Source organism: Acipenser ruthenus, chromosome 39 (genome assembly GCF_902713425.1).
Source record: "Acipenser ruthenus chromosome 39, fAciRut3.2 maternal haplotype, whole genome shotgun sequence".
In the NCBI taxonomy this organism is placed as follows: domain Eukaryota; kingdom Metazoa; phylum Chordata; class Actinopteri; order Acipenseriformes; family Acipenseridae; genus Acipenser; species Acipenser ruthenus.
This window is the reverse complement of record NC_081227.1, coordinates 10,225,267-10,297,355: the sequence shown is the minus strand read 5'-3', so window position 1 is coordinate 10,297,355 and position 72,089 is coordinate 10,225,267. Positions and strand designations below refer to the sequence as shown.

Here is a 72,089-nt window from a genome sequence, read left to right as displayed (position 1 = left end):
TTTCTCTCGCAGGGAGGTTTTAACCCCCTCCCTGCTGTTTCTCATAACCCGCTACTTCACAATATATATATATATATATATATATATATATATATATATATATATATATATATAGACATATTTATTTCACATTTACTACAGAGGGTAATTAACCACAATTTAAAAAATAAAAAACCAAAATGCCCCAAACCAATACGAATACTAATAAATAGTAAATACTAATCGAAATATATATATATATATATATATATATATATATATATATATATATATATATATATATAGTAGCGTGCACGGGGGAAGGCAGCAGTAGGACTGTTAAGTGACGTAATCACACAAAGACATAAACCTGAGCCGGCTCTTTTGTACAGCGGTATCGGTGCTGTGTTTCAGTGTGAGAGGTCCCGGGTGCGCGCCCGTCCTCCGCCTGTGTGTGGATTGCCTCGCCCTGTGTGCTGCGCCTGCCTGTGGGAACCAGGATCGCTACATTGGTGTCAGCAGCGCACACAGGTACCCCGGCACGCACTCGTCAGACTTTAGCCTGGTTAGCAAGTCCGGGGCGGACTTGAGGCTGGAAGGGGAGAGTGTAGCGTGCACGGGGGAAGGCAGCAGTAGGGCTGGTAGGTGACGTAATCATACATAAGCCTGATATACGCTCCTTACAAAGGAGCCGGCTCACTTATGTCTTTGTGTGATTACGTCACCTACCAGTCCTACTGCTGCCTTCCCCCGTGCACGCTACTATATATATATATATATATATATATATATATATATATATATATATATATATATATATATATATATATATAACCAGCATTAATTACGTCAAAATACCACTGAACACGAATAAATAAAATACTATTCATGTTTAATAATGTATGAAATCAAGTGGGGGTATAAGGGGGGAATCTATGGAAGAATATACAAGACGCTAAAAAAGAAATATTCAAGAGGAAACATACTAGAGGAGGACCTCCCTCAAAACTTAAACGGACCACAGAATTGGTTATTGAAATCTAGTTTGAGGAGGAGTCTCCGATGTTTTGGAGCAGCGGTTTTCAAACTGGGGTACGCGCTCCTCAGGGGGTACGCGAGAAAAATCCTGGTGGACAACAGATTTTTTTTTTTTTTTTAACCACATTGTAGTACTTTCGAATTAACGATGTTGAATATCCTTTCAAATAAAAGCACAGCCGTACCGGTGTCCGTTTCCTTTGTGTTGGGCGAGGTTAACTATAAACACCCAACCGGCTGCTGACAGTGAGTGAGCGCGGAGAGCACGTGGCTAAATTACATATTTAAACAGCAGGGCGCGGGTTCTGCAGTCTGTAGACTAAAAAAAAACAAAATCATTATATGATGCTGCTTCTTTTAAAAATGTGTAGTATTTACTAGGCACGTTTACTTTCTGGAGTTTAAATGTCCAGTGTGTGTAGTTTAATCAGTTCAGTGTGTTTGATCTAAGTTTATGTTTTTAAATAAAAGTATTATTGAGTTGAGCAGGCAGCTGTGCCGCCCTACTTAGACAGTGGAGCTGGAGCGACACGACTGTTATCTTTACTTGCTGTTTTATGTGTTTTTCCACTGTGACTAATTTGTTGAAGAACTCCTTTGTGGAGTGATTGCATTAGCCTACGCCGCTAATTATTAGGCTAATAAAAGCAAAAGCACGTTATTATTATTATTATTATTATTATTATTATTATTATTATTATTATTATTATTATTATTATTATTATTATTGTTACACAAATGGAATCGCAGGAATAAAAATGAATAAATAAATAAATAAATAAATGCCTAACTCCTGGGATGGGGAAGTGTCTGGAATTGGATTCCCTACAGACCTATTGAGTGTGTTCCTCTCATATAGATAGCGAGTGCCCATCAACACGCTGTCTGGCAGCTGATTCACATGAACAGACGCCTGCACTAACACTACATGTACGCATGTTGCTAAAAGTCATTTTTGACCGCATCATATAAATGTCACCTTTCTACTTTCATCAAATTTAGCTTTTGGAAATATTCACTTCAAAACAATGTGCTTATTCTGGCTGGATTCGATACTGCACAAGACACACAGCATTTTAAATGTCCAGCTCAAGTGTTAAACGATAACATTCGAGTTAAATAAATAAATAAATAAATAAATAAATAAATAAAAACACATATCCAATGTGTTATTCAATATTCACACAGTGCTGCATGCTACCTGATTTTTTTTAAATGCCTGTATTTGTAAATTTTAAATTGTTTTTATGTAAAATACCCCGTTTTCTCTCTACACTTCTGCATTTGTTAGAAGAAATGCACAACTTTTGTTGAGAATTGCTTTCTGATTTTGTTTTAAATTAGAACCCTAGGTTTTGTTTTTCAAAAGCATAACCTGTTTTTGAACTCGTTTTGCCATACTTATTGGTCTGGATTTTGAAATAATTTTATATGGCATTTGTAGTTTTAATTTAATTGGATTTTATTAGTTTAACAGCAGTTTTCCATGAACAGTAATTGGCTGAACTCGAGCCCATCCTCCTTCCCTGTGTGCCTTCTGAGCCAGCGAATCGAGGCTTGTTTATTTTTTTTTTAATAACCCTCTTACATTTTTTGTAACTTGAAGTCTTCTTCGTTCATTTTAAATTTTTTAAAAAGTTTTCATAGGTATATTACCACTGTTTTGGAGGATTGCCGGTGGGCGGGAGAGCGGAGTGTGTGTGTGAGCCATCGGGAGCCTGCGGCGCAGCGCAGTGAAAGTGAAACTCTGGTAAATAGCGAAATAGCGAAGGTATGTTGACACGGTAACAATAAAACAATCACATGAAATCAGGCAATTTGTAACAACCTAAAGTTAGATTTCCCAAGTCATGCTAAGGCTTAGACGCAAATCAAAACTTTGATTGATTTTCTAATTATTAGACCACAAACATTGTGAATAGCATAGCTTGTTTAACACTATTAAATTTTGCTTGGGAAGAACGACCTCAGAAAAGGTTTATACATCTAGAAGATGTCATGGAAATGTTTTGGCGAAAACGTTTTTACCACCTTTTTAAAAATGTTTTAATAACATCTAGAAAATGTTATGTAAAAATGTTTGGCTGCAACCTTTTTTAAAATGTGGCAAAATGTTTTAATAACATCTAGAAAATGTTATGTAAAAATGTTTAGCTGCAACGTTTTTTAAAATGTGGCAAAATGTTTTAATAACATCTAGAAAATGTTATGTAAAAATGTTTAGCTGCAACGTTTTTTAAAATGTGGCAAAATGTTTTAATAACATCTAGAAAATGTTATGTAAAAATGTTTGGCTGTAACATTTTTTAAAATGTGGCAAAATGTTTTAATAACATCTAGAAAATGTTATATGAAAATGTTTTAGCTATAACATTTCTGCGACCTTTTCAAAATGTTATAAAATGTTATAGTTTTTGCTGGGTAGCCGCCCTGAACGAATACTATTGGTTACAACAGATCTGGCTTCCCGCTCTGAACGAATACTATTGGCTACAGAAGAGCCGGCTCACCCCTGAACGAATACTATTGGCTACAGAAGAGCCGGCTCACCCCTGAACGAATACTATTGGCTACAACAGGAGAAATAAGGCGTTTCAAAGGGAACGTTCACTTCGCACAAACTTTGGGCATTTTGCGCAGAATCTGACCAAGTAGCCAATGAAATGTTCAGAATGTGCGTCGATTGGAATGACGAAGGCGCGTCTTCCTGAACGCACCGACACGTTCAGCGCGCTGGCTGCCGGGTGCGGTGTTCTTTGTTTCCAATCCGGACCGTGCGAAACGCAAACTCCTCGTTTATCAAGGTAATTACAAATATTGCGATGCATGTTCCATTCTTTAAGAAACACCGTTTAATTAACAGTGTATTTGTTTTATATTACAGTACTAAGGGACGCGGTTTCAAAGATAACTGTAATAAAGTAACTCTGCTACACGAGTACAGTAAATTAATATGTTTCAAACCCGTGGTTAAAAATGAAAAGCGGAATGCTGTGTTTAAAGAGATACGCATGCGCTGGAAACAAGACAGAGAGTAGTCAAAGTACTGTCTTAAACGTAAACATTAACTTCTCGTTTTATAATGGAGACGTTGTAAATCCAGTGTGAAGTTAGTATTTTATCATCCGTTTATGTTCATTTAATAATAGTGAACGTACCGGTAATTTTAGCAAAGTGGTTTAATTGTTTAAGTTGACATTGCAGCAGCACGTCCTGAGCCGCGCCATGACGGCAGCCATGTTTATTGAGGGCATGCTTCACCTACGATTTTACCGCAGAACTTTGAATTATGCGCGGCTAAATTGCACTTGACGTATGTGAGTGGGTTAGTGTTTCTGGGAATGTACCACGGGACTGGGAAGCACATGTTGGTTCTGAAATAAATATTTATATTATTGTAATGTGTTTGGGATTGATAATGTGATTCGAAACACTGTTATTTATTCTTGATTTGTGGGGTTTTAGTTTATTTGTAAATATTTCTGATTATTCCTGGGCGGGGTTTACCTGGCTCAGGTGTGTCTATCCAGAGCCTGGATCAGCAGGAGAGGGAGGTTGAGAGTGCAGGTTGTATCTGAGTTCTACTGAATTGTTGAGAAACAAATTGCTGCTTACTGAAGCCAGGTATTCATCCTAAGCTTATGTATAGGAGAGATATTTTGATTAACTGTTTTGTTTTCTACAAAGTTCTTCACTGTTGGAGTGCTGCGTTGTTTAATGAGTTGAGTGCAATAGGAATGAAAAAACACTGACTTTTGGAAAACGTCAGTCTCTGGGTAGAGTAACTTTGCCTTTTCCATAAGCATCAAGTGCATTGCCTTCTCAAAATCATCAGTAGCAGCTTTGTGTACAAGATACCTGTTTCTCGCTGCTCCGCTGTCTTTGGCCTCTTTTGCAAATTGTTTAGTTTTTTTCCTGGTTTTTCCTAATGTCAGTGGCAGTTGATTACCCTGTACTTTATTCTAAGGCTGTGTTGCTGAGGCCAATGCCAGTGTCGAGTTTTCTGTAATGTCTCGAGTTTTGTGTCAGTTGAAATTGTGACACGATTTGTGTTTCCCGCTGCTTGCCATTTTTTTTAATTGATGTGTGATTTTTGCTGCCTGATTCCTACGTATTTCCGGTTCCAAAGGAGGCGTGCGGCTGACCGGTCAGTGCTTAATTTTGGTGTTCGTATCTCTGAGGTCCTACTGTACAGGTTTATATTTGCGCTGGTGTTAACAAGCCTGATGTTGTCCTAGCTTACTCTGAAACTGATTGTAACCAGCATTCTACTGGATTGGAGAATAATGGCACAGGAGTTTAATTTATAAAAACTCTTGTCTGTTAAAGTGTTTTAAAAGGCAACTGTGGAGGGCTCCAGAGTGGCACTGCATCCAGCTAAGGCACTTCACTGGAAGTGCAGGGTGTGCCCTATTGCCTGGAGATCATCGCTGGTTCGCCAACAGTTGTAAACGAACGAGTTAAAAAGATTAGTCTGTCGTCAGACGTGTCATGTTAATACAGAATACATTCATTATTCATTTACTGCATATTGGTATTGTCTAGTCTGGACGCGTTGAGAGAAATTCAGTGGGACATTTTTATTTTTTATTTCGGGGGGTGGATTGGCACGGCCTAGTGCCAACACTGGTGGACACAGTATGTTGTACATACCGCATCACGCCATGCAAGCAGACACAGTATATCATTAAAAACAAAAGACAGGACATTGTCAAGTAACACCTCCACTGCTCTCTTACTTCCCACATGTTCTGAGCAGGCTTTCCAGCACACACTGCTCAGCTGCTACAGTAGGTGGGTTATTATAGTTTAATGAATGTTCAGTTTTTTTCCAGCTGGGGGCACACTTCACTTCACACAGCATAGGTACGGTAGTCACCAGCACTGGGCAGGTCAGTGGGTTGCTGAAGATTCTAAAGTGGATCTCAACCCCCCCCCCCCCCCCCCCCTCTCCTGTGTCTGCTGTTGCTTTGTTTTCCAACTCAATTTCTTTATTGAACACCCAATTGCATAAACAATTTGTCTAATCAAAGCTGTTTAATGATTTGACAGACATGGAGATTTCAAGTTACAGTATGTGTACTGGCCTCGCTGAATGTAACTCCTATCCAGTCAGCTAAACACTCATCCAAATGATCCTCCAAGAGACAGGGTGTATCTTTAGAGGCTTTACTCGGATAAAAGTGTGAAACTGGAAATACAAATCACAAATGCGTACTCAGGTAAGTATACAGTACATATTCACAACAATGTAAGTAATATTCACTCACATGACCCTGCCTAAATGCAGTAAAATACCACATGAAACTACAGATCAAACAGGTGAGTTTAAAGGAAGTATTGCTATAGCTGGTACTAAATAGAGCTAGCTGGCTAACTTGCTGCTTAACAGATGCAGCTTACATGCTAAATAACATCAATAATAAACATCTTATTAAACACATGTCAAAATAATGACTTCATTCAGAAATAATGTTAATATCAATGCTATCTGTGTAAATAATAAACGTTCTTACAGATATTGCCTTCTTAGGAACTATACCGTGAGGATGACACAGGATTGCAGCCTAACATTGCACAACACTAGCCTCATGTATAAACAGTAAATGTCTGAACTTCTTGTTTCTCACTTCCTATAATCTAACATAACACAGGAAGTAGTTGCTTTCCTGGCGAATAATATGAATTGCCACTAGGTGGCACTAAAAATTTAAAGCAGGTCCAGAACAGTATGTGTGAAATTGTATAGAATTTAAAATCTCCAGCTTATAAACTGAATAGCTTAATATGCTGATGAACAAATTGTTAGTTCAATTCAGTGTTCATTTAATTAACTGAGACAACTGAAAACATTTTCCTGTTTATAACCAACAGCTGGCTTCCTGTCTGAAGCTCCACCTCATACGGAGCACGCAGTTGATGCAAACTTTACTTCCAGGATACAGGAAAAATCTAGTGCAAACTTTGCCTGGAACACGAGTTCAGTGCTCACTACTTTAGTAATTTTGTAATTGCATTTTTATTGAAAAAATAAATAAATAGATCTTTGATTTGAACACTTAATCATTTTTCTTATTTTTTTCACTGCAGCCTGATGCCATGGATCGTGTGAAGATGGAATCTGTCCCCACTAAAGAGGAGGTTCCTGAACTGGTCCCCATTAGACTGGAGTTCTCTGGACTGGCTTCCCTCCCCATTAAACAGGAGCCCTGTGAGATCTTGCCATGCGACACCATCAGGACAGAGGTGTTGTCTGCTGGGATTAAAGCTGAGTGCAATGAACTGGAGATCTCCCAGACAAAAGAATTATTTCCCATTAAAGTAGAGGTGCTGGAAATTGAAGATTTTAAACAGGAGCCCCTGAAAGTGGAGTTTGAATGCTTGGAACCAGGGAGGGAAGAATGTGAGGACTTGAAAGCAGCCCCCCCTGAGCTGGGTCCTGTATGCAGGTGGGAGTGTAGAGGAGGGGTGCTGGAGAGAATCTGTGTGAGAGAGCAAGGCGCTGGAGAGGAAGGCTTTCACAACAGCAAGGAAGGAGGTGGAGAGGAAGATGAGGGGAGCTGGCATTCAGAGTGCAGTCCAGCAGGTGAGTGAGTCCTGGTAGCTGTGACATTGTCATTCTGCACTGTGTGAGAGAGATTATCCACAGTGGCGCTACTGAGAGAGAGGCAGGGAGCAGATTGGTTACATTTGTAGCTATTTGATTTTCCTGTATCACTCAACCTGTTCAAGACGAGATTCGCTGCTAGCGAACTGAAGATATTTCAGATTTGTATTACAGGGGCATTGCTGTCATGTACTTTTATACTTGTATTGCATACTGCTCTTACTCCAGGATAGATTGAGATAGTCAGGGGGTCATGAAAAAGGTCATGAAACAACATGATGACGAAGATGCAATTGCTGCGTTTCTTACTTAAAACTGTCTGACTTTCTCTCCTGTTTGTATTTTCCAGGGTCCAGTTCAGCAGCTAAAGTGAAGGTGGGCAATGGAGAACATTCTGATTGTGGGAAAGGTGTTGCCCAGTTTAGGGATTTAAAAATGCTCCAGCAAACTCAGAGAGGACAGAAACCGCATTGCTGCTTTGACTGTGGGAAGAGTTTCAGTCATTCAAGGGACCTTGCTTCACATCAGCGAATTCACACAGGAGAGAAACCTTATCACTGCTCTTACTGTGGGAAGAGTTTCAGAATGTCAGGACACCTGATTTCACACCAGAGAATTCATACAGGAGAGAAGCCCTATCACTGCTCTGACTGTGGGATGAGTTTCAGTCGGACAGGACATCTTCAAAGACACCAGCGGAGTCACACAGGAGAGAAACCATATCGCTGCTTTGACTGTGGGAAAAGTTTTATTGAGTCAGGATCTCTTGTAAGACACCGGCGAATTCACACAGGAGAAAAACCATATTGCTGCCTTGACTGTGGGAAGTGTTTCAATCGCTCTGGATCTCTTATTTTACACCAGCTAATTCACACACGAGAGAAACTGTATTGCTGCTCTGACTGTGGGAAGAGTTTCATTCGCTCAGAATCCCTTGTAGCACACCAGCGAATTCACACAGGAGAAAAACCGTATCACTGCTCCGACTGTGGGAAGAGTTTCAGACGCTCAGAATCCCTCGTAACACACCAGCAAATTCACACAGGAGAGAAACCATATAGCTGCTCTGACTGTGGGAAGGATTTCAGTGTGTTAGGATCCCTTGTAACACACCAGCGAATTCACACAAGAGAGAAACCATATTGCTGCTCTGACTGTGGGAAGAGTTTAAAGGAGTTGGGATCACTTGTAAAACACCAGCAAGTTCACACAGGAGAGAAACTGTATAGCTGCTCTGACTGTGGGAAGAGTTTCAGTCAGTTAGGACACCTTATTCCACACCAACAAATTCACACAGGAAAGAAACCGTATAACTGCTCTGACTGTGGGAAGAGTTTCAATCGGTTAGGACATCTTGAAAGACACCAGCGAAGTCACACAGGAGAGAAACCATATCGCTGCTCTGAGTGTGGGAAGAGTTTCAGTGAATCAGGAACTCTTGCAAGACACTGGCGAATTCACACAGGAGAAAAACCGTATAGCTGCTCTGACTGTGGGGAGAGTTTTAGTCGCTCAGAACCCCTTGTAACACACCAGCGAATTCACACAGGAGAAAAAAAGTATCGCTGCTCAACCTGTGGGAGGTGTTTTAGTCAGTCAGGAGACCTTGATTTGCACACCTTGATTTTTCATAACGGAGGGAACTCCCATCCTCCCCCTGTATCCCCTCCTACTCCCCTTCCCTCCCATTTGAGTTTTTAATGACAATTCTGAAGTCTAAACTGTAATGGTGTGATCCTTTTTGTTTCAATTGGACCGTCCAACATATTCATTTTGTTGCAATTGCAAAAACAGACAAATGGCATGCCTGAAACAATTTTAGTTTTCTGGGATGATTCAATAGTTTAAAGTATAAAGATGACCGCTGGTTCAAATCCAGGCTATGCCATCGGTTGGGAGTTCCCAGGGGGCTCTGCACAGTTGGCTGAGCATCGCCTGGGTGGGTGGGTTTTATGTTGGCAGGGTAATCCTTGTCTCGCTGCGCACCAGCAACTCCTGTGGCGGCTGGACGTCTTTAAAGCTGGGTCAGTGGAACTGCATTTTCTATGACGTGACGGTTCTGGTTGGCTTTGCTGATGGCTTGCAGTGTGAAAAGAGGGGGTTGACTGACAGCATGCATTTCGGAGGGCGCGCATGATGAGTCTTCATCACTCCCGAGTCGAAACGGGAAGTTGCAGCGTTGAAACGAGGTTTTAAAAACAATTTGATATTCCAAATTGGGAGAAAATGTGGTAAAATTAATTGCCAATTCCAATTTTATTTTTTAAAAAAAAGAGGAAGTTGTAATTTTTGTTTCTTACTTTACCTAATCCTCTTTGTTTCAAGTGGAGCACGAGGCCACAGCTTGTTCTGCTTCATCCCCTGTTAGATTGATGACTCTCAGCTCTGGTGTGATTGTTCTTTAACGATGTGCAGTTCATGAACAATTTGTTCCTTTTGACCAAATCATTATGGTGAATGATAGGAATAGGGTCAGTGTCCCCTTTGAATCACTTCTTTTGATTCACCCTATGAGAGTTTTGCATGTGTCACAGAGTTACTGTGCGCAGTTCATGAACGAGTTGGTCTTTCCTGTTCAAATAACCCGTATTAACCCCTTTCAGACTGAGAATTCTATTCATTTTGAGGGCCAACTGACAGGACTAGACCTGTATTAACTCTGGAGTGATGAAGACTATATCATGCGCGTCCTCCGTAACTCATGCTGTCAGTCGACCTCCAGACCTGTCGCGTCGGAGGAAATGCAGTTCCACCAGCAAATCGCAGCCAACTCGCAGGTGCCCGGCTGCCACATGAGTCACTGGTGCCGGGTGAGACAAGGATTGCCCTGCTGACCTAAGCCCTCCAAACCAGGCACCGCTCGGCCAATTGTGTGCCGCTCCCTCTAGACTCCCAGCCACAGTCGGTGATGGCATAGCCTGGATTTGAACCAGCAATCTCCAGGATATTGGGCACATATTTTTTATGTTCAAATTCTGATATTTGATTTTCAGGTTTATTCATTTATAATGGGTTTTAGCAAACTAAAGGCAAGTGTACATTCAGTATTTGTTGCATAAATGAATGAAAACGATAATATTTTCAGATATTCAGCATTGGACTTCACAAAAATATATTGTCCAATATATTTGCATATTTTTTCAAAAGCTAGAGGTTCAAAATTATGGACAGCAATATTTTGCAAAATCTAGCACTGATAGTCTTACAATGTATCATGTTTGCATGGATTTATAGAAAAATAAGAATGTTTTGCCTTTTTTTGTTGCTAAAACCATTTTTTGTTACATTGAATGAGGGGTGTGAATAGTCCTAGAGGCAGCTGTATATCTCCCATATTTGACAGCAGGAAGTGTGTCTCTGATCTGCCTCCCCTGATTCACAGGGGAGGCACAGCCTGTCCTCTCTGGCTGCCCAGCTCTTCCTGTGTCAGCCTTCAGTTTCAATGGCTCAGCAGTACTTTAACATTTTGTCTTTTGTGTTTATAATTTTGATTAAATAATCTGCTAATTAGAATTTTATTTTCAGGGCCGGATAACATTCTAATTTGTTTTTGGATGTAATATAATTTATATATAAATATAATTTTCCCAATTTTCAATGTAAAAATTAATTTTTTTAGATTTGTGTCAGTTTGTTGTATTTTGCTCAGTGTCACAGTGTGGCAATGCTAGTGTGAGCTGCTGGCCGGGGTTCTGTCTGTGGGGAGAGCTTGTTGCTATTCAGTGCTTTATAATGATAGCTCTGTGTGTCGGCCTGATTCAGATGGGCCCACAATTTGGCTGCTCTCTTCTGGATTGGGATTATTAAGGGGAAAACTCCCAGTTCAGCTCTGCACACATTATTTGAGGTGCATCTGTGGACTTGTAGGATATTTTTACAAAACTCCATGTGGAGTGTCTTGGTTGGACAGCTACTCGCTGCCACAGGGGTCGCTGGTGCGCAATGAGACAGGGATTACCCTGCCGACCTAATCCCTCCCAACCCGGGCGGCGCTCGGCCAATTGTGCACCGCCCCCTCGAGACTCTCGTCCACGATCGACGATGGCATAGCCTGGATTCGAACTGCCGATCTCCAGGCTATAGGGCGCTTCCGCACTTCCGGTGAAATGCCTTAGCTGGATGTGCCACTTGGGAGCCCCCATGCACTAATTGTGAGACCCACAATTTTATTTTGCGGTTATTTTCAGTTTTGACTGCATGAATATGCATTCCAGAATATTGGCAGTGCGTGCCTGTTTTGACTGTATGTATTCTCATATGTTCAGAAATGTGTTTCTAATTGCATATTCTTTTTTTCCCCCCTTTGCTACACTTTGCTTGTTGTTGAGTACCGTCTCTAAGTGGATGCTTGTCAAGGAAATCTATACAATTTTCATTTTGCCAAGACACCACAATAAGTTTGAGTGTGGATTGTTCATGTGTGCTTGCTCTGAAACCCCTTATATTTAGTTTCTGAATGCATATACTGTGTGTGTATTTTTATATATATATATATATATATATATATATATATATATATATATATATATATATATATATATATATATAATATATCTTTCTCTTTTGCAATACTCTCTAGAATGCTGTGTGGATGGTTGAATGGATGCTTAGAAATGTAGATTTCGGACTGCATATTTCTTAGTCTACTACACTGTTGAATAGTGTTTGAGTAGCATGCTTGTTTTTGAGTGTATATAGGCCTGTATATGTGACTCCCTATTAAGATTCCCACCTTAACTAGTTGTATATAGCTTTCTAGAAGTGAAATGACTTAACCTTACAGTTGCCGCTTCCAGCATTGTTAATTGGGTTAAACATTGAATTCTAAATGACACTTTGCTTTAGTTATTTTTAATTTTGTTTTCTTTCGTGGTCATTTACACGCTTGATTTCTGTTTAGTTCAGGGTTAAATCATAAACCAGAAAAATGTTTTTCAGAGGTCCAGCCTCTACCTGCAAATAAACTCTTTGGAAGTCCTACTGTGTTCTGTGTTATTTGTCTTCCATTTTTCTTCTCCACCCACCATCTGCCATTTACCCTGGTTATTCTTGCTGCTTAGCAGGGGCTGTGTAGCTTCCCATGCAGGTCTGGTTATTCTTGCTGCTTAGCAGGGGCTGTGTAGCTTCCCATGCAGGTCTGGTTCTTCTTGCTGCTTAGCAGAGGCTGTGTAGCTTCCAATGCAGGTCTGGTTATTCTTGCTGCTTAGCAGGGGCTGTGTAGCTTCCAATGCAGGTCTGGTTATTCTTGCTGCTTAGCAGGGGCTGTGTAGCTTCCAATGCAGGTCTGGTTATTCTTGCTGCTTTGCAGGGGCTGTGTAGCTTCCAATACAGGTGCAGGTGCAGAAACAGAGGTAGCAGTAAGAGAGCTTCACAAAACACAGTGATGATGAGGAAGAGAGCATGGGAACACTGATAAGAAGAAATCTGCACCAGACTCCTCCTCCTCAAGCTGAACTCTGAGTGACAGACGGCACTTTCTGTGCATCAGGAACTCAGCAACTCATTGCATACATTGCTCAATTCCATTGATTTTTGAACAACACATTATTTCTACACTCAAATTCTGGTTCCCATTATTGTTTATACAGATGGGTTTGTTCTGCAGCAATCTAGGAGGTAAAGTACCTGCTTGCTTGCTCAAGGGTCTAATTAGCTGCCTTTCAGTCTAGGAGGTAAAGTGCCTGCTTGCTTGCTCAAGGGTCTAATTAGCTGCCTTTCAGTCTAGGAGGTAAAGTGCCTGCTTGCTCAAGGGGTTGAACTGCTGTCCTCAATCTCCACCCCTCCCTCTTCCACGTGTCCATCAGGCACTGAAGAAGTTGATAAAGTATTCTGTGTGCAATAGCTGTTCATTCATTCTCTCCTCCCCCGTCACACTCACACGGTTTCTGTTTATTTTTATTATTTATTTCTTAGCAGACGCCCTTAGCCAGGGCGACTTACAATTGTTACAAGATATCACATTATATTTTACATACAATTACCCATTTTTACAGTTGGGTTTTTACTGGAGCAATCTAGGTAAAGTACCTTGCTCAACAGCAGTGTCCCCCCACTGGGGATTGAACCCACAACCCTCCGGTCAAGAGTCCAGAGCCCTAACCACTACTCCACACTGCTGCACTGTTTATCAGCCTGCTTGCATTACTCTGGCCTCAAACCACACGTGCTTCACAGAGACACAAACACAACCCACTCTCCTCAGCATGCTTCTCTAAACCTGCCCTCAGCACCAAACCCCGCCTCTCAGAGCTCTGCTTCTCTAAACCTGCCCTCATCCCCAAACCCCGCCTCTCAGCGCCCTGCTTCTCTAAACCTGCCCTCATCCCCAAACCCCGCCTCTCAGCGCCCTGCTTCTCTAAACCTGCCCTCATCCCCAAACCCCGCCTCTCAGCGCCCTGCTTCTCTAAACCTGCCCTCATCCCCAAACCCCGCCTCTCAGAGCTCTGCTTCTCTAAACCTGCCCTCAGCACAAAACCCCGCCTCTCAGAACTCTGCTTCTAAACCTGCCCTCATCCCCAAACCCCGCCTCTCAGAGCTCTGCTTCTCTAAACCTGCCTCCAGTCCCAAACCCCGCCTCCAGAGGAACAGATTGGAACATAAGAAAGTTTACAAACGAGAGGAGGCCATTCAGCCCATCTTGCTCGTTAGGTTGTTAGTAGCTTATTGATCCCAGAATCTCATCAAGCAGCTTCTTGAAGGATCCCAGGGTGTCAGCTTCAACAACATTACTGGGGAGTTGGTTCCAGACCCTCACAATTCTCTGTGTAAAAAAGTGCCTCCTATTTTCTGTTCTGAATGCCCCTTTATCTAATCTCCATTTGTGACCCCTGGTCCTGGATCGACATTGTCTATACCTTGAATGCTTGAATCAGATCACTGTATAGTCTTCTTTGTTCAAGACTGAATAGATTCAATTCTTTTAGCCTGTCTGCATACGACATGCCTTTTAAACCTGGGATAGTTCTGGTTGCTTTTCTTTGCACTCTTTCTAGAACAGCAATATCCTTTTTTATAGCTTTTTATAGCTTCCCCACATTGTCTAGATGAAGACATTTCTGAGTCAACATAAACTCCTAGGTCTTTTTCATAGATTCCTTCTTCAATTTCAGTGTCTCCCATATGATATTTATAAAGCACATTTTTATTGCCTGCATGCAGTACTCATTACACATTAGGTCTGTTTGCTGTGAAATTTTCAGTCTCTCTGTCTCACTGCAGCAAGAATGGCTTCAAACTTGTGGTCAGAGGGAAATGCAGCTGCTTGGTGTGTCTGGATCTCTTGAAGGACCCAGTCACTATTCCATGTGGACACAGTTACTGTATGGGGTGTATTAAGAACTGCCGGGATCAGGCTGATCAGAGAGGAGGCTACAGCTGCCCCAGTGCACAGAGACCTTTACCCCAAGACCTGTTCTGTTTAGGAACACCATGCTGGCTGAACTTGTGGAGGATTTTAAGAAGACATGACTCCATCCTCCTGCTTCTGCTGCTGCTCAGAGCTGTGCTGGACCTGGAGATGTGCCGTGTGATTTTTGCACTGGGAGAAAGTTCAAAGCTGTAAACTCCTGTTTGACCTGCCTGACCTCTTACTGTGAAACTCACGTCAAGCCACACCTTGAAGTTGCTGCATTCAAGAGGCACAAACTGATCGAAGCAGCTGGAAATCTGGAACAGAAGATTTGTGACGAACACCAGAAGGTTTTGGAGGTCTTCTGCAGAACTGATCAGACGTGTATTTGTGTGTTGTGCATAGACAAGGAACACAAGAGCCATGATACAGTCTCAGCTGAAGCTGGGAGACAGGTAAGAGTTTGAACCATTTCTTTACAGCTCTCCTAGAAGATAAGGGCTCCCAGGGATATTGAACATGTCTGATTACAAGATCACACAGTTTCACAACTTGATCAGTATTTTAATATTGTATCAAAACTTTTCTGTCGTCTTCTGCCTAAACTATTCAGTTCATGTTTGCTGCAGTTTGTGATTCATGTGTGCTTTGTTTGCTTGGTTCAATTTCCATTCATTTTGACTTTTTAATATAGTAATTCATTGATGGTGTTTGTGTAAAATGAATTTTCATTGTAATAGCAGCATAGTTATGACAGCACAGTTGAATTTGTTTGTTTCCTGTCATTTCCTTCATAAATGCAGAGCTGTGTATTGCTAGTAACACTGAAAGAAACCTGATTCTACCTGCTGCCTCTTCACTGGATTGAAGTTTCTTAAATTTACAAAGACACTATGGGCAGCGTCTGGAGTTGAGATTTTAATATCACAGTTAGGAGTCACATTGACTCAACTGTGTGTGATGATCCCTGTGCATTGTACCTTCCCTGGGGCAGGAGTCATGAGTTGGGGTGATAGAATTGGAAACTAACATGGAAATCGGAAATCTCGCTGCTCTCCTCCTCCTCTCCACCTCAATACGTATCTTCTATACCCCTGAGCTCACAGTATTGCGAGAGTTGCATATTGCATTGCTGTTTCCTAAAGGTGCAATCTAATACACATTGATCATCACACGAGCCTGCTACTGATTTCAACAAATAAACAAAAACACTTTCACATTAGATCAGAGTTTAAGTTTATATCAATATTTATATTATATTCTGTTTCACATTTGTACATTTCAGTGTGTGCAACAAGCCTGTGTTGGGTGTGACAGAATATGGCTCAGTGTCCACTCAGAAATGTCACTGTCACTGTGTTTCTACACAGGAGAAGCTGGGAGAGACACAGACACGACTAGAGCTGAGAATCCAGGATAGACTGAGAGAATTGGAGGAGCTGAAAGTGGGTATTGACAAGAGGGTTAGCCAACATTCACTCACATTTCAACAGCTGCATACTTGAATAACTGGATCTGTGATTCATCAGGAATCTCACAGAATGTCATTCAACCTGCAGCACTTTCCACTTCATCTGCTTATTATTATTGAGAAATGGTCTGGAAGACATCTCTAGAAGTTTACTGGACAGGCTGCTTCATGTGATTTTGATCTCCATTGTAAATCTGCTGCCTCCCTGTCTGCTGTGTTCTTTCACTCAGAGATCTTCACAGAGAGAAATCCAGGAAAGTGAGAAGATCTTTACTCAGCTGATCCGATCCATTGAGAAGATCCACTCTGAGGTGACGGAGCTGATTGGAGCTCAGGAGAAGGCTACAGTGAATCAGGCTGAAGGGATCTTGAAGAAACTGGAGCAGGAGATTGCTGAGCTGAGGAGGAGAAACACTGAGCTGAAACAGCTTTCAGAGACCAAGGATCACATCCATTTTCTACAGGTGACATCACTGCTTGCTAGAACTGGGGCAGGGGAGGGGAGGGTGGAGGGGCTTTAGTTTCAGGCAGACCTCTCTCCAATTGAGGTGGAGGGCGGCAGCAGATGCATTTTCACTTCTAAATACACTGCAGTAGATTATTCGTTTTCCTTTGCAAACTTGTAAACTGAAATTTGCTGACATCCTGTGCTCCTACAATTTTATATATGCAAATATGAAAAACACAATGTTAAACTACTGTACATAAACACTATAATGGTAGAATTTGACACCGGTATATTGGCAGCGATGGAATAGGATTTCCTACTGCAAAGTGCAAAATGTTCCAAGACTGTCTATAGTAGAAAGTAAATGATCTTTTTATTGAAAATTTTACACTTTTTCTTCGACCCAGTTTTTCTTTTCAGACATTACATTTTATACATTTTCTTTTAAAAAGATGACATAAAAACAAACACATACATGGTATTAAAACATTAAAATTCATTCAAAACACCAGGGTTTAAAACAAACACAGATGAAATCCAACATGATAAAATCTGTGCAGTTTTAAAGTGACTGGACAAAAAGAACCATCAAGAAAAAACTGTGCATGTGAGGGCAGGGGGGGGGGGGTGCTTGCATAAAAAGTTAAAAGTGGACATAAAACAAACAACAACAACAACAACAACAACAACACACACAAGAACTAAAAGCCAAAAACTAAAAGCTAGTAGAAAGTAAGGCCATGAGATTTGTACAAAAAATCAGATTTGCACAATAACATCTTTCCCGTGGACTATAAACAAAATGTGCAGACTTTCTGGAGTCTTTACAACACATAATCACATACCAGTGGGGGGTGTTGGGGGTGTCAAGGCTAAGTGGGAAACTCACGAAGCTGCTGTTTGTGTCTGTGTGTGTTGCAGCTGTGAGGCCAGAAAGATACATGAAAGTGAATTTTTTCTTTACAATTTGTCCTGCTGGTGGATAAGAAAATATACGAATCCCACAATGCAACATGAATGCATTTACAGACAGGCATGCAGACAGACGAACAGGCAGGCAGAGAGGCTGCAGACAGACAGACAGGCATGCAGACAGACAGACAACTGCACTCGCATTCATTTTTACAGCAGGAAAATCAAACTGCTTTTTAATATTATTTATTTATTTCTTTCACACAAGGAACTGGGATTCCTCTGCAGAGGAAACCTTTTGGACAAATACTAAAAGAGTTTCAAATCCATTTGAAGTCCTGCAGTGAGGTCTGGTGTGTTGGTGTGAACTGGAGTCCTGCCGAGGCTCTGGTGGGTAAGAAAAGAAAACAATCCCATAATGCACCACTAATGCATTTACAGACATGCATGCAGACAGAAAGGCAGGCAGTAGAGACAGGCAGACAGGCATGCAAACAGAGGGAGAGGCAGACATACAGACAGGCATGCAAACAGACAGGGAGAGGCAGACATACAGACAGGCATGCAAACAGACAGGGAGAGGCAGACATACAGACAGGCATGCAAACAGACAGACAGGGAGAGGCAGACATACAGACAGGCATGCAAACAGACAGGGAGAGGCAGACATAGACAGACAGGCATGCAAACAGACAGGGAGAGGCAGACATACAGACAGGCATGCAAACAGACAGACAGGGAGAGGCAGACATACAGACAGGCATGCAAACAGACAGGGAGAGGCAGACATACAGACAGACAGGCATGCAAACAGACAGGGAGAGGCAGACATACAGACAGGCCTGCAAACAGACAGGGAGAGGCAGACATACAGACAGGCATGCAAACAGACAGGGAGAGGCAGACATAGACAGACAGGCATGCAAACAGACAGGGAGAGGCAGACATAGACAGACAGGCATGCAAACAGACAGGGAGAGGCAGACATACAGACAGGCATGCAAACAGACAGGGAGAGGCAGACATAGACAGACAGGCATGCAAACAGACAGACAGGGAGAGGCAGACATACAGACAGGCATGCAAACAGACAGGGAGAGGCAGACATACAGACAGACAGGCATGCAAACAGACAGACAGGGAGAGGCAGACATACAGACAGGCATGCAAACAGACAGGGAGAGGCAGACATACAGACAGGCATGCAAACAGACAGGGAGAGGCAGACATAGACAGACAGGCATGCAAACAGACAGGGAGAGGCAGACATACAGACAGGCATGCAAACAGACAGGGAGAGGCAGACATAGACAGACAGGAATGCAAACAGACAGACAGGGAGAGGCAGACATACAGACAGACAGGCATGCAAACAGACAGACAGGGAGAGGCAGACATACAGACAGGCATGCAAACAGACAGGGAGAGGCAGACATACAGACAGGCCTGCAAACAGACAGGGAGAGGCAGACATACAGACAGGCCTGAAAACAGACAGGGAGAGGCAGACATACAGACAGGCCTGCAAACAGACAGGGAGAGGCAGACATACAGACAGGCCTGCAAACAGACAGGGAGAGGCAGACATACAGACAGGCATGCAAACAGACAGGGAGAGGCAGACATACAGACAGGCATGCAAACAAACAGGGAGAGGCAGACAGGCATGCAAACAGACAGGGAGAGGCAGACAGGCATGCAAACAGACAGGGAGATGCAGACATACAGACAGGCATGTGTAGGGATGAAAATTGGAATTCATCAATTCAGTCCACGCATTGAGTTGAATCAAAGTTTTAATGAAGAATCACAGCAAGCAACATACAGAGTACTCCGGAGAACAACTTGACACTTTATCAGTATCATAGAAGTTATAAGTTATTTGGTTAAACATTTTATAGTACCCACAGTTTACACATATATCCAATAAGCATAAAGCACGCAGCAAACAATTTATATATGTCCAGTCACAAACAAACAGGCACATACAGACGTGCTCAAATTTGTTGGTACCCTTACAGCTCATTGAAATAATGCTTCATTCCGCCTGAAAAGTGATGAAATTGAAAGCTATTTTATCATGTATACTTGCATGCCTTTGGTATGTCATAGAATAAAGCAAAGAAGCTGTGAAAAGAGAAGAATTATTGCTTATTCTACCAAGATATTCTAAAATGGCCTGGACACATTTGTTGGTACCCCTTAGAAAAGATAATAAATAATTGGATTATAGAGATATTTCAAACTAATTAGTTTCCTTCATTAGTATCACACATGTCTCCAATCTTGTAATCAGTCATTCAGTAGTCACTGTGCTGTTTGGTACCATTGTGTGCACCACACTGAACATGGACCAGAGAAAGCAAAGGAGAGAGTTGTCTGAGGAGATCAGAAAGAAAATAATAGACGAGCATGGTAAAGGTAAAGGCTACAAGACCATCTCCAAGCAGCTTGATGTTCCTGTGACAATAGTTGCAAATATTATTAAGAAGTTTAAGGTCCATGGAACTGTAGCCAACCTCCCTGGGCGCGGCCGCAAGAGGAAAATCGACCCCAGAGTGAACAGAAGGATAGTGCAAATGGTAGAAAAAGAACCAAGGATAACTGCCAAAGAGATACAAGCTGAACTCCAAGGTGAAGGTACGTCAGTTTCTGATCGCACCATCCGTCGCTTTTTGAGCGAAAGTGGGCTCCATGGAAGAAGACCCAGGAGGACTCCACTTTTGAAAGAAAAACATAAAAAAGCCAGACTGGAATTTGCTAAAATGCATATTGACAAGCCACAATCCTTCTGGGAGAATGTCCTTTGGACAGATGAGTCAAAACTGGAGCTTTTTGGCAAGTCACATCAGCTCTATGTTCACAGACGAAAAAATGTAGCTTTCAAAGAAAAGAACACCATACCTACAGTGAAACATGGAGGAGGCTCGGTTATGTTTTGGGGCTGCTTTGCTGCGCCTGGCACAGGGTGCCTTGAATCTGTGCAGGGCACAATGAAATCTCAAGACTATCAAGGCATTCTGGAGCGAAACGTACTGCCCAGTGTCAGAAAGCTCTGTCTCAGTCGCAGGTCATGGGTCCTCCAACAGGATAATGACCCAAAACACACAGCTAAAAGCACCCAAGAATGGATAAGAACAAAACATTGGACTATTCTGAAGTGGCCTTCTATGAGTCCTGATCTGAATCCTATCGAACATCTATGGAAAGAGCTGAAACTTGCAGTCTGGAGAAGGCACCCATCAAACCTGAGACAGCTGGAGCAGTTTGCTCAGGAAGAGTGGGCCAAACTACCTGTTAACAGGTGCAGAAGTCTCATTGAGAGCTACAGAAAACGTTTGATTGCAGTGATTGCCTCTAAAGGTTGTGCAACAAAATATTAGGTTAGCGGTCCCATCATTTTTGTCCATGCCATTTTCATTTGTTTTCTGTCTGACACACAACACAGGTTTCAATGGCTTTACACCGCTCCAGTATAAACCTAACTGTATAAATTGGTACCAAAATGTGTTGGTTTTTTTTCAGACAGGATAACAATTCAGATGCCTGTTTTAGTCTCCAACATGCAAGTAAAATGCAGGATTTATATGCAAGACTGACAAGGTTACGATTAAAGCATTCCCTAAATGCATTTTTGTATGTGTAAAAATATTGTTAAATATTATTGATGCCATGATATTAATGTTATTTTGTTTACATTTATACAAATGTTGGGTAGTCTAACTTTAGCGTCCCAAATTCAACAGCGATTAATATGCATAGACCTATCAGAGAGAGAGAGAGAGAGAGAGAGAGAGAGAGAGAGAGAGAGATAGATTCAAACAATGTAATCCTGAGCAATGCAAACGAGGAAGTTCGAGAAGTTATTGTCGTCGACATGAGCTGCGAAAATCATACTCGTGCAAACAGGACGGGAACAAGTCATGACTGCTGCCAAATTGAAAGCTTTTCTGATTTTTCGTATAAAATAATTACTTATTAACGATTTGAGAGCAAAAACACGTCACGCGATGTCGTCTGCTCATAAAATAAGCATAGACTAGTATGCGAAGATCCATCAAGTCGAGTTGAATTTGGGACACTAAAGTTAAAGAATACCCAAATGCTGATACAGTGCCGCTCCAAAAAAGAGGGGATCAAAACGTGTGCCTCTAAAACATTATTTAAATTGCATTTCTCCAGCTTCTTAACTCTACTAATGTAAAATGACCTTCACGTTCTTTAACAAATCCCGGGTTCTGGTTCCTTTGAAAGTCCTGTTCTTTCCTGTCCATGTTCGTGTTTACGAGACGAGGCTGTTCCGCGTTCACACACAGCTTTCAACTTCCTCTCTGATACTTTCAATCACAGCTTCAGTCTTTTATTCTTGGTTTGGAATTTGGTGAATTTGTACCCGACAACTTTTGTAATTTCGCTCAAAACGGTCTCGACGGCCCCTCTCACTGCCTGCTCGATGACGGAGCCGAGCTGCCCTCGGAAGAACGAAGCGGAGATACTGGCGTCCATCGTCTCTAGTTAATTTTAGTGTAGAGGAATTATCTTTAGATTTTCAAACACCGGCCTCGGGTTTTATTTGTTTACCACGCACGTATTCTGGTGTGATACAGAAAGTGCACAAAATGGTATCCTGCAGAGCTGCGTCATCTAACACGTGTGAGTGAAGCAAGCAACAGCATGCAACTTCCGGTAAGGGAGTCGGAGAGGGGTGAACCCGTATTTCAAAATTAAAGGGTTAGAATGATAATGATATCAAAGTATTATTTGATGTTGTTGTGTTTTTAACCCTAATCTGCTGTGTCTGTACACCATTGCTTATTCTATTTATATTGGTTTATATTTCTGTGCTATTATATATTTGTATATAAATCTATCATTTATTTCTGTCATAGTGGGTCATGTATTTCAGTCATTCCTTAAAAAATTAAAGCTTTTATCTCAGTAAAAGGGGGGTGAAATGCAATGTACAGACACATAATGAATAGCTCATGGAGTTGGATATACTACCAGATTTATGTCATTGCAATTGTTGCTGGGGTTTTAGAGGTGCCCGAGCACTGAAAAGGTGAATTTATGACCTATTTTCAGGTATTTCAGACATTCCTGACATTCCTGAAAAAATGAAGGCTTGTGTGATGGGGTGCCAGCTCGCCCCTATAATTTGTGTTTTGTTGTTGTTATTTTTACTGTTTTCATTATGTTTTTGTGATTCTTGGTTTGTTTTGGATTGGCAGGGAGGGGGTTAAATTCCTCCCTGTAAAATGCATGTGAGAATGTGGCTGGAGCCTTAAGTGTTTAATTGTTAATTATTAGTTAATTGGGCTCCAGCCACAGACTATAAAAGACAGCTGAAACCCTTTGTTAGGGAGAGGAGTTTTGGGTGAGTTTTGTTTGTTGGTGTGCTGTGCTGTGCTGTGCTGTGCTGTGCTGTGCTGTGCTGTGCTGTGCTGTGCTGTGCTGTTTAGTTTTTTGGTAAAGAAACTGTAGTGAAGGCTAATGCCCAGCCTACATTTCTGTATTTATGTTTAAAACCTTTTTGTTGGCCCTTGTGCTGGTTTATTTTGTATTTTTGTTAATTAAAAACTTTATTTTTGAACTTTATACTGTCTCTGAGTCTCAAACCTCGGTCCATCCTGTCACATTTGGTGTCGGAAGTGGGATAGCGCCACCTAGAGGCTCAGAGCAGTAATTATTTTTTTAAATTTTGAATTTTTTTGAATTTTTGGATTTTGGAGGTTTGGCGGTGCGCAGAATGGGGAAAAACAGTAAAAATAACAACAACAAAACACAAATTATAGGGGCGAGCTGGCACCCCATCACAGCTTGTAACTTAAGTCTGTACATTTTTTTTACCCACTCTTTTAGCAAACAGTGCTAACAGTGTTCATTGTTGCTGTTTTGTCTTACAATGGCTTCTTTTTTAACCTTCAACTAGAGAAAAAACATTTCACATACAGAACTAAAAAAATAATCCCATTTCTTTTTCACAATAGTTTATTATCTAAACGCATTAGTGTTTTAAGAAACTAAGCACATTGACTCAAAAAAGCCCCAGAAAATAATTTAAGAAGGTATGTAAACATTTTATTATAATTATAAATCCTAAAATATGTAGCAAGTTTCCAACTTTGAATTGCTAAATCTTTATTTTAAATATTTGAGAATCACGATTTAATCAATCTGAATTTTGTGAACTTAAATATTGAACTATTAAATCTCTTAACAAGAGAAAACCAATAAACTTTCAGGATCGCTGCACTCTGTGACCTGCTGCAATGTCTTAAACTGGCTACCCTCTCCTGCACCCCTCCTCATCTGGTCTTTATCAGAGCTTTCAAATGATTTTCAAGAGTTGAACATTTAAAGTTACATATCAAATTGTAAAAGGAACTTAATCTCCAACATTTTATAAGCTGCTAAATCATTTAAAAGATCTAATTAAGCTAATTGTCAGTTCATATGTGTGTTCAGTGAAGTAACAGAGCTCAGTTGGTTCAAACACCAGCAGCCACCAGGATTGAGGACTGAGAACTGGTTCAAGGGCTATGATCTCCAATACAGTACTGGCTCTCAACCCTGTCCTGGGGACCCCCTGTCTGGGAGTCCTGGTTTTTGTTCCAACTGAGCTCTTAATTACTTAATTAAACTTCAACTGAACTACCAATTTGCCTAGAGCTTTTTAATTATTGTGCTAATTTTGTTAGGTTACTGTTGAATATCAGAACAGAAAATATAGTAACAGGTGAATATTTTGTAGTATACTGTAAACATTTTTTGTAACAGATATAGGTTTTAAATATATAATTTATATTATAACACATGCTTGAACAACAATGTTTGATCAATTGGGTAAATAGATTTAGTGCTTTTGCAGTTTTTAGCTATGCTCTACACACAAACAGAAAAGTAAAAAATGTTCCTCTTAGGAAGATCCGAGATGATGTTTCCATATCAGAAAGTGTTTAGTGCATAGTAATGATTATTCACACCAGGTTTCATGCTTCTTACCCAAAGTGCAAGGTTTAGGAAATATCTCTGCTTAACTGTACCACTATTGCACGCAATCACGGCTGATCGCTGGCAGTAGTTTATAATTTGCGATTAAGGGCGAGGTAAATATTAAAATTCACTTAGAAAGACAACAGATTTTTTTAACAGTACTTTTTCCTTTTGAATTACAATTGCAGGCCACACATCTGTATAATCCACATAGATTTTTTTTATTTTAAATACATTTATAAAATAGATTTTTTTTAAGCTTCAATTTGTGACATTTTATTTAGCTTTGTAGAAAATACAGTAATATATACAGTAAATACTTTTTGTCAATGTACCCTGTCACAAATGTTACTGTGCAGCATTGCTAGGTAATGAAATTATTAAACCTACAGTTTTAAAATCTGTATCATCCCTTATGGTTGTACTACTAGTGAAGCGAAAGCTGTGTGTATATCAGTTGTATTTAGTATTAATGTGTAACATATATATATATATATATATATATATATATATATATATATATATATATATATATACACACACACACACACACACACACACACACACACACACACACACATTTATTCATGTTTTTTAATTTTGTAAAACAATTATTATAAAAATGTTTCTTTTTTTTTTCAGGCAACCCTTCGAAAGAACATCAAGATTACATTCTTTCTGTATTCAAACACAGGAACCTCACAGAAAATCATTAGATACAGCAGGCTTCACAACAGAAGAACATTAACCGAAGAAGCGACTCAGGAAACACAGCTGTGCCAAAGCCTCCATCAGTAACGTTAGTGTCAGTGTCTCAGTGGGGAGGACATTGACTGTCTCAATCAGGATAATGATAGTTTGAAACAACATGCTAAACATTTAGAATCCAATTTAACTTTGAGAAAAAAAGACGTATTGAATCAGAGAAGACCTCGGTGTTTGATTTTAAAAATGATTATCAGCAAGTGAGATTTTATACAGGCTTGCCTTCAGCCAAAGTGTTCTTTGTTGACATGTCTTGATGACATTCCTCCTGACAGCACCGCTGCACTGCTGTCTCCAGCTGAGCAGTTTCTGATGGTTCTAATGAAGCTGCGTTGGACTTGGCTTGTAGATTTAAAGCAAGGCCGTGGCTACGAGTACGGTTCTGTACAACTATTCTTGAAAGCTAAACGTACAGACAAGACGTCACTTCTGCTCAGTGCCCCAAATCTCACAGCTAAACACACAGGAAAACAATGTAATGAAAACCAGCCATGCACACGTCGTTGATGTTGTCAACCTTTCATTCATTTTAAATTGTAATTAACGGAAAAGGTTGTGACAATATCAGAATAAACACTTGCTTACACAACACGAGTCTCACGCTAGGAGCATGATAGTTGACAGGGAACGTCAGCTATGATTAATGTTATTGCTGTTAAAACTAAACGGGAAAGTGAGCAACTGGCCCTGGATAAAATACGCTTCGACCTTCTAGGGTGCATGATGTAATAACGTGAAATAGTTACGATTTTTAACCAGTGAGCTAATTTTACGTGTAATATATTATAGCTTTAGCTAACAACATTACTACAGAATGAAAAACAACAGGCTGACACATCGGCGCAATTGCAACAAACATTCTGAAGTTTAAACCTGAGGTTAGAGTATTTAGTTAGACTAGCATGCGCTAGCTAGCTAAAATTAAAAAATATTTCTATGCAGGAAAAACATCCCTGTGAATGTTGAAATGCAGGATGAAAGGACAAAGTAAATACTGTGAAGGAAATAGCAGCGATGCCTTTAAGAAATGGTGTTGTTGCGAGAAAAACTACACACCCCAGAAGGCTCAGCGTCAACTGGCAAGGCGGGGTTCTCCAGCTTATAAAGGAAACAGAGCAGAACAATCAAGGCATTGTGTGATCGTGGGGAACACCGCCTGCATAAAGCCACGTCCAGAGCTACCGTCCTGTCTCCCTCCTACCCTTCCTCTCCAAAACCCTCGAGCGGACTGTACACCGCCAGTTCTCTGCTTTCCTGTCCAACCACACTCTGCTCGACCCTCGCCAATCTGGCTTCCACTCTGCTCACTCCACTGAAACCGCCATCCTGTCTGTCACCAACTCACTAAACTCTGCCCGAGCTGCCTCTCTTTCCTCTATCCTAATTCTCCTCGACCTCTCTGCTGCCTTTGACACTGTTGATCACTCTATTCTACTATCATCTCTTGCTGACCTGGGGATCTCTGGCACTGCTCTGGCCTGGTTCTCCTCCTACCTCTCCAACCGCACTTACCAGGTAACCTGGCGTGGAGCAACCTCCACACCTCACCCACTCTTAACTGGAGTCCCCCAAGGGTCAGTCTTGGGTCCTCTTCTGTTCTCTCTCTACACCCGCTCCCTGGGCCCCCTCATCACATCCTATGGTTTCTCATACCATTTCTATGCTAATGATGCTCAGATTTTCCTCTCCTTCCCCACCTCTGACTCCACCATCTCCTCCCATATCTCTACCTGTCTGTCTGCTATTTCCTCCTGGATGCACTTGCATCACCTCAAACTCAACCTCTCTAAATCTGACCTCCTTTTCTTTCCCTCCTCCTCCCCCTCCTCTGATCTCTCTATCTCTGTTCCTCTGGAATCTACCACACTCTCTCCCTCTTCCTCAGCTAAGAACCTTGGAGTCACCCTGGACCCCTGCCTCTCTTATTCCCAGCACATCTCCACTCTGGCACGCACTTGCAGATTCTTCCTGAGCAACATCCGAAGAATCCGACCCTTCCTCACCAACTATGCTACCCAGCTCCTGGTCCAGGCCCTGGTACTCTCCCGCCTAGACTACTGCAACTCCCTCCTGGCTGGCCTCCCTGCGTCCGCCACCTGTCCGCTCCAGCTCATCCAGAACTCTGCTGCTCGCCTGGTGTTCTCTCTACCTCGCTTCGCCCACGCTACTCCACTACTCCGCTCGCTCCACTGGTTCCCGATCACCGCTCGCATCCAGTTCAAGACTCTTGTACTAGCCTACAGATGCCTTGATCAGACTGCACCCAGCTACCTCCAGACCCTCATCTCTCCCTACACCCCCACTCGACCTCTCCGCTCTGCCTGCACTAGAAGACTGGCTCTACCTCCGCTACGCTCCCCTGCCTCCCGAGCCCGCTCCTTCTCCACCCTTGCTCCGCAGTGGTGGAACGACCTTCCTACAGATGTCAGGACTGCCCAGTCCCTGACCACATTCCGGCGCCTCCTTAAGACTCACCTCTTCAAACAGCACCTGTAGAACTCCTCTGTTGTATCCTGGGACACTATCACCCTTCATTTAAATATGCTTTATTTTGCTCTTATCTGCCCCCTATTTTACTGCATTTAATCCTGTACCTCAGAATATTGTAATCTACCAAGTGTTTAATCTGTAGTATTTTGTACTTAATCATATCCTGATGTAACTATCACTATTTAATCATATCCTGATCTAACTTTCACTATTATCTGCTGTATTATTGAATTGTGGTTTGTCACACTTGAGAATTATTGTATTTCTTGTTCTTATTGTATGACTTATATTGTAACACTTGAATGTATTTGTATTTGCTTGCGATTGTAAGTCGCCCTGGATAAGGGCGTCTGCTAAGAAATAAATAATAATTATATATATATATTATATATATATATATATATATATATATATATACACAGCTCTGGAAAAAATTAAGAGACCACTGCAAAATTACCAGTTTCTCTGGTTTTACTATTTATAGGTATGTGTTTGGGTAAAATGAACATTTTTGTTTTATTCTATAAACTACTGACAACATTTCTCCCAAATTCCAAATAAAAATATTGTCATTTAGAGCATTTATTTGCAGAAAATGACAACTGGTCAAAATAACAAAAAAGATGCAGTGTTGTCAGACCTCGAATAATGCAAAGAAAATAAGTTCATATTCATTTTTAAACAACACAATACTAATGTTTTAACTTAGGAAGAGTTCAGAAATCAATATTTACCTGATAATAACCCTGATTTTCAAGCATAGCTTTCATGCGTCTTGGCATGCTCTCCACCAGTCTTTCACATTGATGTTGGGTGACTTTATGCCACTCCTGGCGCAAAAATTCAAGCAGCTCGGCTTTGTTTGATGGCTTGTGACCATCCATCTTCCTCTTGATCACATTCCAGAGGTTTTCAATGGGGTTCAGGTCTGGAGATTGGGCTGGCCATGACAGGGTCTTGATCTGGTGGTCCTCCATCCACACCTTGATTGACCTGGCTGTGTGGCATGGAGCATTGTCCTGCTGGAAAAAACAATCCTCAGAGTTGGGGAACATTGTCAGAACAGAAGGAAGCAAGTTTTCTTCCAGGACAACCTTGTACTTATGAGTCAAAATTTGAAATATTTGGCTGTAGCAGAAGGCAGTTTGTTCGCAAAAGGGCTGGAGAGCAGTACAAGAATGAGTGTCTGCAGGCAACAGTGAAGCATGGTGGAGGTTCCTTGCAAGTTTGGGGCTGCATTTCTGCAAATGGAGTTGGGGATTTGGTCAGAATTAATGGTCTCCTCAATGCTGAGAAGTACAGGCAGATACTTATCCATCATGCAGTACCATCAGGGAGGCATCTGATTGGCCCCAAATTTATTCTGCAGCATGACAACGACCCCAAACATACAGCGAAAGTCATTAAGATCTATCTTCAGCGTAAAGAAGAACAAGGAGTCCTGGAAGTGATGGTATGGCCCCCACAGAGCCCTGATCTCAACATCGAGTCTGTCTGGGATTACAGGAAGAGAGAGAAGCAACTGAGGCTGCCTAAATCCACAGAAGAACTGTGGTTAGTTCTCCAAGATGTTTGGGCCAACCTACCTGCCGAGTTCCTTCAAAAACTGTGTGCAAGTGTACCTAGAAGAATTGATGCTGTTTTGAAGGCAAAGGGTGGTCACAACAAATATTGATTTGATTTAGATTTTTCTTCTGTTCACTCACTTTGCGTTTTGTTATTATTATTATTTATTTCTTAGCAGACATCCTTATCCAGGGCGCTTACAATTGTTACAAGATATCACATTATTTTTACATACAATTACCCAATTATACAGTTGGGTTTTTACTGGAGCAATCTAGGTAAAGTACCTTGCTCAAGGGTACAACAGCAGTGTCCCTGACCGGGGATTGAACCCACGACCCTCTGGTCAAGAGTCCAAATATAAACTATTAACATGTCTAATTTTGAAAGCATTCTTACTTTACAGCATTTTTTCACACCTGCCTAAAACTTTTCAACAGTACTGTATATATATATATATATATATATATATATATATATATATATATATATATATATATATATATATATATATATATATATATATGTAATCCCAAAAATAAAGGTAACTATACCAATGTATCCTGGTTACATCTGCCAGTTTTGAAAAATAATGTCATAGTTTTTTCTTTTGTCCCATACAGTTCCAATATCATGGAAATTAAATTCTACAAACAGTTATTTCAGTAACTTTGACTATACGATTCATCTGCTTATTTAGTTACCGTATAAGTTATAGTTACTGTATGTAACAGTTTTACTAGTCCTGTTTTAAACTAATGCAAAAGCTTAATATAGAACGTTGTCATTCACAATACAGTGTATTGTAATATTGAAGAGGATGAGGTGCATAAAAGCCGTTTCCCAGGCCAAGCAGGGAGAATGGATGAGATGGGAGAGTGTGGAACAACGCAAGATTGGCTGGCAAGACCTATGGTCAATGGAACAGAGCAGGATCAGTTTCCTCATCAAATCAACATATGATGTTCTCCCATCACCACAGAACCTAAACCTCTGGGTAGGAGAGATCCCTCATGTCCTTTGTGTTCATCACCGGCAACATTAAGGCACATTTTGACAGGATGTAAGGTGGCTGTTAGCCAAGGACGGTTTACTTGGCGCCATGACCAGGTGCTGCGATGTTTGGCCTTAGCATTGGAAGACAAGCGTAACATGACCAATAAGTGGCCACCAGTTCCATCAAAACATTACACACAAAAGACAACATTCCTCTACCCAGGAGAACAACCAAGAAAAGGTGTTTAAACCAATCCTCGCCCAGGACAACTGGAAGCTGCTAGAGACTGGAAAATGCTGACAGATGTTTCCACCTGAGATTGCCACCACTAACCTTCAACCAGATATTATTATTATTATTATTATTTGTTTCTTATCCAGGGCGACTTACAATTGTTACAAGATATCACATTATTTTTACATACAATTACCCATTTATACAGTTGGGTTTTTACTGGAGCAATCTAGGTAAAGTACCTTGCTCAAGGGTACAGCAGCAGTGTCCCCCCACGTGGGATTGAACCCACGACCCTCCGGTCAAGAGTCCAGAGCCCTAACCACTACTCCACACTGCTGCCATATTGTCTTGTGGTCTGGATCAGCACGTCTTTTTCACCTGGTAGAGTTAACAGTGCCATGGGAGGATGCTGTAGATGAGGCGTATGAGAGGAAGAAACTGCGGTATGCTCAACTAGCCTCTGAAGCGGAACAGAGAGGATGGAAAGTCCGGGTTTACCCAGTGGAGGTGGGTTGTCGAGGATTTGTGGCACACTCTACAACCCAGTTTCTCAGAGACGTCAGATTCAGTGGCCAAGAGTTGCGTTGCACAGTGAAGAACTTATCTGAAGCAGCAGAGAGGAGCAGCAACTGGCTATGCTTGAGACGGAAAGATTCTGGCTGGGGATCTCAAGCACAATAGAAAGAAAGCAACGGTGATGTACGGGTAAGTAAGTAAGCTGGGCTGAGTTGAGTGGGGGACGGAGGGGGGTGATGCTGGGACACCAGAATCACCGTCAAGCCCTCTTGAGGTGTCGTGGGCTAGTCGACGAAACACCGAGGATGGAAGGTGCCCACTTGAAGACCCCAGAGATGTACCCTACTTCGCTCAATCCAGACAGTTGTCATGCTGATGCGCTGGGGAGGCCGCACTGTGGTTGATCCCTGAAGCCAGCATCGCAGCCGTTGTGTGTGCTGATGCGCCAGGGAGGCAAATAAGCTGATCCCTGGAGCCAGCATTACACTTCAGCCATCAACACCAGACAGAAGGATATCTACATCATCATATGGAAGGAAACGCAAATGGATAGAGACACAGATAGATCACATTCGTTTACTGTAAAGCTACATCTTAGTTGGTGCTTATCTTGGCGAGAGCAGAGTTCAAATCAGCATGAAGTTTTAACATCTACTCTCATGTAATGGAAATCTTGATACAAGCTCCTTTCTGTGGTATTCACACCTCCATCCTAGATGGCGCTACACATTTACTAATAACTGCATGTCATTCTCTACGTCCTTCTTGCACTGCTGGCGCTTTTCTATTGTTTATAGTACGAGCCTGCTTCAGCGCAGCACCTTTTAAAATCTGCTCCGTATGCGTCGACTCTCCGCCCAGAGCATGCTTGACCTCTGTTGTCAGTTCCGGCTGCATCCGAGCAGTTTGCCTTACTAGGACAGGTTTTTCGTGCGGGACCCCGTCATTTGACGCAAAGTCGATGCAGGCTCCCAAAATCCTGCGCTACCAGAACACAGCCTCTCTCTCCGCCCAGAGCATGCTTGACCTCTGTTGTCAGTTCCTGTTGCAGTCAGTTTGCCTTACTAGGACAGGGGTATGCCCGCAGACCCCGTCATTTGACGCAAAGTCTACCCAGACTCTCAAAAGTCTGCAGGTCAAGAACGCAACCCATACTCTCTTCAGCCATCAATGACCAGAATTCCCTTAATTGAACAAGTTATTTGTTTAATTGATGGATAACTTTCCTGTCTTTTTTTGTGCTGTGTCAGCACTTACTTTAACTTAAAACGTAGTTAGTTTGACTAGTAAATCCCCTACAACTGCAGTTCTGTGTGGAATAGCTGTTCATTCATTCTCTCCCCCCCTTCCCAGTAACTCTGTTTCTGTTTATCAGCCTTGATAATTCCTCTGGCCACAGTCCAAAACCACACGTCCTAGTGCTTCATATAAACACACACACACAAAGTTAAGTTTCATTTCTTGTGAAACCCCTACCTGTCTCTGCCATTCAAACTCCAGTCCCGCCCCCCACTCTCTGCTCTCCGCCCCTCTCACACTGTGTCTGCTCAGCCTACTTCTCTAAACCTGCCCTCAGTCCCCCTCCCCCCCCTCTCCTCTCACAGAACCGGACTTTGGGGTTTGGCTGTTTTCCCTGGAACAGCAACGTTGATCATGTGCATCGGCTTAACCAATGGGTGTTAATTTTAGGGTTAGTTGTTGTTCCAGGGATACCAGCCAAACAGCAACGTCAGATTGTGCCTGCCTCTCCTATTTGCCCCTCTCACACTCTGTCTGCTCAGCCTACTTCCCTAAACCTGCTCTGTATACATTTCCAGGAAGTCAGAAGCACAGAGCAGTTCTGCTTGTTGTGAAATCGTCAGTCTCTCTGTCTCACTGAAGCAAGAATGGCTTCAAACGTGTGGTCAGAGGACAAGTTTAGCTGTCCGGTGTGTCTGGATCTATTGAAGAACCCAGTGTCTATTCCATGTGGACACAGTTACTGTATGGGGTGTATTAAGAACTACTGGGATCAGGCTGTTCAGACAGGAGTCTACAGCTGCCCCCAGTGCAGAGAGACCTTTACCCCAAGGCCTGTTCTACGTAGAAACACCATGTTGGCTGAACTTGTGGAGCATTTCAAGACGACACAACTAAATCCTCCTCCTGCTCAAAGCTATGCTGGACCTGGAGATGTGCCATGTGATTTATGCACTGGGAGAAAGTTCAAAGCTGTAAACTCCTGTTTGACATGCCTGGTCTCTTACTGTGAAACTCATGTCAAGCCACACCTTGAAGTTGCTGCATTGAAGAGGCACAAACTGATCGAAGCAACTGGAAATCTGGAGCAGAAGATTTGTGCCGAACACCAGAAGGTTTTGGAGGGGTTTTGCAGAACTGATCAGACGTGTATTTGCTGGTCGTGTACAGACAAGGAACACAAGAACCACGATACAGTCTCAGCTGAGAAAGAAAGAACTCTGAGGCAGGTAAGAGTTTGAACCGTTTCTTTCCAGTTATCCTAGAAGGGAACCCAGTAGTAGTTTGCACTGTTACTATAACATAATTATATCATGGCTTGGAACCCTGACTGAGCAATTTGAACAAGTCGTTTTATAGTAGTGAATTAAGGGCGTGTGTTACTGTGGATACTGTCACTTCTTGGTGCGTTGCTAAGTACAAGGCGTATACCGGGGATTGTATCACAGCTTGGAACCACTGATTGGCCAATCAGCATGCAGCACTCTTAAGGAGCCGTTTTCTAATTATTATCATTATTTATTTCTTAGCAGACTCCCTTACCCAGGTCAATTTACATTTGTATACAAAAATACATGATTTAGTTTCCTGTTATAATCGGCCAAACTGCCTTTATAAATGTAAGAGCCAGCGCCCTCTGGTGCAGAGCTGAAACCTTATTAGCAAATGATTCAGTACTGTCAGCCAATCAGCTTCGAGCTCTAGCATTAATAGACAATAGATGCCTTCTGGAATGTCTCGCCACCAACAACTGTGAATCAAATTTAAAAGCAATCCGCTCCTCATACACTGGCATATATATATATATATATATATATATATATATATATATATATATATATATATATATATATATATATATATCAGGGCGTTGGGATTGTCTCACATACAAGAAAATATATTATGTAGTAAGTATGAGAGACAGCTTGCACGTACGTAAGAGAATGAAGCATCATCAGTTATAGTTGGAGGAGTGTGGCAGGAGGATGGCTGATAGCTGCTGTAATTCACCCTCCTGACCACTGGCAGCGCTGGAGAGCTGTCAGCAGCAGCAGTGCTTTGGGCTCTATTCTGATCACAATGCAAAAACGAGTGCAAGCGGGACCGGAACTTGCCCCCGATTCTGTGGCACATAAATGGAGAAGAGACATGAAAAGCACCCACTGCGCTGAAATGGTATTGTGATGACGTCCTACTGCGTTTATAGAGTGTCTGCCCCATCGCAGACCTCTGCGAATATATTCACCAAAGCAATTCTGATGACAGTGCAGTGAGGTCCTGAAAAGACAATAGAGCACTGCGTTAAGAGCTGCTGAAACCAGGGTTATTTAACACACGACAACCGAACACACGACAAATACAGCAGCCCCTGCGTGCGTTTGGACTAACACAGAAGCAGGGAACCAAACAGAAAAGTAAAGGAAAAAAACCCAACAGTACATAAGAAACGGTATACAAGGGTAAACCTGGCTATTTTACTCGTCAGTAATTATTTTACACTTTGTAGTTTGTCAATGTCATGAGAAATGTGTATTCACTTATTTCACTGTCTTTTTCTGAACATGTATTTTATTGTTGTAGCCCGCTTCCCCAGCAGCGGCTTAGCCTACACTGTGCATAACAACACATTGTTTTATGCATCCACTAATACTAGGGAACGAGTTTGTGTCACAAAATTAAAATGAAAAGAATGCAAGGTTTCGGACGCATCTGCATCACGTGATTGTAGTTAAAATAAGAAACGGTTGGAAACGGCAAAACCAAGCAGCAATTTAAACAATATACCCAGGGATAGCATGTCGTCACATTGCTTCCTTTTTTAACAAATGAAAAGGGACATACAAATCCACACAATGCTGAAAACACGACCAAGTTAAGAAACCGTATTATCTAACAATATATTTGAACTTGTAATCAATCTGTCTGCAGCCTACAGTAGTCAGGGTTCGTACTCTAGTCTGGAAGTCTGGAAAAAGTATGAAAATGAAAAACAGATTCCCAGGGCTTGAAAATGCTTGAAAAATGCACTCGGTGCGTACGGTGCCCGGCACTGCACGGTACGCGGTGCAGGTCTGCTCGCTGTACTCGGTGCAAGCAAAAAAAAAAAAAGCAAGTGGTGCGCACGGTGCTCGGTACACGCGGTGCAGATTAGTTTGGTGCTGCACTGCACTTGGTGCTCGGTGCGCACGGTATCCAGTGCACGCGGTAAGCGTGGTGCATGCGTTGTGTTCATGCTCGCGGACCAAGATCCAGCGATGATGGGCAGGGCAGGTTTTCATGCCTGCGAGGCCTGTGGGGTTAACATCCCACAGGAAGACAGGCATACCTTGTGTGCTCGTGCTTAGGTGCCGAGCACGCCTCTTTAGCCTTACAAGGAGGATCCTCCTGCAGCATCTGCGCGGCTTTTCAGCCAGTCGGATGGAAAGAGTTGTCCCGCCTTGTGACGCTGTCACAGAGTCCCTCTCTGGAGACTCCTTGTGCACAGACGTCTGTGTCCGCCTGCAGCCGCTCCCCGTCGCCTACGATGAAACGGGTGAAAAAGTCTCGGCAGGCGCGGGACATTATGGACATGAAGGCCCAGATAGCTCACATTATGGAGCTTCTAGAGTGGCAGCAACCACCGGCGGCTTTGGCCGCAGCCCTGCTTGAGGACCCGCCCTCAGACCCACTGAGGGCCACTGTGCCGCCCCCTGATCCCCCCGTGGGGGAACAGAGCGGGCAGGAGGAAGAGATGGAAGTCGAGGCAGAGCCTGGGTTCCAGCCTGTAGTGGCCCCTAGCTCTGAGGGTTGCTCGGTTACTGACGCACCACCGCTGGCAGGGTCAATGTCCGCGCTCATGGGACAGGCAAGTCCCCTGGGCAGCAGCGGCAGTGCCTCCTCGGCCTCAGCCCTTCCCCGCCTTCCCCGATTTTATGGAGGAGGTGCACTCCTCTTGGCACCGCCCATGCCACACCGCCTAGCCAGCTGAGGTAGGCTTTGCAGCTGGCCTCACTTGAAGGGGCGGAGAAGCTGGGCCTGGCGGGGTTTCTCCCTGTTGACTCCACCATTGCGGCCTTGGTGAAGGCTCCACCAGTGGGAGGTCTGCCCAAGGACCCCATGTGCCCGAACCTGCAGTGCAGGATAACGGAGACACATGTCCGTAGGGCGTATGTAGCGGGAGCTCAGGGCTCCCGTTTGACAAATACTTCCAGTATGCTGGTCGCATACATGGATGGTATTTTGCGTGATGCCCCGCTCCCAGAGCCGGTGACCACGGAGTTGCGCCTGCTGTCTTCCATGTTGCTCCAGATATCCGGCCTGCAAGAGCAGGCCCTGGACCGGAGTCTGGCTGGCCTGGTGGTCACGCGCAGACAGCTGTGGCTGATGCGGATAAAGCTGCGCTTTTAGACGCGCCTATATTGCCAGGCCATACCTTTGGCCCAGCGGTGGAAGAGATCCTACAACGGTCTCTCCGCGACGAGAGGCATCTAGGCAGGTGGCCGTGTTGCTCCCTACTCCCGGTCCGGCGCGGGGCGGGTCGAGCAGCTGGCACGCACCTCTCGCGCAAACAGTCACTAGGACGGTGCCCGTCCCCACAGCCCCACTGGGTGACCTTCGGCGTCGCCTACAGGCTTCATCTCAGGCTAGGGGCGGGAATTTCCCACAGTGCGGGGGGCACGCAGGCCGTGGCCAGTCCAAGCAGCAGCGCCCTAGAAGGCGTTTCCAGGGCAATCGCCTTAGGCAGCCTCCTCAATCCGCCCCGCCTCAGCCTCAGCAGCCCCGGCAGGGCCCCTGAAGGCTTGTGGCCTCAGTCCCTGTTTACGGTGCAACAGCTGCACTACTGGCGCAAGTGCACCTCAGACACTTGGGTGCTCGCGACAATACAAGGCGGTTACGTGCTTCAGTTTTGTTTGGAACCTCCTCCTTTTCGCGGCTTCACGACTATGTTCGTGACGGACCCGCTCCAGGCCTCGGCGCTCCAGACCGAAGTGGCAGCCTTGCTGTGCAAGCGCTCCATTCGTCTCGTGGACCCCACCTCTCAAGGGGAGGGGTTCTACTCGAGATACTTTCTGGTGCCGAAGAGGGACGGCGGCTATCGCCCCATCCTGGACCTGCGGTTCCTCAACCGGTTTTTGAAAGAGAGGCAGTTCCAAATGCTGACTTATCGTCACATACTCCAGTCTGTCCGGCCGGGCGACTGGTTTACCACGGTGGACTTGCGGGACGCGTATTTTCACATTCCCATTCGTCCAGAGCACAGGAAATACCTCCGCTCTGCCTTTCAAGGCAGCATGTACGAGTTTTCCGTGCTGCCGTTTGGCCTCTCCCTAGCTCCCCGTACATTCTCAAAGTGCGTAGACGCTATCCGGGCCCCCTTGCAGCTGCAAGGGGTCAGAGTGATGAACTACCTCAACGACTGGTTGATTTGTTCCCAGTCGCGGGAGGGAGCGGTGGCCCACACAACGCTTGTGGCAGAGCATCTGGTGTGGCTGGGCCTCACCATCAACGATGCCAAGAGTCAGCTGACGCCTGTGCAATGCATAACATATGTGGGACTCCGGCTGGACTCCACGATGATGCACGCGTACCTGTCAGACGACAGGGTAGCAGCTCTCCAGCACCACCTCTCCCTGTTTCGTCAGGGATCGAGGGTGCCCCTTGTCTTGTGCCAGAAACTACTGGGTCTGATGGCCGCAGCGATATCAGCCATTGAGCTGGGCTTACTGCGCATGCGCACGCTCCAAGCGTGGCTCAATGCGTTTCACCTGCATCCTAGGCGCGACAGACACCGTCGGCTGACAGTGTCTTGCGTGCTCGGCGGCCTTGCGCTGGTGGAGGACGGCCTCTCACCTACGCCAAGGTGTCCGAATGGGAGTGATTTTCAACCGTCGGGTAGTGACAACGGATGCCTCCAACTTGGGTTGGGGTGCAGTCTGCGACGGCAGAGGGGTCAACGGGTCCTGGTCAGGCCGCTGGACGTCCCTGCACATCAATATGCTGGAGCTGCACTTCCTACCGATGGTGCACAACAGGCATGTGTTCGTCCGCTCGGACAACACTGCGGTAGTGACGTATGTCAACCACCAGGGCAGCCTTCGGTCCCCGGGGTTGCGTCGCCTCGCCTTCAGGCTTCTGACTTGAGCCCAAAGGAACTTGCTGTCCCTTCGGGCGACGCATATTCCGGGCGTGAACAATTGGGCGGCGGACCTCCTCTCGAGGGAGGGTCCGCACCCATCGGAGTGGCGTCTCCACCCTCAGGTGGTGGAGCTCATTTGGGAACGGTTCGGGAAGGCGCAGGTCGATCTCTTTGCCTCGGCGGAGACAACGCATTGCCCCCTGTGGTACTCTCTTCACCGCTTCGGCGGTCCACTCGGTGTCGACGCCCTAGCCCACGTATGGCCCAGAGCGCTCCTTTACGTGTTCCCGCCTCTGCCATTACTCCCGGCCTTTCTCGAAAAGGTCCAGTCGGAGAAGGCGTCAGCTCTCTTAGTGGCCCCCAGGTGGCCCAGGAGGGTCTGGTTCTCAGCCCTGTGCCAGTTATTGAACGGCACTCCCTGGGAGATTCCGCTTCACCTGGATCTCCTCAGTCAGACGGGAGGCACACTTTGGCACCCGGAGCCAGGCCTGCTCCAGCTGTGGGTCTGGCCCCTGAAAGGGACCGCTGGTCAGCCTTAGGGCTGTCGGATGCGGTTGTGGGTACTTTGCAGAATGCTAGGGCGCATTCCACTAGGTCGTTGTACGCCTCTAAGTGGAAAGGTTTCCAGAATTGGTGCCGGACTAATAGTCATGACCCAATTTCTTGCCCCATGCCTGTCATTTTGCAGTTTCTGCAGGAGCTGCTTGACGCTGGTAGATCACCTTCCACCTTGAAGGTGTACTTAGCGGCTATTTCTGCTTGCCATGCCCCCATTGACTCTGTGTCCCCGGGCGTGCATTTTTTGGCTACCCGGTTTCTCCGAGGCGGTTGCGCCCCCCTATGAGGGTGGCTCTCCCCGAATAGAGCCTTGTGGTTGTACTAGAGGCTGTCACGCAGGCCCTGTTTACACTCCATTGAGTTGAAGCATCTGTCTATGAAGACAGCCTTCCTCTTGGCTATCACCTCCGCAAAGCGGGTTAGTGAGCTGCAGGCGTTATCTGTGCATAGCTCCTGCATGCGTATTTGGGACGATGATAGCAGAGTCTCACTGTGTGCAAACCCTGCTTTCCTCCCCAAGGTGGTCACAGCCTTCCACGTTAATCAGTCTGTGGAACTGGAGTCCTTTCATCCTCCGCCGTTTACTTCGGAGGAGGATAGGAAGTTGAATTTCCTCTGCCCGGTTCGGGCATTGAGATGCTACGTGGGTAGGACGAGAGCATTGCGTCATTCTGACCAGCTCTTTGTCTGCCATGGGACACGGACCCTGGGACAGCCCCTCTCGAAGCAGCGACTGTCTCATTGGATTGCGGATACGGTCTCCGCTGCGTATGATGGTGCTGGCTTGCCTCCGCCTGGGTGGGTAGCCACACATTCCACTAGAGGTGTGGCTGCGTCATGGGCCTTCTTTAGAGGTGCCTCCATGGCTGAGATTTGTAATGCGGCTAGCTGGGCTACGCCGCATACCTTTACCAGGTTCTATCGCCTTAATGTGATAGATCCCTCAGTGCCTTCGTTGGGCACAAGGGTCCTTGAGGTTGCATGCTCGCACCGCTGACCTTTGGTCGGGCGAGGCTGAGGTGCCCCTCGTGTGCTGCCGTTCTTCCCTCCCTCGCGACGGCTCTGGTATTCGTTTTCCCATAAATGATGTTTGGTGGCCATCTTCGAATTGAAAGGGAACGTTAGGTTACTTACCGTAACCCTGGTTCCCTGAAAGAGAAGATGGCCACCAACCGCGAGGTCGCATCGGTCGTCAGCACGGTTTCGTCACGAAAAGAGGTCGAGCCTTCCCTGCGTGACGGGTTTATTCCCTCGGTGGGCGGGACCGAGGAGGTCACTGAGGGAAGGGGGTCTATCGGCGGCTTTGGTGGCCATCTTCTCTTTCAGGGAACCAGGGTTACGGTAAGTAGCCTAACGTTAGTATTGAACTACTGACATTTACAGAGGTTTAAATTCATGCTGATACTAGTGATATACATGTATACTATAGGATCTTTCTTTCTCATCTAGGATTGAACTACCGAATTTACTACGGTTTACGAAGTCCACCGTTTTTGTGTTTTCCCAAACTTGTAATTAAAATACATACTCCATGCTGTCTATTGCATAAAATGAACGCAGGCTCCTGTTCTGTTTTCTGACCTAATTATGCAAAGATACTGTCTGTAAAAATTAATAAAAGACAAAGCGCATACTAATAATACAAGTGTATCATGTGATTGCAATGCATCGTGGCCTAAGTTAGCTACCGCAGCATGGAGCTCAATTTTGTCCATAACCGAAATCGTGCTTTGAGTTTTGATTATCGCTGTCAAACCTATCGTAGTCTACTGCTTACACGTTAAATATGTAACAAAAAACTTCTCGAGTTGCAATAACGTTTGTTAAACAGACAAATTACACTTACAAAATTAATTTGAAATGATTTGTTTATTGTTAATGTATATTGCAGCATTCCCTTATCTATCGTTATACTGTCAAAGACATCCGATCTACTTATTTATATAAATCATAACATCCATTTAAAAATATTTATTTTGTGTTAATACCGATCTACTTATTCCCTAGACGATCTCTGCGTATACCTTATTAGAAACAATGGAACCTCCCCTTTCAATTCTATTTTCTATTGTTATTATTGCAGACATTTAGCAGACGCCTTTATCCGAGGTGATCCACAGGGAATATCAAAACATAAAATACAATGTACTATAAAAACAACACTACAGAGTAACAACCTCATCACTATACCAAATTAAGTCACACACAACAGTGAACATTAAAAAGTACAGAGTAAATAAATAAATATAATTGAAAATAGACAAATATGCCAGCAGACTAAATAGGACAATTCAGAAATACGATAGATGACAAGTCTTCTTAAATGGAAGTCTGGAAAAAGTCTGGAATTTTGCTGTTGAAAAAGTGTAAGAACCCTGAGTAGTGCATTAGGGCTTTCGTATCAGTACGAATAGTAATACAAATATAAACTGACCAGCCGTTACTAATCTCAGTAGTGGAAGATGCAGGAGCCCCACCTCTCACCATGATAACCTGAGATTGTGCTCAGAATAGAGCCCTTTGTGTTTAAATATTTTTTTAATAGTTTTTTACCCCAGTTTCTCCTACTTTGGAGTATCCAACCATTTTTATAAGACCCTGTCTCAGCGTTGCAGTTTCACATATGAACGTGGGAAAGACGAAGACAAGCCAGCGCGTTCTCCGAAACGCATGCTGTCAGCTGACCTCCTCTTTACACACTGCGAGCCGCCAGCGAAGCCAACCAGACTTGACTCATCGGAGGAAATGCAGTTCTGCCAGCAACTCGCAGGCAGGCAGGCGCCCGGCCACCACAGGAGTCGCTGGTGCGTGATGAGACAAGGATTGCCCTGTCGACCTAATCCCTCCCAACCCGGGCGGCTCAAGCTCAGCCAATTGTGCGCCGCCCCCTCGAGACTCCTGGTCACAGTCGGTGATGGCATAGCCTGGATTCAAAACGAGCACTATATTTCAAAATTATTATTATTATTTTTTACAAAATGCAGGGACAGAGGAAGAGACCCTAAAAGTCATCCAACTGTGTGCGGCAAACGATGTCCTTTTCACAGGGAAAATAAATGCTGGGCTGTTGTCTCCATAGAAATACATGATAAATACATAGAAATACATGATTAATACATAGAAATACATGATAAAGATAGCTATGATGTAATGCATCATTTATTAAAATATGATACAAAGCAGTGTATCCACAAAGGTGGAATGCACCTCCAATGCCTTGAAGAAAATGCTCCTCCACCTGTTTTTCATCATTCCAAAGACCCTTCAGTGGTATCGGTTAAGCCTTTCCTGGGCTCTTCCCTGCAGTGGCTCTTGTAGGCTGTGATAAGGCAGGTTCTTGTAGGCAATCATACCGTGCCCCAATGTAAAATTGACTGTTTTTCATCACCCTGTAGTCATGCACTGACCCAGGGTACCTCACAAAAATGCCCAGGGACTTGCCGTCACATATTTCCGGAATGAGAGGAACAGCTTCCTGTTGAGGTAATCCTGTGCTTCAATCCCTCCAGGGGCCTTGATGTGCACATGGCAGCCATTGATAGCCCCCACTGCCTTGTTAAAGGGTGCGTTCTGATCCAGACGGCCAAAACCTTGCCCTGAATCATCCAGCTCCTCTGGCTTAGGGACGCAATAACTCTGCCCAGAAGTCCAACCACCTCAATTTCAATTTTGTGCACTGGGCTCCTCGGGAAACCAAATATGCATGACACTACCCTGAAGGAGAGCCGTGTGCCAGCCAGTACACAAAAATGAGAACCTCCAGGTCATGTCCCCAGCTGTGGTCCCTCTCTGTGTGACTAATGAGCAGCAGAGCATTCATTGATCTTCTTGACCAGCAGAAGTCTTGCTTGAGGTCTTGCTCCACATCAAAGTTCAGTCTGGTGTAAGAGAGCATAGCAAATGCCTAACGGGAGAGTATGATAAATGTCTCTGTCACATTTTGATTGTGTAATTATTTATTTTCAATTCCTTATAAAACATTTGAAATGTTTATGTAGCCTGCACACTTTTATCATTTGCAGTGATGAATACATTAATAAATCAAAAATCATCTCCTCCCCTCCAGACCTCAGAGACAGCAGCCTCTGCAGCACTCGCTCGCCTCGTTCCACTGTTGCTGCCGCTGCTGCTTCAGGGTATTCCTCCCCATCTTTCCACACACACCCCCCCCCCCCCCCCCCCCACACACACACACACACACACACACACACACACACACACACGCAAAAAAAACCTGTTTCTCTTTTTTAAACAAAACAAAAATAATTTTGCACTCCTGCTTCGAGTCTCCAGAGGCGCTGTCCCAATTCTGAACACCAACTGTGACAGGCTGGCCGGGGTAAGGAGACTCAGAGTCAGGAAGTGCAGGGAAAGTAAAGACTTTTAATAAACAAAACAAAAGCGCACGATGGCCAAACAAAAAGACAAAACACTAAGCAACAGGTTATTAAACACAAAAATACACAGACTACCTCCAAAAATACACGGACTACCTCCAAAAACACTCACCCTTCCTCTCTCCCAAATACTCTAGCATACCCAACCACTCTCTTTTATATTATACAGGTGCTGCAGCTAATTGGGCAATTCACACCTCATTAGCTGCAGCACCTTTCACACATTCCTCACACAAACTCGTTCACTCACAGATCCACACAGCAAACTCACTCACATGCACTCCGAACACAAAAAACACACAAATTACATGCTAGTTTACATAACATTAGCAACACATTTTGATGTTTCAAAAGTACGTTTTGTAGCATTTACTGCATATTGTGATAGAATCGCACTCACTTCAGTTCATTGCCCCTTTAAAAACACCGACCCAACACACAGAAATGGATTTTTAAGCGCGGTTGCGCAATTTTTAATGAAACAAAAACAAAAATAATCAAAACAACACCTAGCTCTCTTTGAGCAATAACTAAACAGAACAGGAACCTAAACTAAAACAGGACAGCTAAGCTGTTTACCTGTACAAACAAAACAAAACACACAAAAAAGGCTTCACACTACCTTTTTCTTTTAATTACAGCTGTACCCCACACCAGCACAGCCGGGCTTCTGCCCTCTTCAGCAGCCGCCCAGAGCAGACTGACTGCTCTCTTTTTAAACCCTGCACCTGGCTCTAATTTTCAATAATAGCCAGGTGCAGGTAATGATCAATCAATAAAACAATTAACAAAAGACAAAAGTGTGCCTTCCGCACATGTTTTTTTAAAGGGAGGAATTAACCCCCTCCCTGCTGTCTCACAGTATATAAATATGTATATTAATGAGTTACCCCCGCCCAATCCCACAATGCAACTCTAGATTACATTTGTGATGTAACGTCACGTTAAAGTTTTTGGACTCAACTCTATATGCACGCACGCACACAGTATAAAAATATTTTCCAGCAGCTTACACCAATACATTTTTATTAAGAAGGTGCCCAGCCAAATGGAGCCAATGAACATCTCTACAGCACTGTCACAGATTGCAGAGTGGTGATGTCAGAACAAGGAAGTAAATACAGACGATTGGTGAAATGAAATGATGGATGCGTTTGCTTGCGCCTGTTTATTGCAAAACAGCAAATAAAAGGTTTGAACACAAAACAAAACCAGACACGGTACTGAACAAACAAAACGGCACAATGACCAAAGTAAATAGACAGACACCAACACAGCGGACGAGCGGTACACAAACAAGTATCATGCTGGCTCTCTAGCACGCTAGCAATTGGTTTGTTAATTCTGTTTCACTCCTCTCTCTTACCCTGTACCTCCTCACTGTACACCCAACCCCGAGTGGGTGAAAACATGCTGCTTTTATGCAGTTGTACCAAGACTCGATTGCTAGTCAATCATTCAATTGGAATCTCGGTGCAACTGCAAGTGAATTAATTAAGTGCAATCCCGTGACACACAGTATACACATTTTATCTGCACGTGAAATGATGTGCAATCCTCGTGCCTAAATACAAGTATATATTTTACATCACTTGTGTTACACAGACCCATTTATATCCCGTGCACCAACATCTATACACCAACATTTACACACTACATGCAACATATAACACACAAATGCACACAGGGGTGGGGCACATTGCCACAAGTAATATATGTCTCCACGTTCCTGATAAATGACTCAGCAGTGTCTTCTGGGAATTGTAGTCCCGCTGTCAGCATCGACTGTGTAGAAAAAATCAAACACATTTGGTGGTTTTAGAAATGTGTTGTAATGGTCGTCGCTGTATTGTGGGCGCGGTGATGTCATAGCGCTGTTATGGCCAGGCACTGTCATGGTTGCAGCTGCATTGTCCGGCGTGGAGATGGTAGAAAAGGTTGGTGCTTCAATGGGCCCCGCGGTGGGTCAGTGCTGTTTTGCTCATGGTGATGTGATACCGCTAAACAGGCCTATGTTGGATGTGACAGAATATGGCTCAGTGTCCCTTAGAAATGTCACTGTCTTTCTACACAGGCGAAGCTGGGAGATGCGCAGAAAGAACTAGAACTGAGAATCCAAGAGAGACTGAAAGAATTGGAGGAGCTGAAACAGGCTGTGGAGTCACTGAAAGTGGGTATTGACAAGAGGGTTAGCCAACATTCACTCAGATTTCAACAGCTGCATACTTGAATAACTGGATCTGTGATTAATCAGGGATTTCTTCAAGTGCCATTCACCTATTATTATTAAGAAATGGGCTGGAACACATTTATAGAAGTTTACTGTATATGCTTTATGTGATTTTAATATGTGATTCTTTCACACAGAGATCTTCACAGAGAGAAATCCAGGAAAGTGAGAAGATCTTTACTCAGCTGATCCGATCCATTGAGAAGATCCGCTCTGAAGTGATGGAGCTGATTGGAGCTCAGGAGAAGGCTACAGTGAATCAGGCTGAAGGGATCATGAAGAAACTGGAGCAGGAGATTGCTGAGCTGAGGAGGAGAAACACTGAGCTGAAACAGCTTTCAGAGACCAAGGATCACATCCATTTTCTACAGGTGACATCACTGCTTGCCTGAACAATCTCAAGCACAGAACTGGGGCAGTTTCAGACAGATCTCTCTCCAATCGAATGAATCCTTGCTTTTTCCCCCAGCAGTGGTCCCCATTTGGAGCCCATTCTGTTTCACTGAAACCCCCTTTTCTCCACTTTCCTGTTGTAGAATTTCCAGTCTCTCTGTGCCCCTCCTGAAGCTGCAGTCCTACCCAGCATTAAAGTCAATTCAGACATCTCTTTTGGAGCTGTGAGGAAAGCTGTGTCTCAACTTAAAGACTACATTGAGGACTTCTGCAAGGGGAAATTAGCCAAAATAACCACAACAGGTTGGTGTGAAATACAATTCTTATTTTGAGATTTCTCAAATATACTATGTGTAAGAGGCGGGACTCGTTTCTACTCATCGATCGCTAGTGTCTCAGCTTTGTCAGCGGAAATCATTCGTTTAATTGAGAGCGGGGGTTGCTAAATGACTGTGGAAGCGAGTCCTACCTTGTTGAAGGCATGTCGTTTTATTTTCTCAGTACAATTTTCTGTTTGATTTTAAATTGCCCATTTTGATTGCTACTGTAATCACTTTCTGGTATTTTTAGGTCTAACTGTGCAGGATGGTGCTGATATTGCTGCACATCAGGGTAATGTTTGAACTTATTTTTCTGTATACATGTATAGTAGAGTAGTGCTGCCTGAGGGAATGTGTTATTATTATTATTATTATTATTTATTTCTTAGCAGACGCCCTTATCCAGGGCGACTTACAATTGTTACAAGATATCACATTATACATTATTTCACATTATACAGATATCACATTATTTTACATACAATTACCCATTTATACAGTTGGGTTTTACTGGAGCAATCTAGGTAAAGTACCTTGCTCAAGGGTACAACAGCAGTGTCCCCCACTGGGGATTGAACCCACAACCCTCCGGTCAAGAGTCCAGAGCCCTAACCACTGCTCCACACTGCTGCCCTGTTAAATCCCTAGTTAAGGGGCTCCTGAGGTCACCTGCTTGTATATAGATATATAAAGAAGTGGCAATTTAATAGTTAATTCAGCTTTCTTTTAGTTTCCATCTCTTACTGCCACGCAGTAAACCGGTGCTTAGGTTTTCTTTCAATGTATTCACTATTGGTCATTGAGTGTATTGTGTAATTTGGATTGATTTATTTTTTCACCTTTTCCTTTGGTCACAATTTTGTTTGCTATATTTGTTTTCACTTTATCGTTTGTGGCACTCGAGGAGACTGAACTATTACTATAATTTCTATCTCCTGGAATCAAGGCTGGTGTGTGTTCCTGTCAGATCCGGGTTCAATTGCAATTGTAATTATGCCATTTGTAATTAATTACAATAATAGTAATCAGTACCGGTAATTGTAAGTGTAAATACAACTTCACACATCTCTGTAATTGTAATCAGAATTGCTATTACACCATGTAATCTTATAACCCAACAATTAAATGCCTTCTTTCCCATGTTCCCATTTATTTTTTCAGAATTTTATAATAATATAAACATGTGTGTTCCACTGTTAAATGATGTTTTTTTTCTTCTTTCTTTTTATAAATTTAGTCGTTGCCAATTATTTTTTATTATTTTCTCCACAATTTGAAATGCCCAATTATTTTTAGGCTCAGCTCACCGCTACCACCCCTGCGCTGACTCGGGAGGGGCTAAGACGAACACACGCTGTCCTCCGAAGCGTGTGCCGTCAGCCGCCCGCTTCTTTACACTCTGCAGACTCACCATGCAGCCGCCTCAGAGCTACAGCGTCGGAGGACAACGCAGCTCTGGGCAGCTTACAGGCAAGTCCGCAGGCGCCCGACCAGACTACAGGGGTCGCTGGTGCGCGGTGAGCCGAGGACACCCAGGCCGACCTAACCCTCCCTCCCTCCCAGGCGATGTTCAGCCAATTGAGCGCTGTCCCCTGAAGCTCCCGTCCACGGTCGGCTGTGGAATAGCCTGGATTCGAACTCGCGACGTCCAGGCTATAGAGCGCATCCTGCACTCTAGCGAGTGCTTTTACAAAAAGCAGGTTTAACAAATATAATACAATTAGATTGAGCAAACAACAAAAAAGAATTATACTGTCACCAACAATCTAAATTCATTGCACTTGAACAAGTCTCTCAGATTGCAGATTAAGCTTCCATTTCCAGATTTTTGTCTTTATTCAGAATTGTTGCTTTATTTAAAAAAAAAAGAAATTCACTACACATATTTCTGTTGTGGTAAATGGAAATCAATTATTTCAAATGACCTATTTACAATTGTAGCATTATAATTTGTTTTGGTCTGTACAGTGCTCCGATACCTACGGGTGAGTGGCACTTCAGAAAACTACAATTTGTTCCATTTAATTTGCTAATTGTTTTGTTAATTGTATTATTATGTATTATCTCCTGCACCCGGGGGTGATTAAAAATTAGAACCGGGTGCAGGGTATTTAAGACGTGCAGCCAGGCTGCACGGGGCTGCTGAGTAGAAGGAGGCAGATGAGGTGCTCTGCTTCCGAGCAGTCAGAGAGTGTAAGTGCTGTGAAACCTATGTGTTTAAGATTGTGGTTTGTGGCAGGTAAACGGCTTAGCTGTCCTGCTAGGTAGTCAGGGAAATTACCTGTGTAGTAAGCGCTCCAAACAGAGTTAGGTTTTTGTTTTGTAGTTTGTTTTATTTTTGTGTGCATTAAAAATTAGCGCGTCAGCACGGAAAAACTCCATTTCATTGTTCTGGGTCGTATTTTTAAAGAGGCATGAACCCGAGTGAGTGCAGCTGGTTCACAATATATATATATATATATATATATATATATATATATATATATATATATATATATATATATATAATGCCGTCAAAAACCTATAAATACCTCCAATGTTTGGATTCAAACACAGGCTCCCTTGAGAAAGATATGTACAACATATCGAAACGTTGGGCAGCTGGCTCTTTGAGCTAAAATATATATAATACTACGATTTTCATTGGTGTTACAGAAGTGTTACGGTTGCTTGCTTTATGTATAATGTATTATACATGTATTAATGCCTGTACTGTAGCACTGTGTACAGAGAGCCTCTTAGGTGGGTGTTGGACGGTCAGTACTGTACCAGCTAATCAGGAGTGAGGATTGGTTGTTAAGGAGCAGGGCAATGTTGCTGCTTGGCAGTTGAGTCCAAGAGTGTGAAGCAGTTGTTTTTCATCACCAAAAATATTAGAATATCGGTTTGATTTCTGTAAAAATGGAAATGTATTCTACTTTTGTTTTTTCACTGTAACTTGTGTTTTTTTCTGCAAGAGAAACCGAAACTAAATCTTCTCATAGTAAGCAATTATTATGTTTCATTTGTACAGGACTGAGTAAAATTCCAATTGAATTTAAAAGAAACAAACAAACAACTAAACCACCTATAAAAACAGATCTTCAGTCAGCTTTTGGATAGTGCTGAGAGTGACCGGCAAACCTCTTGGATTCTCCAAATGAAAGTTGTTCACCATCCAAGTTCACCACTGCGAGACCCCTTTCATCTCCTGCTGTGTTTCATTAGGCTCGTGGGGCTGAACTCTGTGCTTTTCTTTGTTTACTGCGAGACCCCTTTCATCTCCTGCTGTGTTTCAGGAGACTCGTGGGGCTGAACTCTGTGCTTTTCTTTGTTTACTGCGAGACCCCTTTCATCTCCTGCTGTGTTTCAGGAGACTCGTGGAGCTGAACTCTGTGCTTTTCTTTGTTTACTGCGAGACCCCTTTCATCTCCTGCTGTGTTTCAGGAGACTCGTGGGGCTGAACTCTGTGCTTTTCTTTGTTTACTGCGAGACCCCTTTCATCTCCTGCTGTGTTTCAGGAGACTCGTGGGGCTGAACTCTGTGTTTTTCTTTGTTTACTGCGAGACCCCTTTCATCTCCTGCTGTGTTTCAGGAGACTCGTGGGGCTGAACTCTGTGCTTTTCTTTGTTTACTGGGAGACCCCTTTCATCTCCTGCTGTGTTTCAGGAGGCTCGTGGGGCTGAACTCTGTGCTTTTCTTTGTTTACTGCGAGACCCCTTTCATCTCCTGCTGTGTTTCAGGAGGCTCGTGGGGCTGAACTCTGTGCTTTTCTTTGTTTACTGCGAGACCCCTTTCATCTCCTGCTGTGTTTCAGGAGACTCATGGAGCTGAACTCTGTGCTTTTCTTTGTTTACTGCAAGGCTTTTTTGAGTAGGGGTGGAACAAGCTACCAGAATGTTTCTTTATTGATAACGGTGTTTATACAAGGGACCCCAAGGGTTTAATTCCAGGGAACACAATAAATACATACCTCTATTCATCAGTTTCGCCAAGATCGGTGTGTAAAGGGTCATTTTGACCAGCCCCATTTCTGACAAGGGGCCGGATTGTATCAAGTTTCACATTCGGGGAATGAGGCCGCGAAAACGTTCCCGTTATTAAAACACAACAAAAATTCCAAGCAAGATATCCCGGGAAGAAAACAAGCCCTTTTCACCCATCAAAATGAAGCTACGGCACAGTCACTTCAAATGGGTGGAGACAAGGGAATGGTTAATTACAGTAAATGAACTGATTACAGCCATAACTCACATCACAAAACCTTTCTAATGTCTCCATTTTATTGACAACTTCGAGCAAACAGTAACAAAACAAATATAACAACCATCATCCTCAGATTGCAATAAGCTCGGAAAATGCCTCGAGACACTTCGCCATCTTCACAAAGATGTGCGCACAAAACATGAATAATTTACAGTAGAAAAAAATATTATTACTATTTTTATGTTTACATGTTGTTTTGTTGCACCCTAAAAAGAATCATTCACAGGTTGTTGGCTAGATGAATATTGCAGAGGTTTTGTTTCAAATGATTTTCCAAAAGGATTGCTATTTTTAGTCATAAGTGGTTGTGTATTCATTTAGTTTCAATGGTGTTTCTCTCTTTTATTTTCTATCCAGTGAAAGAAGAAGCAGTTCACAGTCTGCAGGCTTCAGAGCCAGGGACTAGAGCTGGATTTTTAAAATGTAAGTCTGTTTTCCCTGAAACATTTGATTGAAAGATGTGTCGTTCCATATTTCAAACGACTTCCCCAGGTTGAAATGCCCCACCTCTTTTACACTGACATCCCGAGTGACGATAGCAGGAAGGACGAGAGTTTCTAAAGACATGCCATGAGAAAACAACACAGTAGCATTCAAAAACAGAGACAGAGGGATTCAAACATTAACCAGCTTCATTCCACATAGGATGCTAAGTTATAGTCCTGAGGTTTTGCTGTATATGAAAGATTTAAGGAATATTGTAATCTGTTATAAAACATTCTTAAACATGGTATGACAGGGTGACTGGGCGGTGATGTCAGACAGAAGCAGGAACTTAAAATACTGACACCAGGCAAGTACTGCAGTTCAAAAAGGCTTGCGCTGTTTTAATTTAAAAATAACAAAAATAAATCAAATATTTAAACAGAAAAACACTTTGCTCAAAGAGCGAAATAAAAGGTTTAAATAAAACAAATCACAAACACAAAATATACGAAACACAGGTCAGGCTGGGCTGTAGCCTTCACTGCTCCTATGCTTAGTTTTGCTTTCTAAATGCTCTCGTCTCTCTCTCCACTCTCACTCCTCATACACCCACCCCGAGTGCCGAGAGCTGCAGGCTTTTATGACAGGTGACCATATCCCGATTAGCAACAAATTAAATCACCTAATTAATTCAGGAGATGGCCACCTTCTGCACGAGGTTTTTAAACCACCGTGGATGGGACTACACATCCATGCGATTAAACAAAAACAAACAAACCATCGGCTATGCCGACATTTAAATACATTTCTAAATAAATCCAAATAAAACAATAACAAAACCCGCGGCGCTTCGCCGTCATAAATACAATCATAAATCATAATGATAATAATAATAATCATACAACAAAACAAATACAAAATAATAAACTGCACAGGGGCGGAGGGGTACCCCGTTCTATAAATAAATAAACACGTACAGGGCTGCTCGCCCTGTTACACATGGTCATTCATGTTTGTATTCCAAATCCTCTACAGCGGGGGGGGGGGGGGGTCTGTTTTAAATGAGCCCTAAATGACTTAATTAGACCAAATATTAGCAATAATTGCTCTAAAGGGCGGTCCACACTGGACGGGGGCAAGCAAATCATTTAGAAGTCAATGCAATCAAATGGGATTATCCAGACTGCCAGCAAGCGATGCGAGCGATTGTCATTTTGAGAAAATCTCGTGTTGCTAAAATAGAAACTGTCTCTATGTTTCTTTTCGTCACGCGACTGGAATGAAACCGACCAATCAGAAGCAAGGTTACCACCCTTGACAAACGTTAGACACGCCTCAAAACAAGCAAGCATGGACGATGAAAAGCTTTTTCATGAGGTAGAGCAGTATACTTTGATAATGTCAAATTAAATCAATACAAAGGCATACAAAAAAAAGACAATGCCTGGATGAACAATAATTGAATAGTCCTGGTGTCTCTGGCGAGTAGTCGTGGCTGGAAAGCTGTGTCGAGAGGTGTTCTTTCCCATAATTAAAGTTGCATATAAACAGGTTTATTGATAAGCAAAACTAAATCAGACCATACATGCAGTTTACATCGTCAGCTTTTAAATGACAAAAGTATCCTACACTTTGTTTGGCTTCAATTGACACCATCAATTATAAAATCTGGCTTTTGTGTTTGTTTGTTTAAACTTTGTATTCATTGACTGTGAAAATATCTGTGATTGGAAGACGGAAGTGGGAAAGGGTCTTTACATTATACACATATAGTTAAGTTTTGGGCTGTAGGGATGAAAAGCTGGAATTATACAATTCAGTCCACACGTTGAGTTGAATCAAAGTTTAAATAAAGTATTACAGCAAGCCACATACAGAGCGCTCCGGAGAACAACATAACACTTTATCAGTATCATAGAAGTTCTACCTTACCGTCCTTAAGGGACACTTTATATATATTTCTATCTCTAGTTGTTCCTCCAATCACCTTCGATGTATAAGCTCTCGTCCTATCATATTGCCCTACGCAATTTAAATTTGTTGTTTTATACAAGTGTTATCTCTAATCTAGTACCGTACTTAGAACAGACAGTTCTACTGTGCTAGAACAGACAGTTTTACTCATGACATTTGTTAGTGCACATGGTTATGTTTTAGCACATTGTGTCAACTGTAGGTATTTCAATGATCAGGTCCCTTCAGGGCGAACCCTAAACAAATAAACAAAAATATTACCATGGTCCAAGTATTCTACACATTGGAACAATCCTAGTAATACTAATACACTATCAACTGCTTATAGATTTCATTCATAAGATTTATATATACAAATAGAAAATATCAGTTCAACTACTACAGTCTACTACTTTTTCTGATCAAAACACGACCTGTTTTGGGGTGGGGCAGCCTATTTCTAGTATGTCCAATCGGAATGCATGGGCAGGGTGTTGTATTCAGTTATAGTATGTCCAATAGGAATGCATTGGCAGGGTCTTGTATAATAGAGAAAAGTGTAAAGTATTGCATGCAGGCAATAAAAATGTGCATTATAAATACCATATGGGAGATACTGAAATTGAAGAAGGGATCTATGAAAAAGACCTAGGAGTTTATGTTGACTCAGAAATGTCTTCATCTAGACAATGTGGGGAAGCTATAAAAAAAGGCTAACAAGATGCTCGGATATATTGTGAGAAGTGTTGAATTTAAATCAAGGGAAGTAATGTTAAAACTTTACAATGCATTAGTAAAACCTCACCTAGAAAATTGTGTTCAGTTCTGGTCACCTTGTTACAAAAAGGATGTTGCTGCTCTAGAAAGAGTGCAAAGAATAACAAACAGAATTATCCCGGGTTTAAAAGGCATGTCGTATGCAGACAGGCTAAAAGAATTGAATCTATTCAGTCTTGAACAAAGAAGACTACGCGGCGATCTGATTCAAACATTCAAAATCCTAAAAGGTATAGACAATGTCGACCCAGGGGACTTTGTTGACCTGAAAAAAGAAACAAGGAGCAAGGGGTCACAAATGGAGATTAGATAAAGTGGCATTCAGAACGGAAAATAGGAGGCACTTTTTTACACAGAGAATTGTGAGGGTCTGGAACCAACTCCCCAGTAATGTTGTTGAAACTGACACCCTGGGATCCTTCAAGAAGCTGCTTGATGAGATTCTGGGATCAATAAGATACTAACAACCAAACGAGCAAGATGGGCTGAATGGCCTCCTCTCGTTTGTAAACTTTCTTATGTTCTTATGTTCTTATTCATTTCCAGTATGTCCAATAGGAATGCATGGACAGGGTCTTGTATTCATTTCTAGTATGTCCAATAGGAATGCATGGGCAGGGTCTTGTATTCAGTTATAGTATGTCCAATAGGAATGCATGGGCAGGGTCTTGTATTCAGTTATAGTATGTCCAATAGGAATGCATGGGCAGGGTCTTGTATTCATTTCTAGTATGTCCAATAGGAATGCATGGGCAGGGTCTTGTATTCAGTTATAGTATGTCCAATAGGAATGCATGGGTAGGGTCTTGTATTCATTTCTAGTATGTCCAATAGGAATGCATGGGCAGGGTCTTGTATTCATTTCTAGTATGTCCAATAGGAATGCATGGGCGGGGTCTTGTATTCAGTTATAGTATGTCCAATAGGAATGCATGGGCAGGGTCTTGTATTCATTTCCAGTATGTCCAATAGGAATGCATGCGCAGGGTCTTGTATTCAGTTATAGTATGTCCAATAGGAATGCATGGGCAGGGTCTTGTATTCATTTCTAGTATGTCCAATAGGAATGCATGGGCAGGGTCTTGTATTCAGTTATAGTATGTCCAATAGGAATGCATGGGCAGGGTCTTGTATTCAGGGCCAGGGTTCCCCACCCCTCCTCTACAGAAGAATCTTTGGTTTAACACAGTTTTCTGTATTTTATTTAGTGAATGAAACAGCAGTTTATACCCTGGGGTCCAGGAGCAGTGGCAGGCGTTTAAAAGGTAAGGCTTTTCTTCTAGTAAAATATTTTGGGTCCGATTCTAGGATCGGCGCAGTGCAGCCGTGAAATCCAAATCTGCAGCTTAAAATCAATGTAAAATATTCAAGGCACACATCTTAAGAACGGCAGTTATGATAATGAGGATTGCTACAAGTGCTGATAGCAAGTATTAAGATAGAAAGATGTAAAGTAAAACAATGTAGCCCGGCGATGCCAGACTGGGGAACCACTCGATGGCTACAGGGGCAGCTACCCACCCTCCCACCCACACAGGTTATTTTGTTTCCATGGGAACAGGTTTTGTAACAGCACAAGCAAGGGAGAGACAGGATAACCGGACATTTAAGCATTTGTTTATTTAGAAATAATGAGATACTATTTACTTTACTAAATCGAAATACCGAGATAGTATGTCAACCTTATAATAGTAATTTTAAATGTATTTGGGGTTTTTTTGGTGTTGAAAATGGGCTTCCATACAATGTCAGGCCTGGCACCAGACTTTTGTGGGCCCTGGGAAATGGATCTCTAGTGGGCCCCCCACCAATCACTAACCTCTGCCCTCAATCCAAAAATATATTTTTTAGAACTGTGTTTTTAAATGAAAATATAACATTGTTCATAACAGCATATACATTTGGTTAAGCAAATATTAATTACAGAAAAGCTTTTTTTATCATTTCTTTATCGATCGTCACGTTTGTCTTCAGTGCTAACTAATACCTTCCATTTAATTGTTAACGTGACGGGTGGAAAAGACTCTTCAGTGCCAGACACATGCATCCAGTCTCTAAATCGACTGCAGAAATGTGACTTCTCCTCACGTTCAAATAACAAGCAACAAAAGCAGAACAATGAATCAGATGATTCTGAACAGACTAGCCAGTCTCTTTTTACTGTCGATCCGTGCTTACCTTCCGATTGTAGCGAACTGAAGAGAACAGTCCAATCACATTACAACAGACTCTTGGTCCACCAATGGGGAGTGACTAATATGAGCATAGAGAAAATAACACTAAAGACGTAGCTCAGAATAATAATATTACGTTCACGCTTTATAAAGCAATTTATTTCGTCACATTTTTTTTATCCTCTGGTGGGCCCTTGGTAACTTTAAGGCCCCGGGAAACTGCCCTTGTTGCCCAGGTGCTGGCGCAGGCCCTGTACAATGTATTCCCTTCCCCAGAAATGTTACACGCTCAACCAGACCCTGTATCTCTCAGCTGTAATTACCACACTGTTGCTTGAAGAGGGTTTCCAGTTCAGTTCTTGGTTCAGATCTCAAGTCCAATTAGTCTTTATTCTTGTTGCATTGGTACTCAGTTTCAAGTTGCATACAAGATATTAATGTCTTGCCCCACTCTGCATAAAGACTGGGAGAATTTATTCTTAATAACTGCAATGAAATTAAAGACAGTACAGGACAGCTCACCCATAGTTATTCTCAAATAATAATAAAACAGTAAAATGCAGCTTATAGGCAGACAAAAAGTACCATTTAAAATAACCCTGCCTAAAATGTGCACACAAATATCTAAAATCACAATACAGTTTATTAGCTAAAAGGGTGAGGGCTCTATTCTGTGAGGGAGGCCTAACCTCTAACGCTGATGCGAAGCAGGTTTGTGCTGGTTTTTCAGGACAAGAATCAATCGCAGTGGGTGCAAACAGACGATTCTACCAGATGCGCCACTCGGGAACCCCACCATATGACATTATTAAATGAAAAGCAAGTTCATGTAAGGTTTTTAAAACCTTTTTTAAATGGCTCCCGAGTGGCATTGCATCCAGCTAAGGCACTTCAGTTCGCCCCACAGCCTGAAGATTGCCGGTTCGAATCCAGGCTATGCCATCTGTGATTGTGGCGGGGAGTCTAGAGAGGGAGGCGCACAAATGGCCGAACGCGGCCTGGGTGGGGAGGGCTCAAGTCGACAGGGTAATCCTTGTCTCATCGCGCACCAGTGACTCCTGTGGTGGCCGGGCGCCTGCAAGTTGGCTGTGAATTGCTAGTGGAACTGCATTTCCTCCGGCGCGACAGGTCTGGTTAGCTAAGCTGTCAGCTTGCAGTGTGAAAAGAGGAGGTCGGCTGACAGCATGCGTTTCGGAGGACGCGCTGGCTTGTCTTCATCTCTCACGAGTTCATACAGAAGTTGCAGCGCTGAGACAAGGTCTTAAAAACAATTGGCGATTCCAAATTTATATTAAAAAAATGGTTTGAATTTTTATTTTAGCGTTGCTGTTTTCTTTTCCGCTTGATTGGTAATCCTTCAATTAATACCACAGTATTCATGACAATAAACCTGAGCCAACCAAGTTGGCTCATTTGCCTTAGTATTTCATACTAATAATATTTCAGCATTATTCTAGCTATGTACTGCTACCATGTAGGCCTACAAACATATGAAATATATTTTCAAGTTCAGGTTTTGAAATGCAAAATGAGGAATACTGTCTGCATACAAATCACTTCCGTGGGAAATCGACCGAAACTGCAGTTTTCTCTTTGTCAGAAAGTTTCTGAATGGTGGTTGCAGTCTGCAGTACAACACTCCACCATGCTGTTTACTCTTTATTCATTTATAAATATATACTGTATAAAAAACTCTTATAATTAATTTTACAGAGGTTTTAAGATGCATCAATTACTTGGCCATAGTCATCACACACAGAGGTGCATATATATCAATTTTGCACCCTTGTGCCATCTGGCGGTTGACTAGCGAAGTGATCTTTTTTTAAAAATTCTCGTCAGGAAAAAGGTGATTTTAAGTGGCGAGAGAATTTGCGACGTCGTACCGCGTCTGTATCATGATGTCAGGTGAGCAGAAAATAGCTTCAGCTGTGTCGTATAGTTCTTAAACATTCCGGTATCTATCTCACTGTATAGCTGTCTATACTGTGCTTAAGTCACAGTTGTATATTGTATTTATTATCCAGATCAGGCAGACAGTATAATTTATTGTTAGTACAGTAGCGGTGGAGGGGGGCAGGTTTTTAGTTTTCACATTTTAAAGCTGCTCCTGCCACAACTAGAGCACTGGAATCAAGAAGTAAGCCGCAGCAGGCAGCAGCCACCCTGAAGTGAATGACAGGTCTCTGGAGGTGTGTGCTTGCTTCTGCATCTACTCGCTTCTGCATCACTTTGCACCTTGTTTCAGGAGGGGTCATTTTTTGGGAGGCGAGCAACTGCACAAGTACAAGACAAACCCTTACACCTCATTATGTTCTCAGCATTCCAGATGTCACGAAATACGCGTGTTCAGATTCCTTTACGTACTCTTTTGAATTGCTCAGCACACACTCTTATCTCAGGGGAGACGTTAGGAGGACAGAGATGTTATTACTCCTTGTGGGATATAGTTTGTGCTCTGGACCCGCAGTATATCCAGATGACTAATATAGAACTCAAGAAATTGACAGACTCATGTATTTAAAGTTTTTTTTTCGAATCGGAGTATGATTAGTACTCGTTCGGTTTATTAACGGTTAAATATTGGATAGAGTAGCTACAGGCTACGTCGTATCCCCAGCTGACAGACACACTGGGCAGTCCAGTGTCTTAACAGATATCAACGTTAACACTTTAATACATGTATATATGTGTTAATCAAGGCCGACAAGCAGGCCAAGAACACGTCACCTAAAGTACCCAATGGTCTATTTCAGCACATTCAACAAAACTCTCTCTTATTTCTAAAACATAGCGTGAGTCCCTTATAGCAATACATGCAATACATGTGAGATAAAATAATAATTGATTAATGCTTACCCTTTAATATAAATCATAAAAGGATATGGCTGTCTTCACCAGGCAAATGAAACTGAATTCAATCAGCTCAATTGTGTCGGTTTGCAAATGATGGACCACCTTGCCCTGTCTGGGATGAGTGTGGTACTCCATTGAAATTACTCTGGAGTTTTATAGGTTTTTCATCTCATTGGAATACATGGGATGCCTCAATTAACTCCAATCATTAATCTAGTGGGACAGTTCTTATCCATTTTACAAATAATAGTTTTCAAAAGATCCAGACTAACTTTTCAAAATTAATAGGTGTCATGTACTCAATAAATTCAATACTTCATATTTGTCTAACTCCAAACCTATGATCTCATTTCTTTGCTTTCCTCCAAGCCCCTCCTTTATCTGAAAAGTTAAGCGAACCAAGGTTCCCAGGATCTTGGTTTATAATATAATATAAAAACACTATTGCATGCAAAACACTATTTTTATATGTGTTATATATGAGAGATGTTCTTAATATGTGACATCATCTTCTAAGTGATTATATTATGCTAAATTAAAGGTATGTGTTTCTTTTAACCTCATGTTGTTTCATCATTTTGTGAATGAGTCAGTTTTGATTCCATATACCATTGTCTAACAGAGTATTTGACAAAAGTTTGTCTCATACAATATTCAAGTCATTTAGTTTCATTAAGTTTAAGTGGTAATAGTTTTCATTACAATTATTTATCCATGAAGAGATGCACTGACCAGGCTCTGACCTGTACCTCTCTGGGAATATGTTACTGCTAGCAGTTTCCACAGTCTCTTGTTTTTTTCCAAGGTCAGAGTCTGTGCAAAGCACTTTATTAGATATATGACCTGTCCATTAAGCCATGATTTGTGCATATTTTTTCAAGACATTTACTTATCAGTACTAGGTCCCTAAAACCATGAACCTTACATTCCAAATCTGCAAGATTTACAGCATTGTTGGAGGAGAATGTTAGGAAACCCCCTTGCAATGCAGCAGTTTCACATAATCACACAATGACTTCATCTACCATCATTAGACAACAGTATAGTGGATTAATAACAAGGTACATTATAGTATATTATTACAAACTTAACACAAAAACATAACACAACACCTTTTAACTTCTTTACTTCAATGGATATCATAATGTCTAGAAGTATTATTGTTCAATAGAAAGAAGAATAAACTTGTGCCATTTTCCCATTTAAGTAAATCGAATACTGCTCCAGGTTTTAATATTCTTATCACTACAGCAAAGTCGTGAACAAGCAATAATACTTGTCAGTTTTAAATAATATGTTTTCTCATTATAGCAAATACTTAAAACATATTATTAATTTTATGAAGTAACTGTTATGAACTATAAACAGTGTCAATTAGCACTGAACCTGTTTCATTATAGGATAATCTTTCAATTAATTTACCTCTGTTTATCAGTTGCTATAATATTGCTTTGGTGAATTCCTCTTAAGATTTAAATCCAAATATAGGCCAGTATAACTGCATTCAACTAGGCTTGACCCTTCTCTTTGTTCATACAAAATCCAGCCGAGACAGGATTTTTTTTTCTAAAGACCTTGGCTGTTCAGTTTTAATGTTTATTTATTGTTGTATAGAATTCTTTTCTTATCTTGTTTTTGGAAAACATAAATTTGTCGGTGTTATTAAGGTTCACTTTTTGCCGGAATGGTACTTTTTATCAAGCGTCATGCTTTCTGAAGATAAGATATACAAGTGGTAAATTGTTCATTATATATATATATATATATTTTAAAAATTCTCAGATTGCTAAATGTTTAATTAGAACCATATGTAGACTGACCTATTTCATGGAGCAAGAGAGCCATCTACTGGCAGTACAAGGATACTCTTTCTTTATCCCTCCTCTAACACTTCATTTTTTTATATTACAATACATTTCCCATTTGAAATCGCCTAGTACATATTCAGCATATCCCCACGTTTCCAGCAGGATTCAACTTCTGTGCCGGGTTCAGCTCTGGTTGGTTCCACGAAAATGACGACAGGCCCCTTTATCCAAAGTTTAGCATTACAGGTGTGAGACGCCATCTTCCTCACTTCGTACCTACAAGATACTTGGACACGTTTAGCTGGGACACCTTCTACACATTACAGTTTACCTAGATGTGCCCATTTCACTAAGTGACCTCCTTCACAATTCATGCATTCAATCCTCTTAATATCTTTTGGGTCTACATTTAAATGAGAGAAAGAATTTAAATGCATTCAAACAAGATTCTACAGTGTTTAGCCAAATGACTACAGGCTGGACAAAGTTTAGGCCCAGTCACTGATGACTTGCTTTGGCACATATTACATGCACACATAACAAGAGGATTATGTTTCAATTTGTGTGTCAGGGTTAATTCTGCACCATGTACAATAGTTCTGAATCTGTACACATTTCCTTCTGTTCGCACAAAGTCACTTTGCGAGGTACGCCCTCCATCCAGAATACAGAGGTAGGCCAAAACTCACTGTTATTCATATTTTCTGGTATCCAATTACTGTTCTTTTCCACATCATCAGTAGCAAACTTAACATAACTGAATCTGTTTCATTTGATGAACCATTTACTGTAGCTTACTGAGATCCTCCATGCAATGGAGTCTAATGTTTTACTATATGGAATAACTAGTTTAGAGTCACCTGCGACACAGATCCCCACCAAATTCCATGATCTTTTCTTCATTTGATTACATTACAGTATCATTTGATTCGAATGGGGTGCAGAATGTCAGGTTAACTGTGTTCTTAAAACCAAGTCCCAATTTTTAACAAGTTTCACAACAACTACATTGCAGCCACAGGGCATATTACACTCAATCTGGAATGCCCCCCCATTTATCTACAGAGGTAGTGTTCCTTTTTAGAAGGACCCCACAGTTGTAGTGGCTAGAAATGAGGAATGTATGACTGAAAGATTTCTGCTGAGAATGGAGTTAGCTGTGCATTTGTCTTTCTAATGATGATCATGGCAGATTGCTGTTTGTCCTCACATGCAGTTCTGGATTCTCTATTTTTCTACCCAGTAAATGAAGTTGCAGTTCACAGTCTGCAGGCTCCAGAGCCCAGGAGCAGAGCTGACTTTTTAAAATGTAAGTATTTTCACTGAAACATTTGATTGAAAGATGCACCCCTCCATTTTGAGAAGAGCTGACACTATAGAACAGGGAGGGGTGGAGCTTGAGGACAGCAGCAGCAATTCTTCTGCTTATTTATTAACTGTAACTGTGACCCCATTAATATACACTCCTCTCCAACAAGGATTGGGACAGATTAATACATGCAGAATCACTGACTGGGGAGGAGGAGCATTTGTTACCCGTTTTTCCTACTCCAACCTTTCTCTCCCTAAATGTCTTGCCATCCCTGTATAGATAATCGTCCCATCTTTGAATCCATGGAAAATCTAACTAGGTTTAGGTCAAACGAACAGCTGTCCCTCACAGTTCCCCTGTGTTGGTACTAAATGTATATTGTGGTATCATTGTATTTGTGGGGTGGAGTCTGAGTGGGTTAAAATGGCAACCCCTCGCCCTCCCCCCCCGCGTGGCTCTGCATTCATTCATCTGCCCCAACACTTGTTGGAGGGGCTGTATAATATTTTACCATGAAAAGCAGCATTACTTTGTGCATTGATTGCCAGCTGCAATATAAACACAAACTCCCCACAAAATAGTACCAAAAATCTTGTTTTCAAGTTGGAATATGAAATAGCAATTATATAGCTACTGCAATGTCTGTTTATCTGTCTTTCTTGCTGGTTCTGTACAACTCAAACCAGTGCCGATGTTTCTCAGTGACTTGACTTTTCTAACCGTCTCTCTAACCCTCCTCTTCTTTTCAATCAGATTCCTGTCGGCTCACACTGGACCCCAACACAGCACACAGAGAGCTTTATCTGTCTGAGGGGAACAGAAAGGTGACCTGGAGAAAGGGAGAGAGCCAGCCATATCCTGATCACCCAGAGAGATTTGACTACTGGTGGCAAGTGCTTTGCAGAGAGGGTTTGTCTGGGACTCGCTGCTACTGGGAGATTGAGTGGAGTGGGGAGAGAGCCTCTATAGGAGTCACATATAAAGGAATCAACAGGAAAAGAAATGATCATCTCAGTGGCCTTGGATACAATGAAAAGTCCTGGAGTTTGGTTTACTTTGGTTCCAATTGTTCTGTCTGGCACAATTATATAAAAACTGCAATAATTGAACCCCACTTCCCCAGAATAGGAGTGTATCTGGACTTCAATGGCGGCGCTCTGTCATTTTATGGAGTCTCTGATGACACAATGACCCTCCTGCACAGATTCCAAACCACATTTACTGAGCCCCTCTATCCTGGGTTTGGGCCGAATTGGTGGTCTGAATGCCCTGTAACAATTTGCCAGCTGAAGTAGCCTGTTCAGTGTTTTAAGAAACATTTGTTTTTCTTTATCTGATTACATTTCCTCTTTATTCTTTCCCCTTTTCTCTTTCATTTTGTAACAGATGGGCATTTTGTAGGTGCATTTGTTTTATATACATGTAGAAACTAGCGCAGAACAGGTTAATTAATCTTTGCACACTGCACTCTAACCCTTTGCGGTCCATTTATTCAGCGCGTCAGGTCCAAATTATTTTCACACGCGCAGCTTATTTTAGACGCGCTGTTTAAAAGTTTTTTTTTCACAGTAAAACAGGTTTAAAAGGCACTGCATATCAACAGGACACTCAGTACTGCATCTCCAGCACCGCCCCACCCCTCGTTCGCTATATTTTTCAAATAACTCTTAATAATAGTACATACCGATAAATCATCTCATGATGTTTATCACCATGTCGTTTATCACCAAACTCCTCAATAATGCGATCCAAGTCGTTATTTTATTACTATAACATCTCAAAAAGCTCTGCAAATGTCTGTGATATTCTCTGAGCGCTGGATGCGGAAGCATCTTTTCCTTCCTGATATTTTCTGCTTTATGTCCTGGCTGGATGTCTCCATTATAAAACCGCTGGTAAAAACAGAAGCTGTGTTTGGCACATGCCAGGAATCCTGCTGCATGTAAACTAGAGGAGGCTGGCAGGGCGCTGGAAAAAGAATGGCAAAGACATGAACAGAGAGAGGTGCACACGTTGCAGGTGTGAAGAAACAAGCATGCAAACAAGTAAGCAAGCAGTGCCCAAGAGATGCCAAGAGGTGATTAACTTATAAGGCTTTAAATGGTCTTGCACCTCCATACCTTAAATATCTTTTGGAACCCAAATTGCCCCTCCGATCACTGCATGTTGGGTTACCCCTCCGATCACTGGATGCTGGGTTACCCCTCCGATCACTGGATGCTGGGTTATTGTCTATACCTATCTAGAACACAAACAATGCAAAAAATATAAATGTAAATGTGACGGGGGACTGCCCCGTCTTTATGAACGTGGTTGGGACTGGCAGGGAGGGGGTTAAAATACCTCCCTGCCAGGAAAACATGTGAGAATGTGGCTGGGGATAAAAGCCACAGGGGATAAAAGCCAGGGGAGCGGCCCTGGCTAGGAGAGAGAGTTCTAGAAGAGGAGAAGTGTTTTTGTGTGTGCTGTGTTTTTTGACCAGTGAAGGCAACGTCCAGCCTGGAAACTTTATTTGTAAGTTTTGTTTTGTGTTTATTTTGTGTTGGAAACCTTTTTGTTTGGCCCGTGTGCCTGTTTATTTGATTATTTTTGTTTATTAAAAAGCTTTATTTTGAACTTCAAACTGTCTCTGAGTCTCAACCTCTGCCAATCCTGTCACAGTAAATAAATAAAAAAAGGTTGAAAAACGCAACAGCCGTTTATATCAAACACAGACACACAAGTTAGGAGAAGCAATTGGGGCAACCTGGTCAAGCATCAAGCAAATAGGCACAATTGGAAAGGTGCTGGGGCCCAAGATTCACACAATTGTTGCTTCTAACTTGGATTCTTTTTTTCATCGCTCCACTTTATCGCTCCACTTCCTGACAGCCTACTGAAGGATCGGTAAAGAATCTTTCTAATATGTAGTGTGACCGGGCTTAAGCCCTGCGCAGTCTGATTGTTTACGCTCCATCCGGGTTCCCACCAGCTGTGTTGGTTGAAAGGTGGAGTGTTAAATATAAAAGGCTGCCTGTAGAGCTAATGAGGATCGATCATTCAGAGTGAGCACGGCGACCGTGAGGGCCGTGCTCGTTACAGTCTTAAAAGAGTTTGTGTTTATTGTTTGTTTTTGTTATTTTGTATTTTTATATTTGAAATAAATACTGTGCCATCGGCGTTTGTGTTTAGCCTCTGTGTCTCTGCGTCCTCCATTATGGCTCCTTGGTACACTCCAGCGCGGCGGGAACAGCACGCTTTGTTACAGTATGTCTTGATTTTTGCTTTTGCGGCTAAATAGAGAAATTAACTAGACATAACAACAGTTGGAGAGTAATTTAATAATATATTATCCAAGTTTAAAAATCCACTTTTATTGAAAATAAATCAGTTAAAGTCAGAAAAACGTGTGTACAGTACAACATCACACATCCGCCCCCCTGAGGACTGGGGTATAGGCAGATGTGTGTGTGTGTGCGTGTGTGTGTGTGTGTGCGTGTGTGTCTGTGTGTGTTATATATGAGAGATGTTCTTAATATGTGACATCATCTTCTAAGTGATTATATTATGCTAAATTAAAGGTATGTGTTTCTTTTAACCTCATGTTGTTTCATCATTTTGTGAATGAGTCAGTTTTGATTCCATATACCATTGTCTAACAGAGTATTTGACAAAAGTTTGTCTCATACAATATTCAAGTCATTTAGTTTCATTAAGTTTAAGTGGTAATAGTTTTCATTACAATTATTTATCCATGAAGAGATGCACTGACCAGGCTCTGACCTGTACCTCTCTGGGAATATGTTACTGCTAGCAGTTTCCACAGTCTCTTGTTTTTTTCCAAGGTCAGAGTCTGTGCAAAGCACTTTATTAGATATATGACCTGTCCATTAAGCCATGATTTGTGCATATTTTTTCAAGACATTTACTTATCAGTACTAGGTCCCTAAAACCATGAACCTTACATTCCAAATCTGCAAGATTTACAGCATTGTTGGAGGAGAATGTTAGGAAACCCCCTTGCAATGCAGCAGTTTCACATAATCACACAATGACTTCATCTACCATCATTAGACAACAGTATAGTGGATTAATAACAAGGTACATTATAGTATATTATTACAAACTTAACACAAAAACATAACACAACACCTTTTAACTTCTTTACTTCAATGGATATCATAATGTCTAGAAGTATTATTGTTCAATAGAAAGAAGAATAAACTTGTGCCATTTTCCCATTTAAGTAAATCGAATACTGCTCCAGGTTTTAATATTCTTATCACTACAGCAAAGTCGTGAACAAGCAATAATACTTGTCAGTTTTAAATAATATGTTTTCTCATTATAGCAAATACTTAAAACATATTATTAATTTTATGAAGTAACTGTTATGAACTATAAACAGTGTCAATTAGCACTGAACCTGTTTCATTATAGGATAATCTTTCAATTAATTTACCTCTGTTTATCAGTTGCTATAATATTGCTTTGGTGAATTCCTCTTAAGATTTAAATCCAAATATAGGCCAGTATAACTGCATTCAACTAGGCTTGACCCTTCTCTTTGTTCATACAAAATCCAGCCGAGACAGGATTTTTTTTTCTAAAGACCTTGGCTGTTCAGTTTTAATGTTTATTTATTGTTGTATAGAATTCTTTTCTTATCTTGTTTTTGGAAAACATAAATTTGTCGGTGTTATTAAGGTTCACTTTTTGCCGGAATGGTACTTTTTATCAAGCGTCATGCTTTCTGAAGATAAGATATACAAGTGGTAAATTGTTCATTATATATATATATATATATTTTAAAAATTCTCAGATTGCTAAATGTTTAATTAGAACCATATGTAGACTGACCTATTTCATGGAGCAAGAGAGCCATCTACTGGCAGTACAAGGATACTCTTTCTTTATCCCTCCTCTAACACTTCATTTTTTTATATTACAATACATTTCCCATTTGAAATCGCCTAGTACATATTCAGCATATCCCCACGTTTCCAGCAGGATTCAACTTCTGTGCCGGGTTCAGCTCTGGTTGGTTCCACGAAAATGACGACAGGCCCCTTTATCCAAAGTTTAGCATTACAGGTGTGAGACGCCATCTTCCTCACTTCGTACCTACAAGATACTTGGACACGTTTAGCTGGGACACCTTCTACACATTACAGTTTACCTAGATGTGCCCATTTCACTAAGTGACCTCCTTCACAATTCATGCATTCAATCCTCTTAATATCTTTTGGGTCTACATTTAAATGAGAGAAAGAATTTAAATGCATTCAAACAAGATTCTACAGTGTTTAGCCAAATGACTACAGGCTGGACAAAGTTTAGGCCCAGTCACTGATGACTTGCTTTGGCACATATTACATGCACACATAACAAGAGGATTATGTTTCAATTTGTGTGTCAGGGTTAATTCTGCACCATGTACAATAGTTCTGAATCTGTACACATTTCCTTCTGTTCGCACAAAGTCACTTTGCGAGGTACGCCCTCCATCCAGAATACAGAGGTAGGCCAAAACTCACTGTTATTCATATTTTCTGGTATCCAATTACTGTTCTTTTCCACATCATCAGTAGCAAACTTAACATAACTGAATCTGTTTCATTTGATGAACCATTTACTGTAGCTTACTGAGATCCTCCATGCAATGGAGTCTAATGTTTTACTATATGGAATAACTAGTTTAGAGTCACCTGCGACACAGATCCCCACCAAATTCCATGATCTTTTCTTCATTTGATTACATTACAGTATCATTTGATTCGAATGGGGTGCAGAATGTCAGGTTAACTGTGTTCTTAAAACCAAGTCCCAATTTTTAACAAGTTTCACAACAACTACATTGCAGCCACAGGGCATATTACACTCAATCTGGAATGCCCCCCCATTTATCTACAGAGGTAGTGTTCCTTTTTAGAAGGACCCCACAGTTGTAGTGGCTAGAAATGAGGAATGTATGACTGAAAGATTTCTGCTGAGAATGGAGTTAGCTGTGCATTTGTCTTTCTAATGATGATCATGGCAGATTGCTGTTTGTCCTCACATGCAGTTCTGGATTCTCTATTTTTCTACCCAGTAAATGAAGTTGCAGTTCACAGTCTGCAGGCTCCAGAGCCCAGGAGCAGAGCTGACTTTTTAAAATGTAAGTATTTTCACTGAAACATTTGATTGAAAGATGCACCCCTCCATTTTGAGAAGAGCTGACACTATAGAACAGGGAGGGGTGGAGCTTGAGGACAGCAGCAGCAATTCTTCTGCTTATTTATTAACTGTAACTGTGACCCCATTAATATACACTCCTCTCCAACAAGGATTGGGACAGATTAATACATGCAGAATCACTGACTGGGGAGGAGGAGCATTTGTTACCCGTTTTTCCTACTCCAACCTTTCTCTCCCTAAATGTCTTGCCATCCCTGTATAGATAATCGTCCCATCTTTGAATCCATGGAAAATCTAACTAGGTTTAGGTCAAACGAACAGCTGTCCCTCACAGTTCCCCTGTGTTGGTACTAAATGTATATTGTGGTATCATTGTATTTGTGGGGTGGAGTCTGAGTGGGTTAAAATGGCAACCCCTCGCCCTCCCCCCCCGCGTGGCTCTGCATTCATTCATCTGCCCCAACACTTGTTGGAGGGGCTGTATAATATTTTACCATGAAAAGCAGCATTACTTTGTGCATTGATTGCCAGCTGCAATATAAACACAAACTCCCCACAAAATAGTACCAAAAATCTTGTTTTCAAGTTGGAATATGAAATAGCAATTATATAGCTACTGCAATGTCTGTTTATCTGTCTTTCTTGCTGGTTCTGTACAACTCAAACCAGTGCCGATGTTTCTCAGTGACTTGACTTTTCTAACCGTCTCTCTAACCCTCCTCTTCTTTTCAATCAGATTCCTGTCGGCTCACACTGGACCCCAACACAGCACACAGAGAGCTTTATCTGTCTGAGGGGAACAGAAAGGTGACCTGGAGAAAGGGAGAGAGCCAGCCATATCCTGATCACCCAGAGAGATTTGACTACTGGTGGCAAGTGCTTTGCAGAGAGGGTTTGTCTGGGACTCGCTGCTACTGGGAGATTGAGTGGAGTGGGGAGAGAGCCTCTATAGGAGTCACATATAAAGGAATCAACAGGAAAAGAAATGATCATCTCAGTGGCCTTGGATACAATGAAAAGTCCTGGAGTTTGGTTTACTTTGGTTCCAATTGTTCTGTCTGGCACAATTATATAAAAACTGCAATAATTGAACCCCACTTCCCCAGAATAGGAGTGTATCTGGACTTCAATGGCGGCGCTCTGTCATTTTATGGAGTCTCTGATGACACAATGACCCTCCTGCACAGATTCCAAACCACATTTACTGAGCCCCTCTATCCTGGGTTTGGGCCGAATTGGTGGTCTGAATGCCCTGTAACAATTTGCCAGCTGAAGTAGCCTGTTCAGTGTTTTAAGAAACATTTGTTTTTCTTTATCTGATTACATTTCCTCTTTATTCTTTCCCCTTTTCTCTTTCATTTTGTAACAGATGGGCATTTTGTAGGTGCATTTGTTTTATATACATGTAGAAACTAGCGCAGAACAGGTTAATTAATCTTTGCACACTGCACTCTAACCCTTTGCGGTCCATTTATTCAGCGCGTCAGGTCCAAATTATTTTCACACGCGCAGCTTATTTTAGACGCGCTGTTTAAAAGTTTTTTTTTCACAGTAAAACAGGTTTAAAAGGCACTGCATATCAACAGGACACTCAGTACTGCATCTCCAGCACCGCCCCACCCCTCGTTCGCTATATTTTTCAAATAACTCTTAATAATAGTACATACCGATAAATCATCTCATGATGTTTATCACCATGTCGTTTATCACCAAACTCCTCAATAATGCGATCCAAGTCGTTATTTTATTACTATAACATCTCAAAAAGCTCTGCAAATGTCTGTGATATTCTCTGAGCGCTGGATGCGGAAGCATCTTTTCCTTCCTGATATTTTCTGCTTTATGTCCTGGCTGGATGTCTCCATTATAAAACCGCTGGTAAAAACAGAAGCTGTGTTTGGCACATGCCAGGAATCCTGCTGCATGTAAACTAGAGGAGGCTGGCAGGGCGCTGGAAAAAGAATGGCAAAGACATGAACAGAGAGAGGTGCACACGTTGCAGGTGTGAAGAAACAAGCATGCAAACAAGTAAGCAAGCAGTGCCCAAGAGATGCCAAGAGGTGATTAACTTATAAGGCTTTAAATGGTCTTGCACCTCCATACCTTAAATATCTTTTGGAACCCAAATTGCCCCTCCGATCACTGCATGTTGGGTTACCCCTCCGATCACTGGATGCTGGGTTACCCCTCCGATCACTGGATGCTGGGTTATTGTCTATACCTATCTAGAACACAAACAATGCAAAAAATATAAATGTAAATGTGACGGGGGACTGCCCCGTCTTTATGAACGTGGTTGGGACTGGCAGGGAGGGGGTTAAAATACCTCCCTGCCAGGAAAACATGTGAGAATGTGGCTGGGGATAAAAGCCACAGGGGATAAAAGCCAGGGGAGCGGCCCTGGCTAGGAGAGAGAGTTCTAGAAGAGGAGAAGTGTTTTTGTGTGTGCTGTGTTTTTTGACCAGTGAAGGCAACGTCCAGCCTGGAAACTTTATTTGTAAGTTTTGTTTTGTGTTTATTTTGTGTTGGAAACCTTTTTGTTTGGCCCGTGTGCCTGTTTATTTGATTATTTTTGTTTATTAAAAAGCTTTATTTTGAACTTCAAACTGTCTCTGAGTCTCAACCTCTGCCAATCCTGTCACAGTAAATAAATAAAAAAAGGTTGAAAAACGCAACAGCCGTTTATATCAAACACAGACACACAAGTTAGGAGAAGCAATTGGGGCAACCTGGTCAAGCATCAAGCAAATAGGCACAATTGGAAAGGTGCTGGGGCCCAAGATTCACACAATTGTTGCTTCTAACTTGGATTCTTTTTTTCATCGCTCCACTTTATCGCTCCACTTCCTGACAGCCTACTGAAGGATCGGTAAAGAATCTTTCTAATATGTAGTGTGACCGGGCTTAAGCCCTGCGCAGTCTGATTGTTTACGCTCCATCCGGGTTCCCACCAGCTGTGTTGGTTGAAAGGTGGAGTGTTAAATATAAAAGGCTGCCTGTAGAGCTAATGAGGATCGATCATTCAGAGTGAGCACGGCGACCGTGAGGGCCGTGCTCGTTACAGTCTTAAAAGAGTTTGTGTTTATTGTTTGTTTTTGTTATTTTGTATTTTTATATTTGAAATAAATACTGTGCCATCGGCGTTTGTGTTTAGCCTCTGTGTCTCTGCGTCCTCCATTATGGCTCCTTGGTACACTCCAGCGCGGCGGGAACAGCACGCTTTGTTACAGTATGTCTTGATTTTTGCTTTTGCGGCTAAATAGAGAAATTAACTAGACATAACAACAGTTGGAGAGTAATTTAATAATATATTATCCAAGTTTAAAAATCCACTTTTATTGAAAATAAATCAGTTAAAGTCAGAAAAACGTGTGTACAGTACAACATCACACATCCGCCCCCCTGAGGACTGGGGTATAGGCAGATGTGTGTGTGTGTGCGTGTGTGTGTGTGTGTGCGTGTGTGTCTGTGTGTGTGCATGTGTGTCTCTGTGTGTCTGTGTGTGTGTGTGTACAAAATCAAAATGCATGACTGAAATCGTGGGGGACACAGGAAGGCTTCATCTTTCTTGAACATTCGAGCACATTCTACAACAAGGACTATCTATATAGGCAGGACGGACTGCACTTAAACAGAAAGGGAACCAATCTACTCGGAGAAAGGATCCTCGAGGAGGTTCAGAAGCATTTAAACTAGAAAGGAAGGTGGGAGAAAACAAAAAAACAGAAGGGAGACCACATCAAAACAAGGGCAACAACTC

General features: G+C 42.3%; 2 protein-coding genes and 1 non-coding gene across 5 annotated transcripts; 2 read left to right on the top strand and 1 right to left on the bottom strand.

Moving 5' to 3' along the window:
* The first annotated feature begins 3,629 nt into the window (after nucleotides 1–3,629).
* On the top strand, nucleotides 3,630–12,125 carry LOC117414376 (zinc finger protein 883-like). 2 transcript variants are annotated; one of them, XM_059009632.1, is made up of 5 exons: nucleotides 3,630–3,821; nucleotides 6,070–6,239; nucleotides 6,892–6,996; nucleotides 7,108–7,603; nucleotides 7,974–12,125. In XM_059009632.1, the coding sequence occupies exons 2-5, from the start codon at nucleotides 6,228–6,230 to the stop codon at nucleotides 9,323–9,325; spliced, it is 1,965 nt and encodes a 654-aa protein (XP_058865615.1). In that variant the 5' UTR covers nucleotides 3,630–3,821; nucleotides 6,070–6,227; the 3' UTR covers nucleotides 9,326–12,125. The 2 variants fall into 2 exon arrangements, with proteins under 2 accessions (XP_058865615.1, XP_058865616.1); XM_059009633.1 differs by lacking the exon at nucleotides 6,892–6,996 and having other exon boundaries at nucleotides 3,632–3,821.
* A 5,949-nt stretch (nucleotides 12,126–18,074) lies between these two features.
* Nucleotides 18,075–18,132, bottom strand: LOC131707432 (U7 small nuclear RNA). Its single transcript, XR_009311168.1, has one exon. It is a non-coding gene; the product is annotated as a U7 small nuclear RNA (small nuclear RNA).
* Nucleotides 18,133–33,092: 14,960 nt separating this feature from the next.
* On the top strand, nucleotides 33,093–65,655 carry LOC117414367 (tripartite motif-containing protein 16-like protein). Of its 2 annotated transcripts, XM_059009685.1 has the most exons (9): nucleotides 33,093–33,838; nucleotides 45,754–45,849; nucleotides 46,047–46,280; nucleotides 46,446–46,605; nucleotides 46,873–46,914; nucleotides 51,225–51,290; nucleotides 55,232–55,288; nucleotides 62,105–62,170; nucleotides 62,927–65,655. In XM_059009685.1, exons 1-9 carry the CDS (start codon nucleotides 33,257–33,259, stop codon nucleotides 63,466–63,468), a joined length of 1,845 nt encoding a protein of 614 aa, XP_058865668.1. In that variant the 5' UTR covers nucleotides 33,093–33,256; the 3' UTR covers nucleotides 63,469–65,655. The 2 variants fall into 2 exon arrangements, with proteins under 2 accessions (XP_058865668.1, XP_058865669.1); XM_059009686.1 differs by lacking the exon at nucleotides 46,873–46,914 and having other exon boundaries at nucleotides 62,927–65,654.
* Nucleotides 65,656–72,089: the final 6,434 nt, after the last annotated feature.

Coding starts and splice junctions, on each gene's coding strand:
- LOC117414376 (XM_059009632.1), top strand. Junction 6,997..7,107: donor AAACTTTGCCTGGAACACGA/GTTCAGTGCTCA, acceptor TTTTCACTGCAG/CCTGATGCCATGGATCGTGT. Junction 7,604..7,973: donor TTCAGAGTGCAGTCCAGCAG/GTGAGTGAGTCC, acceptor TGTATTTTCCAG/GGTCCAGTTCAGCAGCTAAA.
- LOC117414367 (XM_059009685.1), top strand. CDS start 33,257: ATGGCTTCAAACGTGTGGTCAGAGGACAAGTTTAGCTGTCCGGTGTGT. Junction 46,915..51,224: donor TGATATTGCTGCACATCAGG/GTAATGTTTGAA, acceptor TTTTCTATCCAG/TGAAAGAAGAAGCAGTTCAC. Junction 51,291..55,231: donor TAGAGCTGGATTTTTAAAAT/GTAAGTCTGTTT, acceptor TATTTTATTTAG/TGAATGAAACAGCAGTTTAT.